The following is a 58,439-nucleotide window of genomic DNA, read 5'->3' as shown; positions in this document are numbered from 1 at the left end:
GGACTTAGGAACAGGAGATCCCCCTTACTGCATTAGCATTGTGCTGTGAATTTGCTCTGGGCAATCCCAGAGTAATATATTCAGGCTTGGCTCAAGGCACTTCCAGTGGTGGTACCTCTTGTGTGCCTGGCTGTCTAAATTAGATGTTCCTGCTGTTGCCCAGAGAATTTAAGGAGAATATAGTTTATTTCTTGCCTTTCTGGCATTAATTGCTCATTTAATTTTGTTTGGTTCATTGGCTTTTAGTAAAGCTTGCTGATGGTGAAGAGGCACATTTTAGAAAGTGTAAATATTGTACTCACTCTTTTGTTTTCCCTCTTGGTACAAAGAATGAATGTTCTTGTGCCCTGAATTAATGAAAGACCTTTGGTCTAGGAGCCTTATCTAATTAGGTAATCGTGGGCATGTTTTCCGTGTTAGAAGGGACTTCATTTTATCCAAGAAACCCCCGATAATTTCATAGAAGGAGGAACTGGAACAGTGTTTTCCCTGTGCAGGAGCTGTGATTGTGCACATGGCCACAAGGATGCCTGTCTGTGTGGGCTGGTTACACGCTGGCTGCTGCTCACAGGTCATGTTTGAGCAGCTTGTGAAAGGCAGCCTTGGCTGAGCCTGCTGCAATGCCGTGTGCAGAGATCAGCAGTGCCGGACGCAGTTGGGAAAGCACGAGGGATGCCGATTGGTGGGAAACATTTGAACTGGCAGGGACAGCAGGTAGCTGAGTGCAGCAAGCAGCCTACATAAGGATCACAGGTTGCATCTGGAATTTCCTGATGAATGCCTAATAAGCACATGGATTAGATGGGCAGAACTCTTCAAGCTGTTGTAAATGTAGCTGAAAGAAGCGTGGCTTGGAGGACAACAAATAACTGCTCTCGTGAAACTTTTTTTTGGCATTGCAATATTTAAAGTCCAGAAAAATAATGGAGAGAAAACTGGACAATAAAATGAAAAGAGAACTGTCCTACTTAGCTACTTTAAACGACAGAAACATATCCTTGGTGTCTATTCGTAAGCAGCAGGCAGCTTGTGATGTGCCTGAACTACTGATTATTGGTGAAAAGTCCAAGACGGCATCTCCGGTAAAAGCAAGCAGTAACTTGCAGAAAGAAGAGAAACTTTTGCAGAGTTACTCCATGGGAATGACAGAAGCCAATACAGATGAAAGGCAGGTCAGTGTGTGTGTGTGTGTGTGTGTGTGTGTGTGTGTGTGTGTTTGTGTTTGTTTGTGTGCATGTTGGGAGGGAAGTGGTGTTTCTGAACTGGTGAATTTAAAACAAAGCATGTTGGACATGGGTTGTATATTAAAGGAGGTTAAACCTTCTTTATCTAAATTGTCTCGATCCCCAGCATTGATGCCAGCCCCATAACAAGCAGTACAAATGCAAAGTCCTCTGGGGATCCTCTGAAAATAATCTTTGAAAGGAGTTGTTAATGATGACTTATGCTGTAGAGCATAATGAGCATTGTTTTAGCTCCACCTCTAATAATACAGAGTGGTGATTCCTAGGAAGGAAACATAATAGTATTTCTCCTTTTGAACTCCTATTGCTCCAGTAGTTTGAAGAAGCTCATACTAATCTGGAGTAACAGAAATTGCAGAAACATTAAAAAGTCCTTATTGTAGGTAAGTAGTTTATTTATATCTAGTACATGGGTGCTAGTGAAGCGCTTGATAAATACATCTTGCAACTTCTAAAAAAAATTCAGCGTTGTATATAACTGTGGTACTTTTGGAGGTTAAGTGCTGTGGTGAAGAGACTTAGATGAATGGTGAAAGAAACATGATGAGGTTTATTCTTTTAAAAGAGTTTTGCTGTTTAAAATGTATGTACACTGGAGTAATGTAGTTTGGATCAGTGAATATTGTGAATATTTAAGGAAAATAAACTCTCAGAACAAAGCTCAGTTGGTTGGAGCATGGTACTAATAATGCCAAGGTGGTAGGTTTGCTTCCTGTATGAGCCATTTGCTGAAGAATTGGACTTGATGATCCTTGTGGGTCCCTTCCAGCTCAGAATGTTCTGTGATTCTGTGTGTTCATGTTCTTTGAAACTGGGTATGCTTACAAGGGTTCAAATAGTGTCAGACTGGAATGAAATAACAGCCAGAAAAGACCAAATGTACCTGAAGGCTTTTTCTGCCTCGAGTTAGTTCTTGTATTCTAAATGTTTGCTAGAAAACAGTCATGACATAAATGACTTTGTTCTACCAAAAGATCTCTTCTCTGTATTCAGTTTACTGGGGTGTATATGCTGCTTGTACTGGTGCTGTGAAGAACATCACAAAGAAGTTTGTCTTGTTTTAATTCTAAATTAGAAACATTTCGTTTACATCAAGCTTTCCCTCTTTCCCATAAACCAAACTTGGCTTACACAGCTCCCTTTAATTTAAAAGTGCTGTTATGGTCTCTGAAGTTTGTTGACTACAGTGTAGGTGTCATTTCAGTAAGACTGGCTTCAGCTGCCTAAATCTTTCCCTATCATCTGTACTGTTAGAGAAGCCTGATCCCAGGTGGGAAATAGCAGTCCCTTGGCAGAAGCATTAGTAAATCAAGTTAGTATTTTGTAAACAAAAGCTTTATAAAGGCCGCTTTGTAGTAATAATCTCATTGAATCTTGATATTCAGGTTTAGAAGGTGTTTTTACCCTCATTTAGGACTCAGGAACTGTTTGAAAAATAACAAATTGTGTTGTAAGTAACTACTTACAACACAATTTGTTATTTTTCAAACAGTTCCTGAGTCTTAAATGGATATAGTACTACTGGATATAGTAGCTACTGACATTTGTTAATCTTCATTTGGGAGACGAGGGGAGAAAGAACAATGGTTATGATCTAATACATTTAAACAATATGCTCTGAAACGAGATGCACTGAAAAATGTTAAGGAGGATGAGGATTGAATTTCTGGCTACTCTGTGTGCCAGAGTGCTGCTGTTACTGGCAAAAAATTGAAGACTCGTGACCTTTGATGTTTTTGTGGCTTCTCTGCCCTCATTTTGTTGTTCACTGTCTGCCTATAATAAACTGGGAAACTTCTGAAGCGTTTAATTATTAGTGTGTGGCTTTTCAGTTGTGTGCTGCTGCTGCCTGAATCCAAAGCCATGAATCAGGCAGTTGTGAAAGAAGGAAGTAGGGAAGGTAAAACACAGATAAGATAATTCTTCAGCAGTTGTGCGCTCAAAGGTAAGAGGGCAATAATTGATTTTAGCCCACAGAGGTACAGGGAAAAGAGCAGCCCAAAACTTCAGGACATAGTGGATGAGAGGTGCAGTGACCTCCAGCATTTGTGGATGAGCAGGCAGGGAGAGGCAGAGGAGGAGGTGCTGAGTGGGTCAGGCCCCTTCTCCTCCCCGCTGATTGCCTGGCATCACTTTGAGGAGTCTGGCGCTTGGGTTTTAGGATGTGAAAGTTGCTATCCCTGCAGGCCAGGCAAAGGAGGGCAGGAGAGCAGTGCTAGAGAAGGGGGGAGAGCCTTGCTGGATGAGCTGAGAGGAGCAGTGCTGTGCTGGATCTTGGTGTGGGTGATGCTCAGGGAGCTGTGGAAGTGTGCCTGTCACAACCTCAGCCTCGTGCTGCAGAGGGCAGGAATGTTATACTGGCATTTTGGAGTTGGCTGCACCTCTTGGGAAAGGGAAATGGGTAGAGGGATGGCTTTCCTGGTGACAGGCCACCCCACAAGGTGACCATGAAACACAGCAATGGAGGCAGCATGGGGACTCAGCCAGGGGTGGCTGGTGGTTTCACAGCCAAGGAAGGCACAAACTTTGTTGAGTTCACAGGCATGGTGTTGCATCCATTCTCAAGACATGGGTCACCATGCGTGCATGTGTGGGGGTCTTAGTGCCATGGTTTCCATGTCTTTGGGTTTTTTCTGAGTTCAGTTGTTTTTCTCAGATTTATTATGTATCCCTTCACTTGAACTCTCAGCCTTTGCATTTTTGAATAGGAATATCCAAAAGAAGGAGCTTGTTTTGGGGTACCATGGGTCAGCATGATGCCTATAAGGGCAGCCCTCAATGGGGTGGGTTTGCCCCACCAGCCATACAGACCATGGGCTAGGACTACCTCTCCCAAATGAACCTGCCATGAACTCTGGATGCTGTGATGCCATGAGCTCTGTGCCAAACCAGGGCTCGAGACTTGGTGCTTCCAATCCAGCAGCATCTCCCTGCCCTGCTCCACCTCCATGCTCTCACAAAAAGTTAGTTCATCCCCAGGGCATATTCCTTTTGGATGATCTTCTTCCTGCTGTCTGGAGGGAGTGCGAAAGGAGAGCATGAGCTTCTGCCTCTTCCAGCTGTTCCCAAGCCCTGCTTTGGCCCAGGACAGGCCAAAGATGAGCAGGCAGGGAGCTACAGCTCCTGTCTGGGATATGAAGGGCTGTTCTTCATGCCTTGTTTCTTGCTTTGAAATCCTCATACTGGGACTTGGGCTTCAGGTGCCACACTCCTGCACATTTGCTACTCATCTTGGTTCTGGTTCAGAGCTTCTCCTGTTGATGCAAGTGTTTTCCAGACAGTACTTGTGCTTCCTTTAAAGCTGTCTCCATCTACTACTGATTCTTTGTCAATGGTTTCTCAGATTTCTTCAATTTTTTTGTATTGGTCATATGAGCTTCATAACTTTGTGTCAGGTTTCTTAGCTTTCAGAGTAGAGACTCGCTCTGCTGTGCGCTTTCAGTTCCAACTTTTACATGCAGAACAAAGGAGGGAAAGAATTGGCATCATTTCACGTGTAATTATTTGCATATTCTTCACATAGATACTGTAAAAATATGCATGAGGCTGGTAGAGCAAACAGACTTGGTGTATACCCGCCCTTAAAAGTGAGCCATTCTCTGTTGGTGTGGAGACAAAAGAGTAACTACAGCCAGTTCTTTCACACATTCCCTTCTGGATGTAGTTAGATGCATTTCCATTATTTTGTTCATATTTCTCTCTGGGCAGAAAAAAGCAGAAGGGGCAATGCCTGAGACTCCCAACCACCTTTTTGGGCATTTTTGGTGGTGATTGCTTTTCTGATCCTCTTGCAGGTAGTGTCTCTGAATTACCATACAGCCTCATAGATGCCATTTTATGTGTGGGTGTCAGCTGGTATGAGGAAACCATTTTCTGAGACCCAGCATATGCCTGAGGAAAACTATGGTCACATTTCTGTATGCCTCATCTTTGTGTCCTTACATGAATCTGCTGTTTTCCTCTTGTCTGGTGTAGAAACACCCTTCTTGCAAATACACACATGTATGTATTTCTGCCTATTCTGTTTCTGGGATTTTTTAAAAATCTGCTATAAACAGTACTAAAGGCTTTGTAAATACTTTGTACCTGTGCACATTTCTTGGTTTTGGGGGTAGATTCGTCAATGTTTTGTCACTTGTGTGAGTTTTTTTAAGGGAAAAAAGCTTTTTAGTTTTCTTATATCCACATCCCCTCTCTATTTTTTCCTTGTCATTTAAAAACTTGCATGCAAGGGTTTTTCTCCTGCAGAACATAAACATCTGGTTTTGACAAGTAGCAAACAAAATATTTTTGCCAATTCTTCTGAATGTTGGGATAGCTTTTTATGCAAAACAAAAAACAGTGTCCAAGTTTTGAAGTTTCTGTGGCTTACAATGCATTGAAATAGTGAAATCAGTCCCTGCTTTTATGTTTTTCAAAAGACTGGATAATGAGAATTACCCTCTAATCTTTTTACACGATTAATTTGAATTACTTTTATGTCACGGTGTACCTTGGAAAACTGAGACAGTGAGCATGGCAGGGGGAGGGAACACAGTGGAGGACATAAGGCCTGTGATGGTTCCAGAGTTTCATCTGCAAGAGGTGACCAGACGGGCAGTGAAGCAGAGAGTGGAGGATGCTCATCTCCTCCATTCGTGCTCTGTTTCACCAAAGGATGCAGAAGGCAAAATACCTTTGTCCTGCAAGCCAAAGTACATACACAGGGTGAGCTTCTGTGACTGCCACACAGATTGCACCGGGTGTTTTTGATAAGTGAGCAGTGTCCTTGAGGGACTGGGGACAGGGAAGAGGGGATGACAGACAATATTCACCTAACGCTTCTTATCTTCTGTGACCGGCAGAATTTACAATCAATGCGAGTTTGAGTTTAGGCCACGTTTGAAATGTAGGTGGATGGGAGACTGTTTTCAGAAGGGTTTTTTCCCCTTACACAAGGCCAGGTTATTATTTCTAATTGTGGGAAGTCACGACAATAGGAGGACACAAGAATGGGGGTGTCCCGGTTGTCTTTGTGTGGTGCTTAAACAGGGCACCACCTTTGCAGGGAAGTCTGATTAACTGTTAATGCTTTGTTTTGAAAGGAGGTGCTTGTGGCACATTTCCTTATATGCTGGGGATTTCACTAACTTATGGGAGGGGAAATGCAAGGAGAGCAGTGTCCTGGGTGCTGCCAGGCTGATGGGAGGAGGAGGCAAAAGGGGATGCCAGGTCTAAAATATTCCTGACTCTTCTTCCCCAGCATCCCTGGAGTGCAGCCGTGAGGCCAAGCAGAAGAGGGGGAGCAGGAGAGAGAGTTTGCTGTCAGGATAGTTGAGGGGCTGCACCATAATCTTGAAGAGTTGAACTTGCTCATTCCTCCTCCTGTTCTAACAAATACAATATAGAAAATTCTGAAAGCAAATTTTTTGTCTTAAGTTTTTGCCGGTTATGTGGCCCCAGACCTCATTATTCCCAAGCTGTCTAAGCGTGAAACAAAATCAAGTTAATGAATTTTGAATACTGCATCAAATGAACTGGATGCAGTCTAGTGTGACTAAGCAGCCTAAATGCTTCTCATCCATGCTGTGGTATTGAGAAAGAAGGTTTCTTGTGGGCCATAGGAGCAGGATCTGCAATACTGAGAGTGATCCAGTGGGCCCTTCTCCAGGCTCTCCCTGCAGTAATGCCCAGCATCAGCTGTTTTATTGAATGTCAGAGAGCCCAAGGCTTGGCAGGCAAGAGAATAGTTTTATCCTAGTAGCTTTCATCTAGATCTCTAGTATTTAAAGTTGCCTTAAATCATGGACATGAATTTTCATGTTCTTTCCATGAAATCTGACCATCTAGGACTTGTCCCTGCCCTTTTCAATCTTTCTCATCACATGGCTCCACCAACTGGAGCTCTCAGTACTTGCTCTGTAAGAAGCATTGGCACTTTTTTTTTTTTTAATATTTCATTTTCAGTTGAATTGAGTTCATTCAGCTGTAGAGTTCCAGTGTTGCAGAGGCTGTGATCTGACTGAGAGGCCACTTCTGGCTGGCCTATTTCAGTACTGGCCATTCTGAAAATCAGTGTTGGATGAAATCAGTGAGTTACTGTAGGACAATTTATAGTCCTAGGTGCCTCACAAGTAGGTAAACAAAATTAAACCATAGTGAAAATATCTACTTACAGTTCTGTGTCTTTCAAGGTCTTTGTTAGATACAGATTTCAAGTTAAAAGGATTATACATTAAATGCAGAGAGCCCAGGCCTTTGTGTACATGCATTTAGCTCTTCAAATATCATGCAACTGACCCTTCCTGCACCAACTTGTTTCAGGCTTCTGGAAAAGTAATGATTCTGTTTTCTTGGGCTTTTTTGTTTTCTTTGTTTTGGTTTGAACTCCTCCTGGGAAATAGCAGGTTGGCCAAACTGGGCCAGTTTATGACCTTTTTGGAGAGGCAGTCAGCACACTCTCTACTGTGACCCCCTGTGCCAGTGACAGTGTGCTCTGAAGAGCAGCTCAGGCTGTGTGATGGAAGTGTCCTGTGGCTGCAGAGAACTCAAGTTTTAAATTACTTGGTTGGGGTAGGAATATTGAGTCAATTCTGCTTTTATATCCCTAGTCAGTATTTTCTAAATTGCTGCTCAAGAGACTGTCAGAAGCCTGATTCATCATCATGGGCATAACTCACTGGTAATATATTCAAAGTGTAAAATAATGTTGGAAAGGGTTTTGGCCATACAGACTAACTTGAGAGCACTTCTAGTATGTGCTTGAGAGCATATGGAGACTGTTGTTGCTTTTACAGGGCTGAGGATACATGCATTTATTTTTACTTTTCTACTTTCTCCTTAGGCTTTGTCCAACATCGATTCTCCTCCTGGTTGTGAGCTGAAGCCTACAATGAAGCATAATTTTGCTTTTGACAACATAGGCTATGAGGCAAGCTCTGAAACCATGCCCTCTCCACCTTCCCAAGAGCATACTGTGGTAGTCAACATTGTGGGAATGACCTGCCAATCATGTGTGCAGTCGATAGAAGGCCGAATTTCCAAGGTGAAGGGCATTTTGAGAATTAAAGTCTCCCTTGAACAGAACAATGCTGTTATCAAGTATCGGCGGTCGGAAATAAGCCCTGAACAGATTTGCCAGGAAATTCTGGATATGGGCTTTGACGCCAACATAGCAGAAGAGAAGTTGACAACAGCAACTGTAAATTTGCCAAGCTTGAAAGAAGCAGTAGCTAAGCTTCGGGTAGAAGGCATGACATGCCAGTCCTGTGTCACCAACATTGAAGGAAAGATTAGGAAACTGCACGGTGTGGCAAAAATCAAGGTGTCACTTGATAACCAAGAAGCAATTATTGCTTACCATCCTTACATCATTCAGCCTGATGACCTCAAGAGACACATCAGTGACCTGGGGTACGACTGCACCATTAAAAGTAAATCAGCCCCTTTGAAGCTGGGTGCCCTTGATCTCCAGCGCTTGCAGAATGCAAACCCGAGGGAGACACCTGCAAATTTTGGGAGTGATGGGCTGGATCCACTGATCCCCAAGATGGGTAGCACAGCAACAGTGACTGTACAGATAGAGGGCATGCACTGCAAGTCCTGTGTCAGAAACATTGAAGGAAATATATCAGATCTTCCTGGCATAAAAAGTATTAAAGTGTCTTTGGAGCATAAATGTGCTGTGGTACAGTACAGCCCAGATTTAATCACCCTGTCAGCTTTCCAGCAAGCTATTGAATCCCTTCCACCTGGAAACTTTAAAGTGAGCCTCCTTAGTGATTCAGAAGCAAATAAAACAGCATCTCCCTCAGGAACTTTCACATACAATGTCATCAGACAGCCACCACAAGGCACGACACATGTGGCTGTTATTAAGATTGATGGCATGACCTGCAATTCTTGTGTCCGGTCCATAGAAGGGGCTGTATCACAGAGGCAGGGAGTGAAGAACATAGCAGTTTCTCTAGCTGGCAGTACTGGGACCATACACTATGATCCAACTGTCACTAGTGGAGAAGAGTTAAGAGCTGCCATAGAAGACATGGGATTTGATGCCTCTGTGCTGACAGGTAATAGTGTCTTTTCTTCTGTGGGTAGCGTGCCAGGGTGGGTCATGCAAGGTCTGCATTGAGATTCCTTTCTGGAGAGAAACCCTTAAAGCATCGCATTGGCATTGTCTCTTCTGAATGCCTGGCCTGATCTGACCTCATTTAACAAGGGAGAGAGGTTTCAGCTGTAAGGCACCTTATTTCAGCCCTTAATAACTGCAGCAGTGGGTGTAAGAGCTGAGTTACATTATGAAGCCAAAAAGCCTGAGGTACAAAGCCTTTCAAGTAGCTCATCTCCTTACCCCCTGAAGTAGGCATCCTCCTATGTCTACAGGCTGCTTTAAGTAGATCTATCAAACCAAATGTTTACATTTATGTTCCAGAATACTAAAACTTACAAACTTCATGAAGTTTTAAAACCACTTTTTACCTAGCTAAAACCTTTACTTTTTACTGTCTTTTTACTGACAGTAAATCTTTTTACTGTCTTTAGCCTTTGAACTTTATTTCTTCAGTATTTTTGCCTACCTTACTTCACTAAACCGTGCTTTAAGCAAGGTGAGTGGCAAAATGCAGGTACTCTTTGGGGGCAACAGCTGCTTTTGCATTTCAGTTGCATCAGTGTATGAATTTTGTACATGTGCTCAATGTTTAAAAAGTTGTTTTGATGCACAATCTCCTCTCTCGCAAATTTCGAATGTGGCAATTTTCACCTGCCTCAACCAAACATATTTGCTTTGAAATACCTGATGCAGTTTACCTGAAATTAAGTAGTTTGATCACAAAAAACCACATCCTATTCACTTCTCTCATGGGTCCAATCATTCTGAATCTATGGTACTACTACAAATGAGGAGGGCCCTGTATGTGGTGTTTAATTATAATTTGTTTCGTTTATAATTTGTTGGTGGGAGAGTTCCAACTCCATCTGGAAAATGAGGGACCCCCCTGTGTTTAACATGTTTGGAAGCAATTCCTGCTCCTTTATACAAACCTCTACCCAAGGGAGGTAGTTTGTGAACACAGCTGGAGCTGTTGTGTGTCTGTTCAATATCTGGCAAAGAATAAAAATGTTTGCAAGGAGCCTGTTTGTGGTCAGGTCTATGGGGTGCTTCCAAGACTCATTTTGCAGTACTCACAGTGTGAATGCTGTGCCATAAAGAGAAGCCTGTTTGAGATGAAGTGATATGAGTCCTGCATAGATGGCAACAATGACAGAATGGGTATGACTGGACTCCATTCTCTGTGCTGGATAAGGACCCTCTAGATACCAATATATCTTTATCAAGTGGAGGTAGCTGACAGCTCTAGGCATTGAAATTGGAAAGAATGTGGAAAGCTGGTTCTGTAGAGTTAGATGGTCATGGAAGTGGCCCTGGTGAATATGTATTTTTATAAGCATAGTAACAACTTATATTATTTCCATATATAGACTAAGGTTATTGTGTCACCTTCCAAACAACTGTGAGTGTTTGTGTGGTTGATAAATGTGACTTGTTTGTACTTTTGCATCATCCAGTCACACCGTGAATAGCTCAGTGTATTGTGCATTTATTCAAGACACCGCCCCTGGAGAACACAGGTGCCAGCCTGATGCCAGCAAAGCTTCTGTGCAGCCTCGAGCTCCAGAGCCTCCTCACCAAGGCAATTCCTCAGATGCTCTTCCTCACCCTGATGGGTCAAACCAGCTCAGTGGAGGCACAGAAGAAAAGTGTGTTTTACAGATCACAGGCATGACCTGTGCATCGTGTGTGTCTACCATTGAAAGAAATTTGCAGAAAGAAGATGGTAATAAATTAAAGATTCCTATAATGAGTCTAATGATAAGGGATGATGGGATGGAAAATATGTTCTATGAGATTAATAGAAGAGGCTGTCATACAAGATCTGGAAGTTAAATAGACTTAATGCTCTTAGTGCTAATGTAACTATGTCACTGTTTAACTATCCTGTTGGACTGGTGGGCAAACGTGATGAACATACTTGTAGCAGGTTGTAAAGTGATAAAAAATTCAAATAACTCTGAAGACAATAACAAAGAAATGGTTGTCATTTAGTTTTCAGGGCCTTGTTGGTTTACAAAGCAATCCATCTCCTCCAGAGCCATTGAGAGCTCGGGCATGCTTGGGCATATTTACACAAGCAGGTGCAAACAAATGTATGGCTCCACTGCCAGGGTGAGCTTAGGCACAGTGGTGTTTACTGGTCTAGAAGTCTGCAGGCTGGGGCTGCCTTTCCTCTGGCCATATAGAAGATTAACAGATGAGCCTTAGCAATGTCTGATTTTATTTGTGTCAGCATGCCTTTGGGGAGTTTGGCTTATTGATTACTCGCTCCTCAGTCTCCCAGTGGTGGTCTCACTGCCTTGATTTAGAAATCAAAATAATCATTAGCTCTTCAAACCATTTTTTTTTTTTTGCCTTGTAATCTTTATGTTTTGATTTTCAATTTTAATGTAGATTTCTGTGGGCTTTTTATTTATTAAAAAAATAAGGAGGGGTGAAGGATAGGAAAATATAAAGGTATAGCATTGTGCTGCAGGGCTTGTTTCAAACTACAATAGTCTAGGGCAGATCTTTCTGCAGTGGATGTAAAGGTTGCTTCCAAACATCCTTTTTGTCTCATTAGATCACAGCAAAACTCACCTCCTTTCCTGTGTAAATCTTGCAATTCCTCTCATTGCTAGAGGGAGACTCAGTGTGGCTGGGTCTCTGTAAAAACTTTGCTGTTGTGACTAGAGAAAAACACTAGAAGGAAGCAGAGAGAAATCATTAGGCTTATAATACCTCTAAGTTGTTACAGTCCTCACTGACAGTCCCTTGTAATATTTTATTTTTCTTTCCCTCAAAGGAGCTACACTATCTAATATTTTTGTTATTGCCACTGCAGGAATTGTTTCAGTGTTAGTAGCACTGATGGCAGGTAAAGCAGAGATAAAATACAAGCCAGAACTCATACAGCCTCTTGAAATAGCACAGCTGATCCAGAATTTGGGTTTTGAAGCTACCATCATGGAAAATAATGCAGAAACAGAAGGGCAAGTGGAGCTTCTTGTAAGTCGTGTGAATTTGAAATTACGTGTTTGTTATGGAAAAGTCGGGTCTAGAAGACTGATTTTCTTGCAACTAGCTTTGCTTGAGCAGTGTGGCTTCAGCAGCTCAGTTCTGGCTAGTGACACTTTTTTTTTATATAATTGCTGAAAAGACAAAATCAACTTATCTTAGAAGGACCTATCCAAAGGCACTGAAATAAAAAGTGACAGTTCTATGTACAGATTATACTTTTCTTAGAAATCAGAAATGAAACAGAAGTTTTCCTTTAAGGCACTTTAGTACAGACTCTGAGTAACTAAGAATTTGTCAATTAATATGCATTGCTAATGTTAAAGGCTTTGCTCAGAGATCTAGGAGCTTTGGGTAAAATCAGTAAAATTAGTAAATTTCTTATTGAAGGATGGATTCCTCAAATACTAATTTTTATTCTCTGACAGATATTTACTGCAAGACAGAGAACATCAGTCTGCTGCTGTGTTAATAGATCACAAAGTGGTAACATGCCTTATTGAAGCCACAGGAAAATTCAAGAGAGATGAAGTTACATATGCAGAATTTGGCTCTGGCAATCTTGATAGAACCAAATTAGTTATACTTTTACAGTTAATAGTATGCCGGAGTGTTACCATGCAAATACATGGCTGTGACTTTGTCTGCTGTCTGCACAATTTTGTAATAAAAGTGGATAGTTATGTTCTCAGCTTTGTATCATTTAAGATCATAAAACCATTAAAATCTTTATGCTGAGGCTTTGTCTCAAGTACACCCACAAATACTGGGTGAATGTGGGGGATTGCTAACTACCTAAAATTGTCTTTTCTTTAGATTACAGGGATGACTTGTGCTTCTTGTGTTCACAATATTGAATCCAAACTCATGAGAACAAATGGCATATTCTCTGCCTCAGTTGCACTTGCAACTAGCAAAGCTCACATCCAATTTGATCCTGAAATTATTGGACCTCGAGATATTATAAAAGTAATCAAGGTAGGCTTTGAAAATTTTTTATGTATGGACAATTACATGGTGAAACTTAGAAGGAAATAAAGCAGCTGATATTTGAGAGGTTTCACTGATTTTGTAGATGCCATAGTTATTGCCATGTTTTTATGCTCTTGTGGTGAGGCTGCTGTGCTCCACAGGAATGCATAGGCCCCCCAGCTGTTACTCTAAAAACACACACTAAAAACTACAAAATGAACCTTTTTTATCTTTACCTGGCAAAAGTGTCATATATTCATTTCTTGGAATTCTATGTGTAGAATCACAGTTAATTCAGTGAAGTGTTGCTAATTTAGAAAAAAAGTACTTCTTTCTCTTGACAGTGACAAAGGCTGAAAAAGAAGTTTTGCTACAGCTCATGCCACAAGCATTACATATCTCTGTACACGCTTGCATCTATCCCTACATATTTTTGAATGGAAACAGCTTGTGATACAGCCTGATATTAAATGAAAAAATCCTGGTTTACCAGTAATCACACAGATCATAAAATCTACTGTTATGAAGGTTGAGATGTGGACAAAACTCTTTTCTTTTTTGTCCCACCAGAAGAGAGATCATACTGTATGAGGTGCATGCAGTGAGTAGTCAGGAGGACAGCAAACACTGCTTGCCTTCCATGCTCTAGAGTATTTACTCAGAAAAAAGCTGCTACACCACAGAACTGATGCAGCTGCAGTTATTAACATGTTGACTAGTAGACTGTTCAGGCTGGCAGAGTAGCTCTCTAAAGCATATTTTGTCACAGAAACATTTCATGATGTAGGTGGGAAGTTTAAGTGTATTGCTCTTGCAAGTGTGCTTGGGTTTTTGTGTGTTTGGGCAGGAGGCATGGTTCTACTGCAGTAACTCACCCAAGTGACTCAAAACTGGATTTTTTCTTGGTTTTGTTTCTGGGCTGCTTTGCTCTGCAGTTTGTTGTCCTACAGGTTTAAACTAACTTTAGACACTTTAATTTTCAACTTCAAGTGTATTTATTAAACTGTAGTGTTAGGGACTTGCTCATAAGGTTGTCAAGCTCCCAGTGGCTTGTGCAGTTTAACTTCCTTTGTGGTATGTCCCATATCTTCTGATTATTCCAGTGGGGGTGAAAGGGCATATATTTTTCTTTAGGAGGAGTGGAGTAGAATTCCACCTCTCAGTGGCTCCCCATGCCTAAGAACTTGGACACTTACTGCATCTATACACTGTGTTCATGTATAAGCACCAGAAGTCCTTTGCAGTCCAAATTTTGGCTACTGGCTGAAATATCCTCTCATTTCGGCAAAATCTAAAAGTAAATAAATGGATGGAATTTATTAAACATGGAACAGTGTCCTTTTCTGACATTTCTTCTAAAAGTAGTGTAATTTAAATGTGTTTTAAGTAATATGGTTAGCTTCATCAAAACTAACTTATCTTTCCTTCTGTTTCAATAAAAAGGAAATTGGCTTTCATGCTTCTGTGGCTAAAAGAGATCCAAATGCACATAACCTGAGTCATAAAAAGGAAATACAGCAGTAAGTATTTCTTTTCTCTCTCACTAAAGAACATGTCTAGATCATATCTTGTAACTCTACTCCCCCCAGCACTCTTCCCAGTTAATTAGATTATTCTTGTGTAAAGCATATTTAATTTTACCATTCGCCATTTGGTTCAAGTACTTTTATTGCTTTCATTAGTTTTAGTTTTTAACTGCCAGAAGTCTATACAGTTAAACATGTTGCAGACACTGAAGTTGTTCCAAAATACTGGATCTTTGCAAATATCCCAAAGCTGTGTGTTAGCACAGTGCTAATAACCCCAGCCCTGCACTACCAGCACAGCTGGGCCTTAGTGGGGTGTAAAAAACCCATGTATTTACAGCTCTTCTTTTTCAGGTGGAGGAAATCTTTCTTGTACAGCCTAGCATTTGGTATCCCTGTTGTAGTCTTAATGATTTATATGCAAATACCCAATGGTGAAGACCATGGGTCTAAGGTCCTGGAACAGAACCTCATTCCTGGATTATCTATTTTGAATCTTCTCTTTTTTATCCTGTGCACTTTTGTTCAGGTATGTCCATACTGCTTCCTAGGGGCTTGCTTTCTATTAATCTCCCATTTATGTGATCTGATGTGATAAAGACAGAAATGGAAAGATTGAGTGGATTAGGCCTGCCCTCTTGTCTGTACCACCTCAGCAGAACAAAGTGGCACATTTTGTATTTATTCAATTCATAGCTCTTCCTCCTGTCAAAGTTGCATCAGATAGTTACAAGTGGAGAAGGTAATATTAAAATAAAGAGATGCCTGATGATCTGCAAACTAATTGGCTAGCTGTAGGTAAATCCTTTCATTTTCTATGACTTGTGTACTTTGCATTGCTAAGGAAAAGGATGATATTCGCTGGTTTTGAGAACCAGGAAGTGTGAATGAGAGGATATCAATGGAATCAGTCTCCTAGTAGACTTGAAGTTGTATCAATATCAAATTTGCTTGGGTCAGCAATGCCTTCCCTTATATCCTGCATGGTTTTAATTCTGCCCTGGGCAGTATTATGTACTCTGTGGTTACTGATCTCAATGTGAGTCTGTCCCTGCTCACACCAACAGTTCCTTGGTGGATGGTATTTTTACGTGCAAGCTTACAAGTCCCTGAGGCACAAGACAGCCAATATGGATGTGCTCATCGTGCTGGCCACGACGATTGCTTATGTGTATTCCTGCGTGATCCTGATAGTAGCAATCCTTGAAAAGGCAGAGAAAAGCCCTGTCACTTTCTTCGACACTCCTCCCATGTTGTTTGTGTTCATTGCGCTCGGCAGATGGCTGGAACACATAGCCAAGGTAACTCATCTTCACACAAATGTTGTGTATTTATGATAGGAGCAGGGTAAACTATTCAGAGGAATTTTGAATTCAGCTGTTTCTGGTGTAGTCTGTAACATGAAAGGTTGTTTAGAGCTCATTGTGTTAATTACATATCAGGATTTATATATCTCAGTGTATCTTAAGCATTAATCTCTGTTTTTTAGGGCAAGACCTCAGAAGCTCTTGCTAAGCTTATGTCTCTTCAAGCCACGGAAGCCACTGTGGTGACTCTTGGACCTGGCCACTCTATTGTCAGGTATGTATTTATGATTCAAAATCCCTTCAGCCTGCCTGGGTCACAGACTAGGCTTGATAGAGTTAACCTGAAAGCTGATAGCATAAGTAACCTGCCTGTTCTGCGTGTGTCTTTTGCAGGGAGGAGCAAGTACCTGTTGAACTGGTTCAAAGGGGTGATATTATAAAAGTTGTTCCTGGTGGAAAGTTCCCAGTGGATGGAAAGGTCATTGACGGCAGTTCTATGGCAGATGAGTCTCTCATTACTGGTAACTTCCCTTATCTTACACAAAGAAGTGAAATCTTCTGGAACTCTTTATTACAAGAAAAGAGAGCAGACCCAACCCAAACACTGCTGTCTGAATAGCCACAGGATGCTGTGGCTTAATGGATGCTGTGGCTTTGTAAGCTTGAATTAAAATCCTGCATCTTTGCACACCCTAAAAAACGGAAAGTTTTCCACTCAGTCTGGCCGCTTACTAACCTACTGATAGGATAGGTAGAGTCATAACACTGTTGTCCTTATTCCAGTGATCTGGCTGGAGTTTCTCCTGGAATGTATTTGTAGAGATGATACCTTCTCAGAAATAAGTTCTAAAGGATGGTGTGGAAATATTGATGAGATGCTGGAGTTTGTATGACAGGGCTCTCTCAATGAGCAAGGAGGGGGAAAGAAAGCCTTGAAATTTCGTGTTTGTTAGGGGTCATAGGACTTTTTTACATGTTCTGAAATTTTAATTTCATTTTGTAAATATAGTAAGGATTCAATGCCTTGTACAATTCTTATAAATAAAGTAAAAGATACAAAAATTTGCATTGGCATTGGATTACTTATTCTAGTTTGGAACAGGGACACCTTTAGCTTCAAGGAATCAGTTGTTATCACTACCACTAAAAACAGACAAAATAAAGATGTTCTAGAGCTAGTATTCGTGCAAAGGTAGCAGGAGAACAGGAGCTTTTCCACAGAAAAGCATTCTGGTCTTTGAAAACTCAGGGTCATGGAGATAGAAACAGATTTCTCAAACTCCCATTGCTATACAAGGTGTTACTGGAGAAATTCCTAGAAGTACCTTTTCCAACCAATTTGTTCCTTGCCCTTTTGAGGTATGGTTTACTGAAAAGTTATGATCAAGGAAACAGCATTTCCTTTGAAATTAATCCTATAAAAAGGTTTATAAAAATATAACACTACCTATCCCTGTCTTCACCAGTCAGAGATACCCAGTATGTGATTTCTGGTCATTATTGCTTAGCCTACTGATTTTGCTAACATAGAATGAGCTGTGTGCTAATGGATTATGCTGTTAGGGGTAGTGACTCATTTATTCTTACCTTCTCTTTCCAGGGGAACCTATGCCAGTCATGAAAAAGCCTGGGAGCACAGTGATTGCTGGTTCTATAAATGCATATGGCTCACTTCTTGTTAATGCAACTCATGTTGGTAGTGATACCACTCTGGCACAGATTGTAAAATTGGTGGAAGAAGCTCAAATGTCAAAGGTAAAAATAATGGAGAAGAAAACCTTGATCACAGCTTTTGATTGAATAATAAAAAGATTATATGTTTTGATACTAATATACTTCAGCAAACTGTGTTTTTCCAGAACTATTGTGTATTTTCATGAACTCTGCATATTTATGTGTTTCAACCACAAACATGCAAATAACTGGGTTTATTTTTTATAGGCACCTATCCAGCAACTGGCAGATAAATTTAGTGGATACTTTGTTCCATTTATCATCATCATTTCAACTGTGACATTGATAGCATGGATCACAATTGGTTTTGTAAACTTTGATATTATTAAAAAATATTTTCCTGTAAGTAGTTTTATTATTATAACTGGGTTTTTGTGTTGGGATATCTTCCAATGTAATTAAGATGCTTTTTTGATGTAGGGTTTGATGTTATAATCACCCTGAGAGGAGCTCAGTTGGTTAGATAATAACACCAAGGTTGTGGGTTCAATCCTTGTATGGACCTTTATTTTAAGAGTTGGACTTGATGATCCTTGTGAGTCCCTTCCAACCCAGAATATTCTGTAAATACTTCTGTAAAACATGGTCTTTTCTACACAGAGCAGATAATGATGCTATTTAAAATCTCTCTTCAGGTATAAATATATTTTTGCATTTACCCTTTAGTTCTGCATGGGGTTCTTACAAATGGAAATTATTCACAGCATTTCTCGACTAAACATTATCTATAGCTGTATTGCAAGGAGCTGAGCCATTCCTGTTATGTCTGAAATTTTTGTGGACATTCCTGTTTCTGATGGCAGATAGTGGTTTTGGCTTGAGAAAAAAGCTGAGCTTCTGTTATTTTTAGGATGTATATTTGCTATGCTCAGCAACTGGTGGGGGGGGGTGTGTCTGTGTATCTGGAAATAGCATTCTCCTTTGCTAAGCTTTAAAGGAAATTCCCACAAGTTATGTGACATCTGGGAGACTCAGAGCAGGAGCAAACATTTGTATGCTTGAGCAGCAAAAAATCTAGAAAATAAACAATTCATATCATTGACCTTTCTTTAGCATTACAGTAACAATAATAGGTTGATTTCCTGTACGGAAGTTTTCCGGATAAATGTGTTTTCTGAAATGACTGTGATTGATTGTACACCTATGTTATCTGCTGTCAGCATTCTTACATATCTTTCTTTAATTTTTCCCCCTTCTCTTCCCTCTTCTTGCAGAATCAGAGCAAAAACATTTCAAAAGCTGAAATAATACTGAGGTTTGCATTTCAAACCTCAATCACTGTGCTGAGCATTGCATGCCCTTGCTCTTTAGGCCTGGCTACCCCCACAGCTGTAATGGTGGGCACAGGAGTGGCTGCGCAGAATGGAATTCTCATCAAAGGTGGAAAACCCCTGGAAATGGCACATCAGGTTAATACAGTTCATTCTGTACTTTTGTAGCTTACCCAGATATTGCAATATGAAAAATAATTCCCCAGGAAATTCTGCATGTTCAAAGAAAGAGGGTGGAAAGTTGTTCCTTCTTTTTTTTTTTTCCTTTTTTTTTCCTTTAATTGATTGCTGCTCATTGAGATTAAGAAGATAAATTGAACCTTCTTCAAAGTAGTCATAGCAAGGTCTTGAGAGCCAACATACCTTACCATCTCATGACTGTGAGGTTGCTAATCCTCTTCATGGCAATCTTCTTCATGCTAATCCTCTTCTGCAAAAGAGCCAATAATCCACTGAGTTTTTTCTTTCCTCTGAAACCTTTTGTGAAATGCATATTGTTCATGATCAGTAGTTAAAAATTTAAAATGCAAGGAAAAAAAATAATTATTTGAAGATGTTTTAGTGTATAGACAAGAAAGACAGAAGGGAGGCAGAAAAAAAACCTTCGAAGACACAAAAAATCTGCAAAGAGGAGGAAGAGGTTGAAGGAGAAAGAGGTTTGACATGTCCACAGCTGCTGAAAAGAAAATGAATCAAAACCATGCTGTGATAGGCTATATTAGACATATGCAGAACATTTTAAGGGAGGAGGATGGTAACAGCAAGTTAATCAGACTGATAATTCTTGTTATTACTTGATCAGAAGTTTTTCCAAGGATCACAAGCTTTTCCATGGGGCACAAGTTTTTCCAAGTTTCTGGGAAGATATAAAAAAGACTGCTAATTAATGCTGGAAGTTTTTACCTTTTGGATCCAAGCAAGGCTATGGTCAGGGCTTTGAAAATTAGGTGACCTGTGTGATTCTGCAAGGTTGGTGTGTTGCTGGATATGGAATAAGTGCCTACTTTGCTACGTTTGTGGGGTTTGTGTTTCTTTCTGCTGGGTTTATTTTCAGGATTAGAATTTACTTTGAGTTCCAGTCTATGTGGGGCTGTGTTTTTTGATTCATTTCTGATTCCTCAAGACCCATTGGCTTGGCTGACAAGTGATGGCTGAATTTGGTGAATAGCATGACATCAATTTTGCTTAGGTTATTGTTTCTTGAACTTCTTGCACCCTTTGCATCTTCTTTATGACCAAAACCCTTCCTGAGTCCTCTTTCCTCAGTGTCATTGTTGATTGTTTTGAACTGCATTGAAAAAAGCCCACTTTGCATCACATACCTTCTGGTAAAAGTGATTAAGGTGCCATTACATGACTCCTGCATGTGAATACATGTTCTGTCCTTTGCATATGCATCTCAGTCCTACAATTACACTGTTGTCTGGGATCCTGATATGGGCACTAGATGATCTTGTAGCTTTATGAGGAATTAATAAGAAAGCATAAGGAGGCCTGCTGTACAGATAATTCAAGGTACCTTGAGGAATCCCTGCTTCTGTAGATTTATTCTGTCTTTGTGTGGATATAGTCAACTGTTTATTAAAGTCTTGACTGTATTTATGTGCCATAACCATACCAGCATCCCTGCGCTTGCAGGGCTTAGGCAGTAACTGTGTTTCTTTCTTGCAGATCAAGACTGTGATGTTTGATAAAACAGGGACCATCACCTATGGAGTTCCTAAAGTCATGAGGCTGCTTTTGATGGGAGACACAGCTGTGCTCCCCCTGAAGAAAGTGCTGGCTGTTGTTGGTACAGCAGAGGCCAGCAGCGAGCATCCTTTAGGAATGGCTGTCACTAAATACTGCAAAGAGGTATTTGGCCTTCCTGTTTCCTCCAGGGCCTGAAGGCATCACTGAAAATGCAACAATGTTGTATCAAATGATCAGGTTCCAGAGGAAAGGGCCTGCCAAAACAGTAACAGACTGGAAAACCGGGAGATTGCATTGTTGTGCATCTTGCTCTGGACATTACCAGACAGTGTATTTATCTAAGCTGTGCTTTTCTGGGAACAATGTGGAGTTCTGAAGGAAGATCTTGCTAAGTTTATCTTGAACTAAAGAGCAAATAAGGAATATATGCAGGAGGAATAATTATACTTAAAATAAAATCATGAAGCAAATGTGTGTGATGACATTTCATATTATCTGACTATAGTCACTTCTATGAGTCACTTGCTCATCTGAATAAATTAGGCAAAAGGCTTTAAAGCTTGAATATTAAACTGTAAAATTTGTGAGTTTCACAAATGAATTCATCAATTACTCAAGTCTTTGCAAATTTTACATATCCTCAGAGGTCATATATGTCATGTATTCCTCAGGCTTCAGGGAGAAGTAAAACACAAGTCACAGTGAAAAGAGGAAGCCTATGTAAATAAACAATTAATGTCTGCTAAGAAAAATCATTAATTGATATAGGGAATAGTTTTAAAAATATACCAAATTTGCTAGATCTTTCAGTGATGAAATTTAGAAGTAAAAACATAAATTTAGAAGTAAAAAGATAATATAAGCAACAAAGCAATCGCCTTCCTTGTTTTTTACATTTTTAATTTAAAATTTGTTTTAGTGCCCTGATAGTTCTGTAGTCATCCCATGCAGCAGTTATTACTGGATCATGGCTTATATGAATTGTAATGCTATAGTGTTGGCTGATGTTCTTACCTCCTGCCTTGTCATCCCTGTGTTTTAAGATCACTGAGAGGTACATGTAGTTCCAGCTTTCAGAGACAACCCAGAATAACTTATTTACAAATTAATATTTTCTCAATTTTTTTTGTGACTTGTAGGGTCCTGATAATCCCTGAATCTCATCTTGAAGGTACTCACTGGCTTCTCTCCCTAACTCAACAGAAAAAGCTAGTTTTCCTAACATCCAGACAGATCCCTCTAGGAATTAGATACAGTTTTTCACTGTACTCTTACATATATACAAAGAGGTCTGATCCACCACAGGCAGTTGTCTGTGAGGGTAATTAGAAGTTGCTAGAATTTTAAGCTGGGTGGCTTAATGTTGAAATATTTCTTTTTCATTCCTAGTCTTGGCTGAAGGCATGAACCACCAATCTAATTTTTTCATCCTTGAACTGGCAGAAAAAGCTGTTCCTTGTGGTTGCTGTTGCTAGGGCTGAGACCTGGCTGTGATCTGTATGGCTGCCCCTTTCTAGAAGTCTAAGCCACAGCACACCCAGAGCATCCTTTTTTTTGGTTCTATGCTACTGATACTCCAGGCTAGTTTTCAGTTGGTCAGTCATTGCCAAGGGGAGGAATGAGGCCTCTTTTTGGCAAGAGTTATCTAATGTTTGTACCCCACATGGGCAGCACAGATTGATGATGGCCTCTGGTTACATCTTCAGGAGCTTGGCACTGAGAGCCTGGGATACTGCACCGACTTCCAGGCAGTCCCAGGCTGTGGTATCAGCTGCAAGGTTGGAGGAGTTGAGGCCATCCTTGGCACAGCTGAGGAAGCTCCCAATAAGCTGGATGCTAACAGGACTGGGAGCAGCAGTGCTCCTCTGGGAGATAATGGAGTTATCCCACTCTTGGAATCACAAGGTAAGTGATTATCTGCCCTGTGCTGCCCCTGTGCCAGCTGCAGTGTGGGGGAGAATGAACCAACAGCACTGACCACCTACCAGACTATGTACAAGAGAAAGGTGGATATGGGGCAGAAGAAGGCAAAGAACAGGAGGGACAAAAATGTGCTTTAACGAAAATTGAAGCTCTCTCCACAACTCTTGATCTCTCTCTGCAATTCAGAAACTTAACTGAGAATTAGGTACAGTGATGGGTACTTGAAAATTCCATACAATACATGGACAATAAGGCATACCCAGCAATATTCCTTTTGGACAGAAAAATGGTCCAGCAGACAGCAAAGTTTGCATTATCTTCCCATTTAAAGCAGTTACTTTTAACATATATAGTCTTACTGCAACTTTTTACATCCTACCCTTTAGTTCCATCTTAATTTGGACCTTTTGTTTCTTGTTCATATACCTCTCAAGGCACTTAATTAAAAAAAAAAACCCTCAAACCTATTCAGCAGATGCAAAACAAAATGTGCTATATCTGAAAACTTATTTTAGTGCCTGATAGTTTTGATTAGGCCAATAAAATTCAGGTTTGTTTCAGACTCTCTGGATGCCACTTTGCTATTTTGTAGTGTAGGAGAGAAAGAAAAGGTATTTAAAGCCTTCCTTAAGGAGCTCATCAGTTCTCTTCAGAAGGCTGTGGTGCTCTTGACCTTTTTGAGAAAGCTATTAGAAGAATTAAATAGAATGAGAACTTCAATCATCAGAACTGTGCCATTTGTGAATGGTTCTAATGTAATATTTTCTCACCTGCTTATATTGTTCTTGTGAAGTTGGATTGGATTCATAATGAGGTGCATTGTTTGTTAGAACTACACTACTCTTTTCTTGTCAGAAATAGCTTTTATATTTGAAAGTCATTAGTTGTGGGAACAAAGCAGGATGGCATTAACTAAATGTGTGTACTGTGCTTATTCAGAGAAACAATGCCAGCTGACAAAGGCAAACACGAGCAAGTGCTTCCATTAAGTCCATGACACAGTTTTGTGTGTAAAGAGGCACAGATTGAATCTTGAAAGAGAAAACTTTTATCAGGCTGTCTTCAGGCAGTGCCTCCACCTAACTTGTCTTCCTGAAACATCTCTGCCTGTGTACACTGCTTTTGAGATGCTCATTTTTCTTTTTGTCTGTGCACAAAGGTCCATCATCTTCTCAGAAATACTCGGTGTTGATCGGAAATCGTGAGTGGATGCGACGCAATGGCTTGAATATTGCAAATGATGTAAATGATGCAATGACAAACCATGAAATGAAAGGACAGACTGCCATACTAGTGGCTATAGATGGTAACTGCTCTTCCTTTGAGTGACTTAACAAGTATGAGTCAATCCTACTGTGGAACAGATGAAAACAATCTGAAGCAGTTGATCACTGGCTTAGTGTCAAGAAACTACTAATCTTTTAGTGCAGAACTGCTTGTGAAGTATCAAGGTGTTCTTAAAAGAAGCTTTTACCACACAACAGTGTTTATAAGGTTTTGTTGTGTAGGTTTTAATTTAAGAATTAATTTCTGTACCCCCTGTTGTCTAGGATCATTGTTCAAACAAGCAGTGCCAATATGGTGCCATGTCCAGTCCTAATTTATGTCAGTTAAGGATCATGGACCAACCTATCACATCACTGGTTTCAAAACATGCATAAATAAACATGCATGAATAAACATGGTGATTCATTAGATCAGTCAAGTGAGTTTTGCCAGTGGGGTTCTGCTCTTGACCATGCAAAAAGAGATCCCAGACAATACCTTGATATGAGAAATGATTACAATGGTGATAGATTGCCAGCACACCTGTGATCTTGAAATGAGGCTAATGATTCATTTACTGAGCAAATATTCTTGGTGCCCCTAGAGAGCAATTTTAAAAGGCATTTGCTTGTGAAGGAAGTATGGATGCACCTTTGAGCCAATGCGCTGGAAGGCAGATGCAAGACTTCTCAATGAAAGTAATTAATTCTAGTAGAGATCCAACCCTGAAAGACATGGGGACATAAAACCAGACGCTATATGTTTCCTCTTGGAGGAGTGGCTTTAACATCTGACCTGGGCACAAATACCAACACTTTCTCTGACCCACTATCATGTTTTTCCATACCATAAAACATAGAAGTCAGGCTTGTTTAAAAACTACTCTCCTCCTCATCTTCCTGATCCCTAAATATCTGAAACAGGCAAATGATAAGAAGAAGAGACCATAAGTGAGAGAGCTGCAGACACAAGTGTCAATGTGGCTCAGAATGTGTTATTTCACAGGCTGCCACAGTGGGATGGAGGGGGACCTCTGTCCTCTTGGTGCCACTTTCCCTCCCACAGCTCTCTCTGACGGAGGATGTTTCCATTGGTGCAGGTGCATTGTGTGGAATGATTGCCATAGCAGACACTGTCAAGCAGGAGGCAGCCCTTGCTGTGCACACACTGCAGAGCATGGGAATAGACGTGGTGCTCATAACAGGGGACAACAGGAAAACTGCAAAAGCCATTGCTACTCAGGTATCTGCTTCTCTGTGGTTCAAAAAGCTAAGCAATGAGGTTCTAGAACTCCTATTTGCCCTGGTGAATTTGAAGCAGGAGCTTCAGTTTCCCTGAAACTGCAGTTTCTCTGGATATATTAAATGAAGACAAATTTTTCTTGAACTGGACTGAAAATCAGGTCAAGTCCTATGGCAGAGTAGAGGCCAGTGGCTGTGTTAAGATCCCACTGTAGACATGCAGTCAGTACTTCTCCAGAGTAATGGAGTTTCTTGCAGTAATTGGTTGCTGAACTGAAGCCTCCCATTTCCCTTCACTGAAAGGCAGACCTGTTTGGTTAGTGATGAAGGAAAGTTCCTTGAAGATGCAGTCCTGGTCACAGTTAGGCAATCCACAGTGTGGATTTGACATTATCTTAACAATAACAATATGAATTATTGCTAAGAAGCATAGCAGTCTAAAGAGATTGGGTTTATATTTTTCCCAGTGGCAAATATAAATGAAAAGTCAGATTCTCACTCTCCTTTGCTATGTTTCTACCCTCTCGATCTTCCTTTCCCTCTTTCCCTTTGTATTGGTCTACTTCTAATCTTACCACGTGCCACTTTGCTTTCCTCAGGTATCCCCACCACACAGCTGACTCAGCCAGCACTGTGGTATGCACGCTCTTCTGTGCTGTGAGGTCTGTTTTGTTTCTCCATGTGATGCTTTAATCCTCCTCCTATTGGCTTTCACACTTTCGCTTTCGTGTTCAGTTATGATAAAGTGCTTTCCCACCTAATTTTCTTTGTCAAGGGAAAAAAGTCTTTTAGAAACAAGCTTGAATTTATGGTTCCAGGAACAGACATGAATGTTTTAAACAAGCTTATTTTGTGTCAACCTACATTGTCATTGAATTTTTGGAACGTTCTCTCCAATAGAAAGAAATGGTAAGCAGTTTTAAAAATGTTATAAAATGTTACTTTTCAAAAGGTTTAAAGAGAGCTCCTATCTTCTGTGGTTAAAAGCTGCTTCTGCCTAGTGAGGCAGCCAAACAAAGGGCATTATCCCAGTACTATTTAATAGAGACATCTGTTTTCCAACTACAACAGTAGAGCCATTGCTAGCAACTCCACATAAGCTACCATGTGGATGGGTAGAAGCGTTTAGCCAGCCATTTGCTTTTTTTTTATAATCTCCCTGAGACCTGCACATACTTGTTGTCTCTGTGTTTCCCCTGCTGTAATTGATCCTACATGGTTTATGTGTTGCATTATCTCCTTGAAGGCTCTGTAGAGGGATCTGGACAGGCTGGATTGATGGGCTGAGGCCAGTTGTGTGAGGTTCAAAAAGGTGAAGTATCAAGTCCTGTACTTGAGTCACAACAGCCCCTGCAGTGCTGCAGGCTGGGGGCAGAGGGGCTGAAAAGCTGCTCAGCAGAAAAGGACCTGGGGGTGCTGCTTGACAGCAGCTGAACATGATCCAGCTGTGCCCAGGTGGCCAAGAAGGCCAATGGCATCCTGGCCTGTATCAGCAATAGTGTGGCCAGCAGGACCAAGGGAAGTGCTGGCGTCACGTCACCACTCCTGAAGGTATTTCAAAGACAAATCTTTATTGCTGAGACAGTGGAGCTCCAGAAGCCATGCAGGGCTTGATGTGAAGGAGAGTATGGTTTGCCAGCATCTCTGCAGTAGAAGGGTGCTGTTACCATTCCTGTTCTTATGCCAAAAGTATGTTGCTCTTCAGTTTTCTGTGTAGCTTGCAGATGTTGACTTCACCAGAATCAGTTTGGTTGATATTCCTGTTTGCCCCTTCACCTAGAACAGCAAAGGGCTCTTCCTTCCAGCATGAAGCATGTCACCAACATGGGGTGTCTTTCTTTGTATGTAGGTTGGGATCAAAAAAGTCTTTGCGGAGGTTCTTCCTTCTCACAAAGTTGCAAAGGTCCAGGAGCTCCAAAATGGAAAGAAGAAGGTTGCAATGGTTGGTGATGGAGTCAACGATTCCCCTGCACTAGCCAAGGCTGATGTTGGAATTGCAATTGGAACGGGCACCGATGTTGCCATTGAAGCTGCAGATGTTGTCCTTATCCGAGTGAGCACTACAGTTTTGGCCTGTCTTCTTTTATCACTCACACTCCTCATTTTGGTTTAGTTTTCTGAAGACTGCATGTGGAAAACTTTCAGTGCTCTTCTGTCTTGCAGAATGATTTGCTGGACGTAGTTGCCAGTATTCACTTATCCAAGAGAACAGTTCGAAGAATACGAATAAATCTGATTCTTGCCTTAATTTATAATCTGCTTGGAATACCCATAGCAGCAGGTATGTGACTGCAAGAGCTCAGCTTGTCAAAGGCAGCAGCATAGTTGATCTCTGTGGTGCCTCTTATAGGATTGATTACCTGCTCAAGAAACCAAAAACAGGTTCCTAGATTATTTAAAACTTAGTAGAAGGAGGGTGAAATCAATACTTTTTTTTTTTCCTTTTGCTTGCCTCTTAGGAATAAATACTTCTAGATGAAATTAAAACTATGCTCTTACTTCATATAGCAGTACTTGGGGATTAGTTCCTGTATATTCAAACCCAGCTCTAATCAGATGTGCCATCCTACTTTTGGGTGCTCCCTCTTTTATTTGCCCTGAATCGCACATATTCTCTCCTACTGCTTGTAGTATTTATGCCTTTGTCAGACAGCTTCTCATGCTCTAAATTCCTACTTAAAACTTACTTCAGGTATTCCTTGTTTTGTTTATTAGTAACTTCTCCCTCCTTTTCCTGTACTAGTGCCATGCCTTTCTGTTGCCTTTGCTGTGTTTCATATGTGCAGAATATCTGGAAGGGATGAATAGTCTTGCCCTGTGGCTGCAGTCTTGTACCTGTATGGGTGCAAAGGTCATCCCTTGCAATGGAAGGGGCATGTTTAGTAATGAGTGAGTAAATGCATATATTGATCTAGTTGTGTTTCTGGAGGTCTCAGCAGTTGTGTTGTAGACCTGCTGATCTGTTCTGTGCTATGCAGGGGTGGAAATGCCTGTGCTGGGATGAGCAGCTCTGGCTCATGTCCATATGTTTTTTTTCTAGGTGTGTTCATGCCTCTTGGCCTCATGCTTCAGCCTTGGATGGGGTCAGCTGCAATGGCAGCTTCTTCTGTGTCTGTCCTGCTGTCTTCACTGCAGCTGAAATGGCAAGTTGTCTTGTGTTTATCAGCTGGGGAGCTGTGGCAGTACTGAGGCTGAGACTCAAGTGAGACACCCCTTTGGGGTTTCTACATCTAAAAGTACCTGAAAGTCCATTAGCTTGGGATTGCTCTGTCTGATCCTTGGCTCCAAAAGAGACAGGTGCCACAATTATGAACTTACCTGGACTAAGGTATATGCAGTATGCTTTAACTAGCAGCTAAAAGTGTGACTGGATGTCACCTGAGACCATGTGGTGGAGATCTAGTTCAATACCAAGTAAAGTAATGGTCAGGAGGTTTTGCTGTGAATATCAAGTGAACAAGTAGTTTGAAAGATAATTCTCCATAATGTAACAATAGATTTTTGAAAAAAATATTTGAACCTGTTTGGTTTTTATTTTTGTCTATTTAAGTTAGCCAGAGAGAAACAGGGAAGCAGTGTATTTATTCTTTTGCACCTTGCTGCAGATAAGGCATCTCTCTTTATTCTTTTGAAGCAAACCAATTTCTGATCTACCACAAGATTTTTCAAGTTCTATTCATTTTAATGCTACGTTTTTTGGGTACCCTTTTTGGCAGTTACAGTGGACCTGTTCTTAACAGCATAGAAAGCAAACAGCTTTTAAGAATAAGACTTTTTATGGTGTCTGAAATTGGTCCAAACCTTCACGTATTTTTACTGTAGCTGGGGTCTTCTGTACATTACAGTATAGTACAGTACAGTATAGTATAAACTAATTTTCCAAATATGGGAAATCTGTTCCTACATCATGTTTCTAATCCTGCAAATGCTCAGTGAGACCACAATATAAATACAAATTACATACATACAAGTCTGTTTGCAGAGTCAGCTCTACCACTACAGATTTTCATCCTAAAAGGTTTCAGTGTATAGTTATTCAAAGGATGAGAAATTTCTATAACAGGATTCCTTAATTCTCCCATTTCGTTTGACCTTGTGCCAATTTCATTAGTGTCACACACCATTTTAGGTAGGATATTGCTAAATCTGAAGCCTAAAATATTTGGCTTCAGATTTATGGAAGCTGTCTTACAGTATGCATTTTAGGACAATAATATTTCTTGAAGCTTCAGATGAGGTGAACAGAACTTCAGGTTCCAAAGAACACAATGGTATACATGTATGTGAAGAAGACCACACATACTTGCCATTTCTGGGATTTGACTTAGTATGCATTGCATCAGAAAGTGATTTTTGTATCATTGAGTCCATTTACCTGCAATTGTCTTCTATGAAACTTCTAATAATTCAGCAAACTCATAATTTTTATTAAAGAACCTCATTTTGAGAGTCCCTCTCTTTTATTATTGAAATGTTTTAATGCTGTGTGATGTACTCTTAGCTATTTAACACTGTGCCTGAAGTGCATGGAATCATAGAGTCATCTGGGTTGGAAAAGACCTTTAAGATCATTAAGTCCAACCTTTAACCTGGCACCACCAAGACCACCACTAAACCATATCCCTAAATGCAACAGAAGAGTGCTCAATCAGTGGTATGTGGTTTTGAATGTCTGAAAACTCAGACCAGAAACATCTTGAGGAGTGTTCTGCATTTCCCCATCATCCTCCCTTTTCCTTCTGTGCTTGTCTTGGCTTGAGAGAATTGGCAGGCTCAAAATTCAAGTAGTAATAACAATTATTATTCTGTAACTGATTTTTGAGACCCTTACACTCTTGGCACCACACATTTTAAATTAATTGTTGGTGAGCTATTAGATAGGAAATTTAATTTAAACATGTGTAATTAATCTATAAAGTTATTTTTTCTATATAAACACTTTCAATTCATTTAGGTTATCAGAAGTTTCTGATTTGTTCAAGTGCCAGATGCTTCTACACATTGACCTCTTGTTGTAAATATCTTTTCTCTTTCTCTTTCTCAGTTACAAGAAGCCGGACACAGAAAGTTACGAAGCACAAGCTCAAGGCCGCATGAAGCCACTCACTCCTTCTCAAATCAGTGTTCACATTGGAATGGACGATAGGAGGAGGGACTCTTCCAAACCATCTCTTTGGGACCAGACAAGCCAAGTGTCCCTCTCCTCCCTGGCTTCAGGCAGGCTGCCAAGACACAATGGCTTCATCCAGGAGGAAGGGGGCAAGTGGTCATTGCTCATAAACAGAGCGGATGAGGAGCAGTACATCTGAAGCTCTGGACACTTAGTGCAGGGGGGAAATGTTCCTCCTCCCCAGCCAGGGGAGGGACTGACTTATTTCATCAGCAGCTTCAGTGTTGTAAGTGAAGTATTCCTCCAGCTCATAAGACAACTGCAACTCAGCTCAGCGTTGGGTTGCATGGATTGTGGATTTTTTTCAGGTCACCAGTTATTTCTAGTTATGGAAATAATCTGTGCCACTGTAATGAACTGGCTTGTTTGCACACAGCATTTAGTGAAATAATGTAAAATTGTAATTTGCAGAGTCTGAAAGAGTTTCTCTGTGACTCTTTGCTAGGAACCAAATTTCATACTTTACACTCTGTCAAAGTTATTACTTCAAGACCACATAAAGCAAGAGTATTTTCAGAGCTGCCAAATATTAATTTTGTGTCTAAATGAAATTATCAATGGCATAAGGGACTCTGTGGTCAGAATTTGAATTTTTACACAGAATCCTAACTAGTCATGTCACTCTGGGAACACTTTGCATTTATGGCATCTCCTGGGACCAAAAATACTTTGTTATTTCACCTGCTTCAACTCTCTGAAAGGTCTTTTTCAAAGATTTTCACTGCTTTGAGGTATTGCATCCTTTTGATGCACATTTCTACTGCTCTCTTTGATTTTCTCTTTTGCTCCATATGAGCCCCTTTCCCCTTTTTCTTGCACAAGAGATCTTCTATGAGTTATCATTATGTTTACAGATATTCTTATTTGGGACAAACTCCTTTAAGTCACCAGGAACCTTTCCATTCCAGTTGAAATCCATAAAGGCAGAACAGTTCCTGGTCCCAGTTATCCAAGATACCTTGCTGGACCCCAGGGAGCTCCTCAGAGTTGGGCAGTTGTCTGTCTCTTTCCTCTGACAGAGTGAAGAATTTATGCCAGTGTGGGCAAAGGTGGTATTTACCTTGGCATGACTGAGCAGAACTAGCACTGGTGTGACTCCAGTGTAGCTGAACTGAGGGAGATTATTGCATAACTTAACCCCAGCTTGCTGGTTGCTTAAAATGCAGCTAAAAGTTTATATTATAAAGGTGGAAAATGGCCTTAAAGTGGGCTTCTATTTGCCATCATATGAATAAATGACAGGACCTGAACTAAGAAAATTTGTAATTTAAATTTGTATTTATTTTTTTGCATTGATTTTAGTTCCCCTCTTTACTTCAATGAGAAATCAAAGTACTGGACAACCTTTTTTTTGCTTTAATATCTTCACCAAAGCTTGCAGTAACTTCATCCCTGTGGATGTCAGATTCACCCCTTAACACTTTTTAGAATCAGGACAGTAGGAATCAACAGTTTTGGTGCCCTGGATGCAGTTCCAGAGCACTGTGTTGTCCAGCTGTGGGACTCTGATGTAAGCAGAGTTTTATAGTCAAAGAAATACTTTGCTAAACAACATGAAATAATTACTTCTTTTCATTGACTGAAATATAGAGCTGTTTCTAACATGGGTTCAAATCCTGCTTCTCCTAATGTAAAAATGAAAAACAAGTCAGAGAGGAAAAGAATTGTTCTTAAAACATTTGATGAGTCTTCCCATTTTCTCAGCACTGTCTTAAATATAATTACAAATCAGTTTTAAAACTCTATATGAGTAGAGATTACTTTCACAGCACACATACTTTTCAAACATGCCATAGGTGCATGTCCGCATGGGAAAGGGGGTCTGAAGTTTTACTATTCTCTATTTTCTTACCAGTCCTTATAGTAAAAATATGCTTTGGTTTTTTTTTTAAAAATAAACAAATGACTGTGTTTCTTTTTTTTTTTTTCAATTGAGGGGTTCAGAATAAAAAGGGCATAAAGAGAGATTGTTGGATTGCAGGGTACATATGCACAAGGTTTTGTGACCGCTTTGTGATCTGTTTTAGGCAGGATATTTAGGAGGGAAAAAGAGACAGTGTTGTTTCATGTTGAGAGAGGTGAGGTTGCAAACATGTTAAAGGGTGCAAATAGGATTCAAAGTCATCTTGGGGAATTGGACAGAACCAGGAAACTTTGCAAACAGAACAGAGAGGAATTAAAGGCCAACTTAGCTGAAAAAGGTCAGGTAGTTGTCTGGCATTCATTTTGTCACCCATTCTAACCACACGGTGATCCTGCAAAACAAAGAGAAACAGAGAGAGGTATAAAGACTGTATCACCCAGATGACAAAATACCTCATTCAGTTCTGCTCAGGAGAGGCATCAGCTGAAATTGCAGGTCTAGTTTTATATGTCATGCTTGTTAGGAAAAAACAGTTCAGAGAAGGGCCATGAGATTTAACAGAAATCTAGAAAACGTGAGAATGTAATTATATGAGAATGAGAAACAGAAGAAGATTGATGGAGTTTGAGTAATTTTGCTTACAGAATACCATAAGGAAATACAAGTCTCAAGATAGAAAGAGAACAATTTATTCCTTTCATCTTTTCAGTGTCTTTTATGTTCATGGTGAATAGAACAAGAAAATAATAGGCTTATTTAACCAAAGAATATTTAGATTAGTCACTAGGGAGGAACTGTGTAACAGGAAAGATTGTGGAGAAGATTGGAAGAAGTTTCAGATGGGGGCTCTTCAGATGCACATGGCAATCAGGCGCATATTTGGTGATAATGTGTTAGAGGTGAATCCTCCCGTGGGGCAGGCAGCCGCCCTACACCAGCTCCTGACCTTCTCCCCAGATGGGCTTTCTCTTATTTCTGTGAAGGTAGTATGAACCAAAAAATTATTGGAGTAGAGGACTGACCACACTATCCTGCTCTCAAGAAGTGCTGAAGAGCCTGACTTATTTCGTACTTGAAATGAACTGGAAAAGTTTTGCTCATTATATTTGCATAATGTCTTAGGCTTTAAATGGCTGTGAAACTTGCATAAATCATGGAATCATAGAATGGTGTGGGTTGAAAGGGTCCTTAGAATTTATCTAGTCCAACTCTCCTGCCATGGGCAGGGACACCTTCCACTAGACTGGGTTACTCAGAGCTCCATCCAACCTGTCTTTGAACACTGCCAGGGATGGGGCATCCACAACTTCTCTGGGCAGCCTGTGCCAGTGCCTCACCACCCTCACAGTAAAGAATTTCGTGCTAATATTTAATGTAAACCTACCCTCTGTCAGTTTGAAGCCATTCCCCCTTGTCTAATCACCACATGCCCTTGTCAAAAGTCCCTCTCCAGCTCTCCTGTAGCCCCCTTCAGGCACTGGAAGGTTCTCTAAGGTCTCCTTGGAGCCCTCTTGTCTCCAGGCTGAGCAGCCCCAACTCTCTCAGCCTGCCTTCATGGCAGAGGATCTCCAGCCCTCTGATCAGCTTCATGCCCTCCTCTGTAGCTGTTCCAGCAGGTCCATGTCCTTCTTATGCTGGGGGCCCCAGAGCTGGATGCAGCACTCCAGGTGGGGTCTCAGAGTGGAGCAGAGTGGCAGAATTCCCTTCCCCCTGCTGGCCACTCTGCATTGAATGCAGCCCAGGATATGGTTGGCTGTCTGGGCTGCAAGCACACATTGCTGGGTCATGTTAAACTTCTTGTCAGCCAACACCCCCAAGGCAAAAATGTCTATGAAAAAGTTAGAACAGTTATACATACTCAAGAAAAATAAATTAGGTGATAGTCCTAACACTTGTGATCATGTGCTCTTGCTAAACTTGATCTCCTGATGCACATCCAGAAACTTGAGCTCCTGATGCACATCCACTCTCACTGGGGGAGGTGTAGGAGGTGGAGCTCAGCATCTGCATGTCTGCATGCGATGTGATTACAAACTGTCCTTGTCCCCTGCCTGCACCCCCAGCAGAGTGAGGTACTGCCCGGCGCTGCTGCCTGTGCTGGCCCTGCAGCAAAAGAGCTGGAGGAAGGTGCCTGAGAGGATGGACTTGTGGACTTCCTGAGCTCAGTGCCCGAGGTGCTCAGCAGTGTGCCACACTTGTCCTCTTTCCTAGGACTGAGTATTTTTATGGATTAGACAGTAAGGAGCAACTTTTCAAATCCCAGTTTTGATCTTAGGTGTCTGCATTATGCATTTTGTACCAGCACGACTCAGTTGCTGCCTATCTGATGGTAAGTGTTGACATACCTGATGATTTACAGGGGACATCCAGTTATTTTGCTCAGGGAAAAATTTGTGAGTCTTTTGTTGTAACTTTTAAATTCTTTTTTAATGAACACAGAAGACATCAAATGAATCAGATCTTTGACTTTCATGTTATTTTTAGTGCAATAGGTCAGGAATACTGTTGCCTGTTAAGTTTTTCAGCTGTTTTTCTTCTCTTGTTATAGTTTGCCACACAATTTTTTGGTGCCCTAAGTTCACAGGAAAGAAATTATTCCATTTAGTTTCCTATTCCTTTCCCCTTTTTTTCAAGCAAATAAGCTGTCTGATTTCTATCCAAGCTGATTACAACCTTTCTCTGACTAAGTACTTGTTCAACAATTATATTTTCTCTAAATGCACTTGTGTGTGAAGAAAAAGAATGAGTAGGCGGTGAAATTATACAATGGTGTGCAGGGATGTGAAATCAGATAACACTGAAATGTCGGATTTAATTTCCTCTACTAAGATGCCAACAGCAAGCCTGTTGGTTTGCAGTGGGAAATGGTTTGAGAGTCACAACGAAAGAAGTGGTGAAGCACAAAACATCCTGCTCACATGTGAGTCCCAGACAGACATAGGCACAGGAGGAGACAGATTAACTCCTCTCCTTGTCTCGAGTTAAAAGCACCAAGGCTGTGCAGACAAGTACAGCCCGCCCACAGGCTCTCCTTGCAATGATCTGATTTTCATGACTGATTTACCTTCATGCTTAAAATGATGATTTCTGAAGTCTCCCCTGGTGCTGCCCGCGAAGGCAAAGGGATGTGGCAGGTGTGTGTTGTTTTCCCGCCAGGTGGGAGGTGTGTCCCCAGAGAGGTGTGTGCTGGTCAGCACTGAGCAGTTCTGTGCTCCGGGGGGAGGTTTGGGTCGGGGGGCTCAGCAGCCAGCACCTCACCTCGTGGGGCACCAGGAGATGTCACTGCACGTCCAATACAAGCCTCAGAAACCCCTTAATCTGCAAAGCATCTGAAGATCTGGTTACCAGCAAGGGGAAAAATATTAAGGGATAGTTTAATCCACGTTTAAAATTTTGGTGTGACAATATTATATAGCCCAGGAAGAGATTTTATACTAGTGTGTGTTTGCCTTGAACTCTGAATTGGTACTTTGATGCTTAAGTAAATCCTGAGTTGCCCAGATGTGTCTGCTGAAATTGCTTTCTTTTTCCTCTGGCAAGCTGAGATGCAAAGAGAAAAGCCACGCTGCAGGAAGCCAAAGCAAGGTGCCAGCATCCTCAGGACAAACCTGCACCTTGTGGTGTGAGTTTAAACTCCCCAGGGAGCTGAGGGGGCAGGACTGCTGGGTTGGTGGGGTTCTGTTTTAAGTAGACCTTAGGGGAAGTCACAGCAACCCTTGGCTTTCCTGCAACATCAACCTCTGTGGGCTGAGCCACGTGTGACCCACGAGCAGGATGCAGCAGGTTACACTCCAACAGCGCTCCCCTCCACCACACCCAGCTCACTCCGGCAACTCTGGCAAAATTTTACTCACCAAGGTGAATCAGCCCTTGCTCTGAAGCCTGCCTGTGTGTTCCAGCCATGGAACAGTGCCAGTGTGCAGTGCCAGTCTCTGAGAGACTCTCCAGCATCCTTGCAGAAAGGGGCCTTGCTTCCAAGGGTTAATTTTATTTTAAGATACCTCTGCATTGCAGTTGCAAATCTGTGCGGCTGAGAGCAACCTGCTGAACAGGAAAGGGCTCATTAAATACATACTGTCACTGATTTATAAGAGAGTGCAGAGACAATATAATTACAGTAATTATGTCAGAATCTTGCTGCAGAATTGCCATTTGTGTTGGGAGTTTTATCCTCTTGCTACGGCAGGAAGATTTAAAAACCTCATACATCTGCCAATATATTTGTGCCACAACTAACTTACTCAGAAGCTTTTATTTGATCATTCTCTTTACAGACACGGAGCTTTTTACGTGTATTATCATCTTAGGGATGAACAAGAGGTAGGCAAGGCATTTGGGTATTGTGCTGCTGTCTTCATGCCCATGGGGGAGGCAAATTTGGGCTTTAAAGAGGACCTGGCCAACACTACTCTGGCCAAGGCCACATTACAAAGGGAAAATTTAAAATTGCAGCTCATAAGAAGTTGCTGGAAGGGTGTGGTTTGGGTGAAAGATGCTTGTACTCACCTGCCTCTGCTGGTGCAGATACCTACAGGTGGGAGAGGTGGGCTGAGAAAGTGTGTGTAAGGCGAGGTGTATGCGCCTCTCTGGACATGCTCCAGCACCTCACTGTCCTTCTTGTCTTGAGGGGCCCAGAACTGGACACAGGATTTGAGGTGCAGCTTCACCAGTGCTGAGTACAGGGACACAATCCCTGTCCTGGTCCTGCTGGCCACACTATGGCTGATCCAGGCCAGGATGCCATTGGCCTTCTTGGCCACCTGGGCACACTCAGGTTCAGCTGCTGTTGACCAGCACCCCCAGGTCCTTTTCCTCTGGGCATCTTTCCAGACACTCTTCCCCAGCCTGTAGCCCTGCAAGGGGTTGTTGTGACCCAAAGGCAGGGTTGAGAGAAACTAGGACATATAGGTTGCTTTTATAGGGAGGGGGAACCTGGATTTTCAGGTCACCAGGGGACTTTGCTGGGGGATCTCAGAAAGTGGGAAGCCTCAGTCATTCAGAGAGATGCCAAGCTCTGACCAGCACTCACCACAGCCTACAGATGGGAACAGGAGCACCTCAAAATCTGCAAGTCCAAGGTAGGTTTCACACAGCACCTCTGCATTGAAAGAGATCAGGGTTTCCCCAAGGAAACCATTGACCAGTTATTAATGGTTACACCAACAACTTTACAAGCTTAGTAGAAGGGAGGAAATGGGATTTGCCAGAAGTTCTTTCTTCTGAACACACTAAGCTGTAGGAAAAGGTCCTCTTGCTTAAACAACAAGCAGATTGGACAAATATAAGCAGAAAAATAGGTATGCTCTCAAGATGTTTTTAAAGTAACACGGAAAGCAACTTTGCTTGGAAAGTTTGGTTCCAGGATCTTAGGCCAGAGAGGGCAGGGGATGGGGGGGAAAACAAGGCTGATCCCAAAGCAGCCTCACTATTTTCCTTCTTTGAAAAGTGTTGAATTCTGTGGAAAACAAACCACTGATTTGTTAACACTGTCATTGCTGTTAATGTTGTTAAATAAATCCCTGTGCAGTTATTAACTGTAAGTCCTATATAAGCCCTAAGATGAAGTTGCTTTACAGCAGTGAAACATCAAGCCACTTCCACAAGGAAAGCTTTAATTGCATTTTACACAGAGCTGAGCTAAGGCACAGGTGAAGTGACCTGAGTGGGGTCTGACCCCAGCAAAACAATCGTGTTTTGCATTTCAGCTCTCTTATCACTATCTTGCTTTCTCCTTGTTCTCCTGATTGCCTGGCTTGTTTATAAAAAAAACAAAAAAGCCACCAATAAAATAAAAATTGAATATCAAAAAACAAACTTCTAGCTTCATAATAACAAGTGAACAAAAACATAACTTGCCAGCAGACAGGTTATTGGTTTCTGATTCAGACATGTATCACTGTTTTTCCAACATCTTCTTCACCATCCCCATTCTCACCAGCTCTTCTGTCATTTTCAGCATCTTGTATGAGTGAGTCAAAAAAGAAATCTGTTGGAAACCCCTGTAACAAGAGACCTGAAGAGTAAGGAAAGGAGCAGATTTAGGGTTCTGCCAAGGTGCATCACGTTTACCCATCTGCACTGATGACAGCACTTCCTCTGCCTGCTCTCCTTCTCCTTGCTTCTTTATCAATCAAGTTACACATTTAGGAGTGGCAGTGGGTGTGATGAGGATCAGCACCAACACCAGCATTAAAACTCTCCCTGTTTAATTTACTGTGCTGTACACACACACATCCGGTGAACAGCCACAGTGTTTTTGCAATGCATGCACTGGCAAAAAAAAAAATTAAATTAATACGTAAGAACCAAAACCACCAGGGACAGAAATGGCTTTTTAAAATTTTCTTTGATCTGGTGAGTTGTTCAGACAGATGCCGAGGCACAAAGCAAGCCACTAGACTCCAAAACTTTTGTCCACCACTCACCCTGCCATTTATTCCCCAGTAGCTCCCTGTGATCAAGCAGTTCTCCTAGCCTTAGTTTATTGCTGCTCTTGCAGGTGGTTGTAGTGCCAAACCCATTAGACCCTCTCATTTATTTATCCTGTGACCAGTCATGACAGCACAACTTACAGCCCTGCACGCCCCCGTGTACTTACATGTCTTTTTCTACCTGGGCTTAAAAAATATTAGGCAATCCCTCTTGCACAGGTTTCTTTCCATTTTGCTTTTCTTTCCATCCTATTTTCCACATTAAAGAAGTTATTTCAGACATTTTTCAAAAACCCCATTTTCATTCACGTCATTAATATTTTTGAGTTCTGGTTTAGACTTTCCCACTGTATGGAAGTCTTTAATCTTAGTATTAAAATACTAGTACAGGATTTAAATGATACTGTTTGCAGAATGAATGGAAATTCAAGTGTGAGAAGTAACTGCAAAGGGCAGTATCTCTCCGGTTTTTTGAATAAAATGATACAGCTCTTAAACTGCTGGTAAAGCTCTTTCATTGCTTCAGGAATGACCCAGCTGCCATTTCCCTCTGGCTTCATTAGCCTTTGGCTGAATCCTAGTTGCTTTTGAAAATAATTAATTGCAGAAAAGCTATCTTTTTTTAGTGTTATTCAGCCGCAACTATATTACCACAAAAGCAATTACCAGGGAGCTGGGAGATGGCTTTCCCACTCAGAAAGACTAGTTTGACTACAGGAAGAGCCAGGAATCAGAATTTCCCATGGCCTCAGAAAGCTGGAGAATGCATTTCAGCTATCCTGTCTTTCTGCCCACATCAGATATGCTGTTCCTACCATCACTGGTCCAGTGGCAAGGATCATGTGGCACCATGTTGGGAGTATGCATTTCCTGTCACCGTATGGGAATGCTCTGCTTGTCCCTGCCTCCAGAAGCTGAGAATTGGAAAGAGGTCACCTTTTCTCCATGTCACTTCATTGTGAAGAAAGTTTTGATGTGAAAAAGCAAAATGCTAAGAGCAGACAGTGGTGGGAGCAATTAGGTTCACAGAGCCACAGAATTGTTGAGGTTGAGAGGGACCTCTGGATGTCATCTGGGCCAACCTCCTGTGCTCAAGCAGGGCTACCTAGACCCAACTACCCAGGACCATTTCCAGACAGCTTTTGAAAACTGGCAGCCTATGTCAGTGCTTGGTGACACCCACAGTGGCAGCTTCCTGATGTTCAGGGGGAAATTTCTGTGTTTCAGTTTGTGCCCATCGCCTCTGGTCCTCACACTGGGCACCAAAGGAAAGAGCCTGGCTGTGTCCTCTTTGCACCCTCCCTTCAGGTATTTATACACATTGATGAGATCTCTTCTCTTCTCTTCTCTTCTCTTCTCTTCTCTTCTCTTCTCTTCTCTTCTCTTCTCTTCTCTTCTCTTCTCTTCTCTTCTCTCTTCTCTCCTCGTCACAGCTCTCTGAGCATTTCCTCATAGGAGAGGTGCACCACAACCTTCATCTTCATGGCCCTTTGTTGGATCTCTCTTGTACTGGGGAGTCCAGGACTGGACCCAGCACTGCAGGAGTGGCCTCACCAGAGCTGAGCAGAGAGGAAGGATCACCTCCCTCAATTTGTTGGCAGCACCTCTCCTAATGCAGCCCAGGACACCATTCACTTTCTTTGCCTTAAGTGAGACAATAACATTGTTGGGTTATGATCAACCTGGTGTCCACCAGGACCCCCAGGTGCTTTTCTGCCAAGCTGCTTCCCAGATGGATAGCCCTCAGCACGGACTGGGGATTGTTCTTCTCCAAGTGTGGAACTTTGCACTTGTTGAACTTTATGGCCTACCTTCCAGCCCATTTCCCCAGACTTGTGTTCTCCCTGGGTGCCAGCACAACCCTCTGGTGTATCAGCCACCTCTGCCTGTTTGTCATCACCAAACCTGCTGTGGGTGCACTCTGCCCCATCACCCAGGTGAGTGGTGACCTTAGCAGAGTCAGTTCAGTGACACAGACTTGGGGGTCTCAGGTCTTTCCAGCACACTCAGAGGACTCTCTTCTAGCAGAGACACTGCTTCCTGAAATCTTGGTGATCCTGGAGCTTAGCTGTATTAATATTCTCCAGATATTATGTCAAACTCACTTAATAATAATAATAATAAAAGACAATGCTGATTACAACTTAATTAGAGAGATCCCTTTCTCCAGCTCCTTGTAGGCTGTAGCTGCTGTTTAAAAGCAGCAAGAGGGTTATTTTGTCTCTCACTGCTGTTTTCTTCTGGCTGTTTCTGGAGAATGAGAGGAGAGCCATACCATGGATGATCTCTACCACTGATTGCAGTTGCAGTGCTGGACATTTAGAGGCCATGATTACAGCACAACAGAGTTGCTCAGGGAGTTAAACTGGCGGGGTGCATTTTCATTACCAACATTAATTGATAAACAAGGAGTACAGAATTACTGATGGCATCTAACACAAGAAATACTGGCATCAAACATATAATAAACCAAATTATGAGAATTTACTGGTGTCAGTGTCTGTTTCCCCCGTGTGAACCCATAAATTTAGTTTGGCATTGCTGAGATTGGGAATGCTTTTGCTGAGGCAGTAATAACCCTAAGCTCCTGCAAGACTCTAATAAAAGCTTGTCTAGCCGTGTAGCAGTGAGAAACTGGGACTGCTGCATACCCAGGCTGCCCAGCAAGGCCCTGGGGCAGCCACCAGCAGGCTGCTGCCAAGAATTTCTTGTATTTCTTGTGTTCACTGTCCTTGTGCAGCAGTGCTTCATGCCAGCCCTTGGACTGGTGTGGAAAAGTCAGAGAGAGCCCTTTGGAGCAGGCGCACAGCAGAGCACAACAGAGCATGAGGCTGCATGGATGCTCCCTTCTCCACCTGCTTTGCCCTGGCTTTTTCTTTTTGTGGCTGTACCTTGGAGCTGGTTGTGGTGTTGGTGTCCCTTGCAGAAATCATCCTTTGGCATCGGAGGATTTTTACAGAAATGTGACCTAAAAATCAGGCAGGACCTCTTTGATGAATTTGCAGGTACTAAAATATTTCTAGTCCCTTGGAAATGGCTGGCTGACTGGCACTCAGCACAAAACCCTGCAGAAGACCTTGGCTAAAGGGGAATTCAGGTTGCCTCTGGTTTAAACATTCAAACATGTTTAGGGCCACGTAGTCCAAACCCTTGAAGACTTGGAAAGGGCTAGCATTTAAAACTAAATTTCTGGAAATTAGGGAATGCTGACCACTTAAAGAAAGGGAATACTGTTCATAAGAATGCAGCTAGCTTCTTTCGATCCCTCCTGAATTTTGTAGTAGTGGAGACTAGAAGCTTCATCTGTGCCCCTCAGGACTTTACAGACCTTTTTCATTTGTGTCTCCTCTCACCTCTTTTTCAGGCTGAGCTGTACAGGACCTGTCCCATATTTTCTGTTCTCTGGCTGCTTGGATTGACCATCTGCCCACCTGTGACTCCCCCTTTGCCCTGGCTGGGGCTTTCCTCACTTCCTGGCCCCACTTTGCATCCTTGCAATGGGTGAAGGAGCCAAGTGCTGCCCTCCAGCTCTCTCCTGTGGCTCCTTGGCCCCAGCTCCCTGCAGGGCTCAGCTCAGCCCTTCCACACTCTTGTGGAAAAATGACATTATTTCTTGAACCACTTAGCACTGATCTCATAGGAACTGTGAACCCACTAAAATTTAATTTCCACAGGTTTTCTTTCATAATGAAATTAAGGCAACTGGGTGCAATTATCATTGTCCTAAGGACAGTATGCCTTCAGGGATCCTAAGGGAGAAAACCAGCCCCATCCTAAGAAACTGTGAGTGAAATTATCCTGCAACCCTGAGCAGCATGTCCCTGCTAGGAGGCATGGTAAATGGGCAGAATCATGAAAAATATTTCTAGCTGCCATCACAAAGTCTTTAACAGGGAAAGCAAAAAGAAATGTCTGCGCAGCCTCAGAATTGCTCTGGACCTGAAATAAAAACAGTCATTTGCCCTTTATTTTCCACACTGGTCATTATATCCAGGTAGCTCAGGGAACCATCTTCATTCCTGCTGGAAAACATGTGAAAAAAATCATCAAGGCACTTTGAAACGACTACAAACACCTACAAGGGTCTAAAAATACACAGCACTGACAATGTGTGCAGCAGCAGTTATTATCTCTGTGCTTGAGGCTGCAAACTGATAATTTCACATGCCAGCATTAAACTGAGGAGTCCAGCATCTGTACCCAAAATACAAATCATTTTAGCAATGAAACTTTACATGTATTTGTCACCATTATTTGCTTTTCAGTGGGAAACTGGCACATGATGAGGAGAGTTGTGCTTGGCCATAGCTGCCACCCACTTGGGTTTTCCTGGCCATGTCCTCTCTTTCCAGCCAGCCCCTCTGCCTTCTTTATTTTGGTGTATTTTCTCTATTCCTCAAAGTGTCTACCTGTAGGTTATACCATAATCTGCTGCTTGCCTCCAGGTAGGCTGCCATGAACCAGGAAATCCCAAGTGGAGGGGGAAAGGCTTGGGGCTGAGCAGGGCTGGGCTGCTCTGACACAGGATTCAATGTGAGAGTTGAGATCTTGAAATGGCAATTAAGATCATATGGAGGACACCCCAGAAGGAGGAGAGTAAATTTCCTGCATGCTCTGTAGGGCCAGTTAGGCGTGGGGACCTGAGACAGAGCACCACAAGCTGCTCCTTGCCAGCCCCAAGCACCCCCAGCCAAGGATGTACAGGAACTCCATGGTCCTCTCCACAGCTGGAGGTGCAGGAGGCAAGTGTCTTTACTCACTCAGGATCCAGAAAGCCAAGTTCTGGAAAGCAGGGCTGTCTAGAGGACTCTCCAGGAAAGCCATGAACCATGGCTCCAGAGAGTGCTGGAGTCAGCTGTCACCCTAGGACTGACAAAAGAAAACTTCAGGTGTTGAAAATCAGATTCAGTCTTGTGAAAAAGTTGTGTTTTGAATCAGTGGTAGTAAGTGGGCTGTTTAAATGGAAAATAAGGATATGCCATAACTAGTGGTGTAAACACGAGCCTAAGGAGATGGAACATACTCACCTGTGATTTAACGTAAGCTCGCAATTGATAAATATCTGCAACAAGTAAAAAGCATCACATTTTTACCTGTCCCAGAGATGTGTGTGCCAGGAGCCATAAGAGACAGTGGTGTGGATTGGAATCTCCAGTCTTTACCACACTTTTTGAAAGTTACTGTCTGTGAGTGTTCCAAGTGCTGATGGCAGGCTGGTGCCACAGATGGAGTGGAGATCTGCCACAAAATAATTTGTCAGCCTTAATCTCTCAGCCCCTCTTTGTGTTCTGATCCTTAAAACGGCAAGAGGGTCCTCTGCACAGCTCTCCAGGGAACAATGGGATATGTGCACCGATGTGTGGCACCCTGTGAGACCTTGGGATGGAAAATACCATGTGCCATATTGTGGTGGGATAGAATGTAAGAAAAGATAGTGCAGAAGGTAGTCTCACACTGCAGCTGTACTAATCACCAAAGATCAGGAACAGGCCTGCCCTTAACAGGCCACAGCTGTGTCCAAGAAAAAGAGTGCTACGAAAGAGTGGGTTAGCTAGGTGAGGAGAGAGATGGAGTTTGTCTGTGCTATGAAGAGAGCTGTAGTTTGTTGGTCGTGCTGTGAGGAGAGATGGAGTTTGTTGGTTGTACTGTGAAAAAGAAGGAGTCACTGCTGTGAGGAGCTGCCCATGAGAAACCACTGAGAAGGTATGGAACTTTTGAAATAAGATGACAATGCCATATCAGAATGCAGTGCCTGGGGGCAGGAGTTAATGGTGAAAGTGACAGTTTTAGGTTAATGGTTGGACTCAGTGATCTCAGAGGTCTCTTCCAACCTATGATTCTATGTAAGTGTACCATACAAGCACCATGTAAGCAGAAAGCACCCCTGCTGTGCTGCTGCTGCTTTCTTTCCAGCAGGCTGGAGCAGGGCTGATGGTTCCCTGTGGGAGGATCCTTGCATGCTTTGTTGCTTATGCCTTCATTAGAAGGAAGATCAGTTCGCATAAATTTCCTCTCCCCATCCTTGGAAAAGGTGGATGCTTCAAGTGATATCTGCCCTGTTAATCAGTTCCACCTCCACCAGCCCTCAGTTGCAGCTGCTCTCAGGGTAGTGCTGCTCCTGAGTGAGCAGTGCAAAAGCTCAGGTCACAGATCAGTTCTTCATCACTTGATTTCACAGTACTAAAGCCTTTCCATCAGGCTGCTGCTTGGCTGGCTTTTTAAATTAGGCATTGCTGTAAATTGTATAGATGCAAATCTGAGTGCCACAGAGGAGAATAAAATACTGTGTATCTTGGTATGGTGTAAAGCCAATGTAGGTCACTTCAAACACATATTTGGTGCATATATGACAGGTATTGAAGCAACTGGGCGATGTATAGCTCTTTCTTCAGTGGATTTGGTGTGTTTGGAATGCAGCTGGAAATTGCAATGGAGTATGCAGGGAGAGCTGGCTTCCTTGCTGTTAAGTCAGCAAAGAGAGCATATTCACAAAAGAGGCACTTGCTGTGCTCCCAGAGAGGCTTCACCTTGGTTCACGCTTTTCCCTCCTGAGGTACAACATCCAAGCCACAAATCTTGAGAAACGGGAAAGAAAATCCATACACAAACGGAAAATTTACTGTCAGGTAGAGCAGCCAAATAACAGCTTTTCAACCCAATTTCCATTTAGGTGCTCTCAGGCTAGCTTAGCAGAGAAAGGTAACATTCACATGAAGACTAATAACAGTAATTCTTCTTGAAAAGCTCCCACGCCAGAACACTCAGGAAGCTGTAGTGCAGGATAGCAAAATCCTGGTGCTGCAGCTCATGTTAAAGATGTGGAGGGTGAGCAGTCGTGAGCACGCTGCTCCTGAGAAGGGTGGTGAGGTGCAGGATGCTGATGAAGGTGGTGATGGCAGGGAAGGAGCGTTGTCACACGCTGAGGTTACCTGTTTCCACAGCCTCAAAGGTGAGATTTGGTAAATCCGTGGCTGCATGGCTCCTGCACTTGGTCATTAACACAACGCTTCTAATAGAGCAGGAGCAGCGCAGGGAGGTGAGAGTGCTTTGCCTGCACTGTACACGCTGACTGGCTCCTGGCCACTTTTCCTCTCTTGCTTTGTGTCTGTGAACACACACAGGGTGGTGCACTCACAGCAATCTCGAAGAAGGGGAGGACAATTTGCACCCCAGGGAAACTGGCTGCTTGCTTGGTGGTTCTGTGTCATGTATTGCAAACCTGAAGAACCAAGATACAACCTCTGCTTACCTGTACAAGTCCAAGGCTGCCATGGTGTTAAGATTCTGGGTGCAAATCTGTACTGTCTTTTTTTTGACAAAAGCCCACGTCACCAAGGGGAGGTGTGCTAGTGCTCAAATTCACCACTTCCTCTGAGAGCTCCCCTTGCCTGCTTCTCATGCCCCTCATGAACTACAATAGCAGAATCCCAGTTTTAATTGTGAATATGGATTTCTATGGGATTTTGGGATCCTCTGAGGGACTGTGTAGATTGAGTGAATCACTGGATCAGGAGAAAAACTCTCCCAAAAATTCCCAGACATCAAGAATCTGGAATGCCCTCTCTTTCTGCAGATCATGCTCTTAGTTCAATCAATAAAGTATTTTGGAAAGTAGAAAAGAGGGGAGAAATAGAGAGATTTGCAGCATTATAGAATTGTTTTTAAAATACAGTTTCCTCATGGTTCTTCTCTTCTTTAACCCACATTAGATGTTAATTTCTGAAGGATTCAAGTATGGTTATTTTTCCCTATCTGATATTTTCAGTCACAGTATTCTATTTTTTCCTTTAATTTCCGTGGAAACTCTCTGCACTGACTTTAACAATTCAGTCAGATTTACTGGAAGAACAGCAGCAGAATTTCTGTATGTGGCTGGATGGGCTCCATACCCCCAATTTCCCATGAGTCCCAGGACTGCCTTACAGGTTTTTGACATTCCTCCTATGCAATGGCTGACACAGAGTCGATAATTACAGCTAAATATACACATAAGCATAGTGAATAAATTTAATTTTCTTCTGTCACTCTTACCATTCTGGTTTGTGACACATCTAGATGTGTCAGTTGACTTAAATGACTTCTTGCCATTTTGCATGTTCTGTCTCTCCCACGAGTTAGCATTCCTGACACAGCCATGGAGCTTTCTGATGACACTGCTGCATTTCAAAATTGTGCAGGTGAGCTCAGCAGCTATTTCTTTCTCCCATTCAAATATTTAAGCTGATTTGTCACTACTGACTCAATCTCTTTATTGCTTTCTGCGGGAGTTGTCATCCCTCTGTAAAATACTTTAGGCTTTGGGATGTTCTGTGGTTTTAGAGTAACAGAGCTGCAGTCCATAATTTCCACTTTTGTTGTGGCCCAGAGCAGAAAATACCCTGCTGTGAACTGTTTGAGCAGAACCTTTGAAAGAAAAAAAACTACATTACATTAATGTAAATAAAACCCTAGAGGTGAAGTGATGGTTGTGAAACACCAGTGCTGGGAATTAACTAAGAAAAACAGCTCAGACAAGTGTTTACACAGAGCACTATAGGTACAGTTGCTTTTGAGGCACAGGTGGGCTTGGCAGCTTCTTTAGATCCTTCCACTCCAGGTGAGTTCTTCCTTCAGTCATCTTCAGTTCTTTAGACATCTACAATTTTCTTCTGGTCCCTCCAGCCAGCCTGTGCCAGATTAGCAGACTTGCTCTTCCAAGAGAGGTGCATTTTTTCACTCTGAATGTTACATCTTGACAGCCTCCCTGTGCATGTTGCAGAGATGATAAATGTAACTGTGGGTTTATTTTTTTTTTTAATATGGTAGTTATTTTATTTGTTCCTCTCATTACCACTCCAGAGAGTTAACGGAGATCTCCTATATGACTGAAATTCATCCTCAGTCCAGAGCTGCTGGACAGAGAGCAGGTGCTCTCTAACTTCCCACCCTGAAAAACCTTTTGCATGTGGTCTCTCCCCAGCAATGCCACCCAAGCAAAGGCCACTCTGAAGCTGCCATGTGGATGCAATCTTTTGGGGGCAGCTACCAGCAGTCCAAAACCATATAGGTTTATGCTTTTTTCTGGCTGAACTTCAGGCTCCTTTGTGCTGCACTGTGTAAGGCCTTAAACTTCTCACCAGTTGTATTGTCACCACAGTGCCAGAGAAGCATCGCTCTGCTCTGCCCTGACAGAAGTGACTAGCAGCTCTCCTAAGAGCATTTCATGTGCTTCAAGCCTTTTGCCAGAGAGAGCACACCTAATTTTAGCTTAAATGGATGATAATTTGACATGTGCATTTGAATAACTGAGATAAATTCTTGGCTTTTTGACATTAAAATTTATTAAGTGACAAGCGCTTTTTGAATACTATTATTTTCTGAAAGGTTCTTTTTCTCTGTAGCACCTGATAATAAAGCTCTAACACGTAAGAGCCCTGAATTTGTAGGAAGTTGCACTGAATGGTCTAATAGGTCATTTTCATCTCTGCCTTACATGGCAATAATTGAATAATAATAATTAAGGTTGCAAAACACTCCTACCCTAGCTGAATTGGCTGGCTTTTTTTATGGACTGGTTATTCATTGAACAATAAATATTCACGGATTTGACAGGAAAGACATAGTGCATAATTTGACTTAAACAAAATTAAGCAGGACAGGCAGCCTTATCATTTAGTAGATCACAAAGGACTGAACTTGAGTGGCAGCTTAAGTGACTGCCTAAGAATACCTGACAGTCAAGAAGTAGCAGACTCTTTAACAGCAATTGTAAAGACTTCTTACATTGTGTCCTTGAGTTTATTCAGCGCTAAAATCCTGTACAGAAGGAGAATGAGGTACTAATGCTACCATTCCAGAGAAAAACTCAATACTTGGTACTTTCCATTGTTGCTTTTGTCCCCCATGTTCCTTCTGGATGTACAGATGGTCAAATGGAGATTTGTCTCTGGAACAGCCTGTACAGCTCAACCTTTGAAAACATCAAACATCTGAGTTTGGTTTCTCAAGAAGAAATAAAAGCTGCAGTTGCTGTGCCAAAGCTTGGCAGAAGGCTCTGGTTCTGTACTCACATCCCATAAAACCACAGTGGCGGGGCAGTGGAACAGGCTGCCCAGAGGGGTGGTAGCTGCCCCAACTCTGGAAATATTCAAGGTCAGGTTGGGCAGGGATCTGCTCATTGCAGAGGGGTTGAACTAGGTGAACTTCACAGGTTCCTTCCAGCCCAAACTACTCTATGATTCTAGGAGATATTGCTAAATATTGACCACATGTTGTGTTACAGAGGCTGAGGATTTTCTGTCAGAGCTGAGCTGGCAATATGAGCTCAGCACCTGAATAATAATCCCAGTCCCTATCTGCATCCTCTCCTGCTTTTACACACACAAATATACACAAACTGAAACATTTGCTTCCCTCTTGCTGAGGGACTTGCTGCCAACTTTCCCTCCAGCTTGCATCTTTTCCCACATATTGCTGATTTCTGTCATCTTTCCCACTTCTTCCCTGCCCTCTTCCCATGGCAGCAAGGCTGCTGCCAAAAGCTCTCTCAGACAGTCACCTGATGAGGGAGGCTCACCCCAGAGGGTGAATGTTCCCATCATGCTCCCAGGAGCAGTGGGAAATTAAATGTTCCACCAAACCTGGTGGGACAGCACAAGTTCCCTCATTAAGACTCAAGTGTTAACTGTGACCTTTAATTATTGGGGATCTGACTGCTACCATTTATCAGTGTCTTATTTAGTTGATATGTGCTGCACTGAGTTAAGTGAGCTGTTCTGAGTTCCAGATAATCTCAGCCATGAAGTTCCCACCTTCTTTGTTTTACCCACCCACAAATGTCCTGTTGACAGGCCAGGAAACCAGAGCTCTACCCCATTCCTTAGGCTGCAGAACGTCAAAAGAATGAAAAATGTCCTGAAAGCCTGGGTGCAATGGCTTTAAAGACAACCACACTAAAACCTCTCCTCTGATTTATACCAAGGATGACAGGTGCTATTTTAGAGAACTGGTTGAAATTCATCACTTCTTAAATAAAGTATCCCCTTCAGTATGCATGGCTTTCCACATGTTTCTAAGCCTAGCAGAAAAATGAATCCTTTTTCCGTGCGGAGGTATTCTCTCTCAGGACCAAAGGCCTCCAGGAAGATGGACATTTTATAATCCTTAAGGCTACTTCATATTCCTGGAGGGCCTCCTTATCTTCTCCAGGAGAGTTGTTTTATCTGTCCAGAGTTTCTTTTTCTTCCTATAGAATGCTGTCCTCATCCATAAGGGCCCTGTCTTTCTCCCAGAGGAGCTGATCTTTCCAGAAACTCTTATCCTGGGATTTCTCTAAGTCATTTCCCACCATGATTCCAGGGGCTGCTGGTTTGGAGAGCTGTGGACCAGCCTTTTGCCCTGCACTGCTCCCTGCACCCCAGATCAGCAGGTTCCCATCTGAGGGACAGACACCTCTGCCCTTTTCCCTCTGGTGCTGGAGTTACTTTTGTCCCTCTGACCCTTGGCAGTCTCCTGCCCTTCACAGACTCCCCCAAAATATTTACAGCTTCCAAAATCACATGAAACTTGAACAATGAAAAGACCAAAAAAAAAAATCTAATTTTCTGTTCACTATTCTACCTCATAATTCTACAGCTAGAGTTCAAGGTGCCTAATTATTTATCCTGTTTCATTAGATTTATTATGACTTTTTGCACAGTGCCTTCAGCTGCACAGAGGGAGTAGGCTGCATTATAAATAAAAACCTGCTCTGTGCAGCAATTTCAGCCTGGTTTCTTTGCAAAAAAACCCCTTGCTCCTGAAAGGATGGCAGAGGAGCAGCAACCCAAGGCAGGGAGAAACATGGAATCATTTCTTCTTCCCTACTGCCCTTTCAGGCTTCAGCTGGAAAATTTCTTGGGAAAACATTTCACTCTGACATTGAGGAAGCAATCCAGAGTCTAAACAGGAGCATCCAGTGACATTTTTAACACTGAACTCCTCTGCATATGGTCTCTTAGAAGACAACAAATAGGAGACCCATGTCCTTTGGGATCTGCAGGTGGAAACTGAGGGAGATATCCCAACACATAGTGGGCACAGGGCACTCAGGTGTATGAGTGAGTCCCACCCTGGAGTCTGCCTCTAATTCCTGTGGTTAAAATTTCCTTTGGATCAGAGAAAATCAGGAAATAATTTTGCTTTTATGAGGCTTCCATCATCTGAACATACACAAAATGATACAAAAACAACTTTGAGAGCCTTTTCTCACACAGTACAGTAAAATTATTGCCATTTGTTCTTTTACTGTGCTCCTGAGGCAGGCTTATAAAGATGTAGGGTAATTATATCAGAGTACATTTTTCAATTAAAATGTCATTATTATCTCACAGAAAATGACTAAATTATATCATTTTGTTCCACAAGTCTGCAAACACTCTTTTGGTTGCTATCGAAATTATTTTCTGCAGACAAATCTAAGAGTGCAGAACTAATGGCTAACGAGCCTGATGTTAGTTTAGATCTGTTCTCTGACTAGAGAGAGGCCTTATGAGAACAGATGTAAAATGAATTGGGAGAAAAAATTATGTCTTTACTTGTTAAGACTCTTATTATCCCTCTCTGTTACCATCTCTTACCATCAAAAGAAATAAACCCCCAAAGAATTGCGTCATGCTGCTGGAAAACGTAGCATTTTGGAAACTCTAGAACAGAGGCATGCAACACTTAGAGAAGTGCAGTCCTAATGGCAGCTGGGGTTCTGATACCCACTGGTGGCTGTGATCCACCCATCACCTACAGTGACAGAATTTCACAAAGTTTGGAACCATTGGTTTGAAGTCCAATGATGCTGGGTGGAGCTGGAAGGGCTCCTGGCAGGCTATGAGCCAAAACAAGGACTGCTCCATATTCATGCTGGTTGCTTCTGAAGCATGATAAAACCCATCTGTGGGTTTCATTACCCTCACTAGCTCCCCTACTTTGGAAAACTGTCTGGAATACACAAACAGCACACACATTAAATGTCAGACACATTCTCAGGTTGCGTCCTTACGGTTCTATGATTAGGTTTGGCAGCCAAGGGAAGTGCTACTGTATCTTTTGTTATTTGAACTAAGTGATGGAGCTAAAGCTGAGCACAGATACAGCCAAGACCAGATGGATTTCAAAAGAAAACCTGTGATCCTCAATCCACCTGAAAGCTTGCTTTAGCAGAGTAGCCTGATTTTTAAATGGGTTGGTTCCACTGAAGTCATTGGGAGGAAGTGGTGGAGGAGTGGATTAGAAAATCTGATCCATCTTTAGAGCAGGTATTTTAACCTGGGCTTATGTTTCTAGTTTGTGAAATTTTGGTCATTTGAACACCTTCTCTGTGAAGGTATGCAACATTTTCATTAGGTACATTTTAAATAAATTTAGGGCAACTCAGGCCCCGATCCTGCAGGATGTGAAATAGGCTCTTTACTGACAGAAGTTGTCTCTATTTTTCTATTGAAATTGTCTTAAATTTAGACATGAGTGTTAAGTTTCTGGTTGGTGAGTCACAGTGACCTCTTTGTGAGACCTTGAGCCAAATTCACCAGATTCTTTGATAACAAAATCAACCATCCAGCCAGGAACTGAGGACAGATATGAAGAATGAGATGTTTCAAGAGGACCTGTAGGAGAAACCAAGATTAAAAACCATCATGATTGCTAGGAGACAACCCTTGGAAATCTGTTCCAGCTTTTTCTGTTTCAAGGTATTTTCAAATGTCTCTGTACTCATGCTAGAAGCAGCTTCTACTAAAATACTTTCTCAGGAAAAGAACTGAATTTCAGAAAACAGCATAGGAATAGTTTAGATAGACACAATTCTGTTCATTAAGGAAGTCTTGCTCTCTGGGACACCCTCTCAGTCTTCTTCCCAGTTGAGATTTGTTCTTCTTTGTAAATGGTAATGGAAAGCTTTTTCTTTCTTCTCTCAGTTTGCTTCACCCCCTCCTCCAGGAGCTGTTTCTTCTTTCCATAACATTTTCGTGTTCCCACTTCAGCTCCCTATTCGACACTGTAGCTGGGAAAGACAGATGGTGGAAAGAATATTGTTTAGTCAAATACTTTCTGAATTTTTAGCAAAACATTGTTTTTCTAGACAAGAGGTTTTGGTGGTGCAAGTGCATCAAACAGTCCCCATTTGCAGTGGTGACATGGTGACTGACACCTTTAGGTGTAAATTTTTGACATTTGAGCACCTGCCATAAATTTGTGAAGTTGCAGCAGCAGGATGCATTATTTCTCTCTCTTCTGCTTTTCTTCTTTCCTCCTCACTCAGTAAATTCCATTACCAAGAAGGACAAAGATGTTCTTTCAGCTTTTAACTCCTCATCCTTTGCCATTTCAGCACAAATTTCCTGGTAATATATGGAGATGAATTCCACTCCAAAGTGCTTTCAACATCACTGCTACCAGTAACATCTTCCTGGGAAGGACTAGATGGATAAAATTTTGCTTTCTAGCACATCAGTGAAAAACCTCTTTTCCTTTCAAGGATAAGGAGTGGGAAGCTCTCAACACCTTTTTCCTTTTTTTTTTTTTGTGAGGAAAGCATAACTGGAACTTGGATGCTTGGATGGATTCTGTGAATGGAGTGTTTCTAGGACCCTTTTCACCTCTTGAATCCCACCACAGACCCCAGTGGCTCTGTACAGAGCAGACCTCCACTGGCCTTAATGGCAGCTGGGACATTCCAACAGCAACATTTCCATCTCTGCAGTTTGGATTTGATTCCCAGCCAGGAGCCATGGACACAAATGCATGTCATACCTACATCATGAGATGCCACCAAAAGTGTGGCACTGCCACTTGCACCATGAACCAATGGGCAGCAACCTCAAAGTGGGTGGGTGACTGCTCTGCCTCAGGGGTCCTTCATCCATCACTAAAATAGCAGCAATCACTTTCTGACCAACATATGGAGCTGTCTTAAAAAGATTTCCTCACCTGTCCAAAGGCTTTAATTTCTGCCCATGTGGAGGTAAATTGTTCAAGGGAGCATCTGTGTTCTTGGAAAAGTTACTGTGCACAGGAGGGGCCCATCTGTTGCTGCTGCAAGTGCTCAGGTATCTTTGGATTTGGGAAGAAGGTATTTTTAGAGAGAAAATGAGATGGCAGGAGTTACAGAATCCCAAAATATCTTCACTGACTTTAGGCAAAGCTCTGTATATGCGATATATGCCATATGTTTTGTGGAAGGAACTTCGGGCACCTTCCAGTGGTGAATAAAGCCAAGTTTTGGTTGTAACTCCATTTTTTTAAGACTCAGCTTTAGCAAAAAAAGACCTCTTGAGTTCTCAGGTTCTGAGTCCTTCTTTCACAGTTGCTCCATCACATCATCACCTTACAAAAGCAGTAATACAATGCAGAGAAATCTTTCCAGGCAGCCATCTGACCCCTGCACACAACCCTCTCCACACTGTGTGGCCTCACAGCTCCAGAAATCATGAGAAATCATCTAACAAACCTACCCCAAACACATCAATGCCAGCAAAAAAAACCCCAACAACCAAACAATAAAAAATATACAAAAAAAAAAAAAAAAGCACCAAAGTAAGACCTTCAGCTGGTTAATTGAATGAATTGAAACTTAGAGCAACTGTAGATGATCTGAAGTTTCAGACCAGTTTGTTCCAGATCAAATAAAGAGTTTGTGCATCTGGCAGTCCTCTCAGCCTAACAAAAGACACTTTCTATAGGTAATGAGAAGTAATTTCCTACCCTTGCTGCTCTGATAGTTTAGAAATCAGATTCTGTTTAATGGCCCATTTATACTCACTTGATCTAAGTCTTTTATTGATTATTAGTTTGCATAAGCAATTCTTTATCCTTGGAATATTTAAACGGATTAGATTTATACCCTTAGCCTTTCTCTTAGTAGTCTAAGCTAGCTGAACACTGTAGATTGAGCTGAAAAAACAGATTCACCATACCTCTCTTTTTTACATGATCTTTTTTAAATGCCTTGGCAGCACTAATCCACTGCTCCTCATGCTACCTCTGTGAGCCTTATGGCTTCTTTCAGTCAAAGAGGACTTACAGAAGTGCTGCCCCAAAGAGACAGTATGGAAACAAAAGACACCTTGTGAATGGTGTTGTCATCTGGTGTAAATTGAGCACATTGGGACATGTTGCTTCCCTGTTTTCCCCAAGAGCTGCGCTGGAGGCACTTGGAGCCCACCCAACGTGCAAGTGAACATGACTTTTAACACTGTCCCCACTTCTGAGTGGAGTCTGATTTCAGGCATGCTGAGGTTGTGGAGGGGGAGCTGCAGCCCCCCAGCCGGGTCTGGTGACTTGCTGGTGTGTCTGCATGCCACATGAGCACCTCCACCGCTCCTGCTGGGACACTTGTCCTGCCCTGTTCTGTGCAGAACCTGTGAGCACAGTGCCACCTGGTGAGACGGGTCTGCAGCCCAAAGAAGCCCTGCCTCTCACTCACAAACCCCTTTGGATGGGGAAACCTAAACCAGACCCTAAATGCCAGCACACCTCTGAGACATTATTTCATCAGGAGAAGCAACAACGGGCCTGGAATTTCACCAGAAATGGCTCATTTGCAGGAGTCTTCTTGCTCAGGTATCAGCCAGAGGCTGGATTTGCTATAGCCCCAAGCTGAGCTGGCTCCTAATCCAGCCTTCATCCACTACAACTAGGTCTGAAATTGAATCCTTTCGAACCTGCAGCCCAGGGTATGAAAAGTCCTTGAAAGGAACCCCAAAACATTGGATTTGACGTGCCATTGGATTTGTTATACTGTAACAGCTGCCTGGAGAACTGCTCCCACAAAGCTCTCCTTGGCAGAGGAAGGCCTTGGGGTCCCCAGGGAACCCCCTTTGGTTCTTGCTCAAATAGAAACTGGCATGGAGGGAAATGCCACTGTTGAATAATCTTACTTTACAAAGTGCTTAGAGCCTGCTCCAGATGCCCTCTTGTTGAGCCATGAGATGTTCTGTGCATGGCAAGACATGGCTGTGAGAAGCCATGGCCTTGGCTGCCACCTTCTCACGAACATCCCAGGAGCACAAACTCCACCTTGGGCCTCTCACCTGCAGCCTGACACCAGGCCTTGTGGGCAGGCAATGCTGATCAGGAATCAATGGGGTAATTTCTAGTTTACAGGACTTGGAGTGACTGTATAAAGCAGAATTTTACCTTTCAAAGTAGAGATTTTAATGCATTACCTAAATATACACATGTCCAGATGCATAGAGGGGAGGGTTGTTCCTCCCTTGTGTTGGGGATAGCACACCCCACCTCCCACCCCCAACACAGCCCAAGAGAAGAAAGAAACACAAACTTAACCAACTCCTTTCTGCCTGCACAGATCACAGGGATGACTTTAGAATACACACTGCAGATAACTAAATGAGGCTGTCAGCAATATGGGCATCTGTAAGAATCCAGTGCAAAACAACTAAATAACTATTGAGTGCAATACAACAGGCATCTACACACACTGCAGGTGTCCAGCCCCACATCACAGTGCAGATAGAGCCAGTGCAGGAACTGTTTGGGCAAATACAGGCTTCTAGAACTGCTTCAGGTGCCCTCAATTACCCCTCTATCCAGGGCTAGCAGGACAAAACCTACATCCTTCTGTGTAGGGTGGAATGCACTTAGGGAACCATATCAGACCATGCCTCTCTGCAGAGCCCAGGGAATTCCTGTGTGGACACCTCTATTTGATTCAGTTGATCCATTAGTGAGAGTGAAAAAAATCCTGTTTCTCAACTCAGCTGCACAGCAAGCTTTTTATTTTTTCTCCCCAGAAATCACATATTCAGACAGCTGCAATGAAGTCTCCTCACTCCACATATGTTGTTACCACACTGAACTCCAGCTCCAACTCCTAGCTCATTTGTGGTCACTCAGCTGTTCTGTGGTATTCCTGCTTTTTCTTCTTATCATTCTCCATAATTAGTCTATACATGGTTACAAACACATGGCTCTCTTTCCCATGAGTTAAGGCTATAAGTAGGGATTGTGCTCCTCCCTTTTGGAGGGTTGGAATTTTCAGCTCTGTTGAACAGATATGGTGTTAAATATGGTTCACTATCCTCCAGCTGAGGAGGACAAATGCACTGAAAGGTGGCAAAAGGCATATTTCATGAGTGAGGAAATGAAATAACAAAAATGAAAATATACACTGTTATCTTCTGTTGTCAATGGAACAGCACTTTTCATTACGTCTGTATGCAATGGGAATATTACTCTGATATGCGGAAGTGCAAATTAAACTGCTGATTTAGATTATCATATTTCAAGAATAGTAACTTTATAGGCTTTTTAAATTTTTCATTCCATGTAAAACCTCTGTGAGTTATAAGCCTTTTTTGTCAACTATATCTTATAAGTGAGAGGTTTATATTCCTGCTGTTACATTAAAAGAGGCATTTTGCTGCTAGGAGAGTTTAGCATTTTATTCAGCTGTGGTAACTTTCCCTTATACTCTAGCACGAAGCACAATTAAGACAGAAATGTTCTGTAGCTTATTATGCCCCTGTGTGAGGAACTAATCTTTTTATCCCCCACTTCATTTTTCAGGGACTCCAAAGTGTTTTGCAAACTCTACACATTTGCCTAGCACACTCTGTAGTGGCATAAACAAAGAATACATGGACTTCAATAGGGACTTTTGCTTTTACATTTTTAGTAATTCCACTTTCTCTTACTGCAAGTTTCAAGAATACTGGAATTTCCCAGTTAATATTCTGGGCTTGTGGGTAAATTTTGCTCACATTAATTTGGGCTATTTGTTACTTTGGTGAATAGGCAGGGGAACAGAGGACTGGAATTTTTAAAGAAATGTATTTATTATTTAAAGGAAAATTTTCTTTACACCGAACAATACACAGGTTTCCCTCCTGAACTACCAGTGGCTGACAATCTCTGATGAATGCCATTCAATAAAAATGAGAAGTAACTCCATTACTAACTGCTCAAGCTCTGGATTTTTGATTTAGCCTAGCTTTCTATGGACACACACCATGTGCATTTGTTGCCCTGGGTTCTGCTGTCTGGTTGTTCCCTCTAATATCTTGCAAATCTATTTGCCAATTTTGATTGAATTTGATAGAGTAATTGAAGACTCAGTGATACAAGCAAATGAGGTGAGGACATCTGGCTCATTACCTTGTCTCAGATGGACAATGGCTATGGACCCAGGGAAGCTGGGTAATAATTGTAATAAAAGTAATCCATTGTTACTTTCCCAGGATTATCCTCCAGCATCCAGGGCTGGAGGTTCATGGGGATCCCAAGCCACAGCTGCTTCCTTTGTGTCATGTAATCTTTCCTACCAAACCAAGGCAAATCTTGTCCTATTCTGCTTGTGTGATACATATTTAAAGTAGAAAAAGAGACCCTCTGACTAACCTGAGTGAAAGCTGCAACAAGAGCAGTTATCCCTTACTAGACTTTATTAAAGCTACTCTCCCTGGACATTACCCAGCACACTTTGCCTTTTGTCTCTCTATTCCTTAGGCCTCAATTACATTGTGATAAATTGTCCTGAGTAAAGGAAAGTGTGAAGCAGACACTGATATTTTCTCATTTTCTGCCTTAACTCTTGGGCATTGCCAAGCAAACTGCCACGGAGAACAGCACATACATGTTGTTCTTCTATTTCTGGAGTCCCATACTGTTGTTATCAGATTTTTAAAGTCCATACCTCCTTGGCATATTCTTACAGCTGCAGATCTTCACCGCACAGA

At 42.1% G+C, this 58,439-nt stretch overlaps 1 protein-coding gene across 1 annotated transcript; it reads left to right on the top strand.

Moving 5' to 3' along the window:
• The first annotated feature begins 798 nt into the window (after nucleotides 1-798).
• Nucleotides 799-32,349, top strand: ATP7B (ATPase copper transporting beta). The gene is made up of 21 exons (XM_036389520.1): nucleotides 799-1,172; nucleotides 8,068-9,295; nucleotides 10,835-11,062; nucleotides 12,164-12,327; nucleotides 13,153-13,314; nucleotides 14,752-14,828; nucleotides 15,189-15,363; nucleotides 15,902-16,135; nucleotides 16,324-16,415; nucleotides 16,535-16,662; nucleotides 17,742-17,896; nucleotides 18,083-18,217; nucleotides 19,090-19,284; nucleotides 20,818-21,000; nucleotides 22,545-22,743; nucleotides 23,921-24,067; nucleotides 25,127-25,269; nucleotides 27,118-27,321; nucleotides 27,432-27,549; nucleotides 28,309-28,411; nucleotides 30,313-32,349. Exons 1-21 carry the CDS (start codon nucleotides 924-926, stop codon nucleotides 30,575-30,577), a joined length of 4,584 nt encoding a protein of 1,527 aa, XP_036245413.1. The 5' UTR covers nucleotides 799-923; the 3' UTR covers nucleotides 30,578-32,349.
• Nucleotides 32,350-58,439: the final 26,090 nt, after the last annotated feature.

This window comes from Molothrus ater, chromosome 2, assembly GCF_012460135.2.
Source record: "Molothrus ater isolate BHLD 08-10-18 breed brown headed cowbird chromosome 2, BPBGC_Mater_1.1, whole genome shotgun sequence".
NCBI classification, from domain to species: domain Eukaryota; kingdom Metazoa; phylum Chordata; class Aves; order Passeriformes; family Icteridae; genus Molothrus; species Molothrus ater.
This window is presented reverse-complemented; position numbering and strand designations above follow the sequence as displayed.

Coding starts and splice junctions, on each gene's coding strand:
- ATP7B (XM_036389520.1), top strand. CDS start 924: ATGGAGAGAAAACTGGACAATAAAATGAAAAGAGAACTGTCCTACTTA. Junction 16,136..16,323: donor GGCTGGAACACATAGCCAAG/GTAACTCATCTT, acceptor TCTGTTTTTTAG/GGCAAGACCTCAGAAGCTCT. Junction 27,550..28,308: donor TGGAATACCCATAGCAGCAG/GTATGTGACTGC, acceptor TTTTTTTTCTAG/GTGTGTTCATGCCTCTTGGC.